This window comes from Hakea prostrata, chromosome 2 (assembly GCF_041222555.1).
Source record: "Hakea prostrata isolate BN-2017 chromosome 2, UWA_Hpros_2, whole genome shotgun sequence".
NCBI classification, from domain to species: domain Eukaryota; kingdom Viridiplantae; phylum Streptophyta; class Magnoliopsida; order Proteales; family Proteaceae; genus Hakea; species Hakea prostrata.
In genome coordinates this window covers 5,617,327-5,689,192 of record NC_142601.1, presented here as the reverse complement: position 1 = coordinate 5,689,192, position 71,866 = coordinate 5,617,327, and the positions used below count along the sequence as shown (strand labels likewise).

At 37.9% G+C, this 71,866-nt stretch overlaps 4 protein-coding genes and 1 pseudogene across 7 annotated transcripts; 3 read left to right on the top strand and 2 right to left on the bottom strand.

Moving 5' to 3' along the window:
* Positions 1–931: 931 nt before the first annotated feature.
* LOC149023463 (THO complex subunit 4A-like) lies at positions 932–6,410 on the bottom strand. The gene is made up of 5 exons (XM_089143999.1): positions 6,048–6,410; positions 5,749–5,904; positions 2,570–2,638; positions 2,276–2,478; positions 932–1,331 (listed from the first exon to the last, which is right to left on the bottom strand). The coding sequence occupies exons 1-5, from the start codon at positions 6,213–6,215 to the stop codon at positions 1,175–1,177; spliced, it is 753 nt and encodes a 250-aa protein (XP_089000125.1). The 5' UTR covers positions 6,216–6,410; the 3' UTR covers positions 932–1,174.
* Positions 6,411–14,353: 7,943 nt separating this feature from the next.
* LOC149023462 (zinc finger C3H1 domain protein) lies at positions 14,354–33,452 on the top strand. Of its 4 annotated transcripts, none has more exons than XM_089143998.1 (12): positions 14,354–14,774; positions 15,116–15,227; positions 18,409–18,489; positions 18,598–19,392; positions 19,479–19,630; positions 21,574–21,783; positions 21,877–22,822; positions 26,628–27,146; positions 27,223–27,554; positions 28,635–28,721; positions 28,883–29,008; positions 30,898–33,452. In XM_089143998.1, the coding sequence occupies exons 1-12, from the start codon at positions 14,631–14,633 to the stop codon at positions 32,674–32,676; spliced, it is 5,283 nt and encodes a 1,760-aa protein (XP_089000124.1). In that variant the 5' UTR covers positions 14,354–14,630; the 3' UTR covers positions 32,677–33,452. The 4 variants fall into 4 exon arrangements, with proteins under 4 accessions (XP_089000124.1, XP_089000123.1, XP_089000122.1 ...); XM_089143997.1 differs by having other exon boundaries at positions 18,409–18,528; XM_089143996.1 differs by having other exon boundaries at positions 18,412–19,392.
* A 1,864-nt stretch (positions 33,453–35,316) lies between these two features.
* On the top strand, positions 35,317–35,892 carry LOC149023461 (dirigent protein 22 pseudogene; annotated as a pseudogene).
* A 12,064-nt stretch (positions 35,893–47,956) lies between these two features.
* Positions 47,957–52,766, top strand: CHX20 (cation/H+ exchanger 20). Its single transcript, XM_089143994.1, has 4 exons — positions 47,957–48,196; positions 48,289–49,314; positions 51,266–51,629; positions 51,721–52,766. Exons 1-4 carry the CDS (start codon positions 48,017–48,019, stop codon positions 52,608–52,610), a joined length of 2,460 nt encoding a protein of 819 aa, XP_089000120.1. The 5' UTR covers positions 47,957–48,016; the 3' UTR covers positions 52,611–52,766.
* A 2,160-nt stretch (positions 52,767–54,926) lies between these two features.
* LOC149023459 (putative ADP-ribosylation factor GTPase-activating protein AGD6) lies at positions 54,927–67,091 on the bottom strand. Its single transcript, XM_089143993.1, has 3 exons — positions 66,025–67,091; positions 57,010–57,087; positions 54,927–55,765 (listed from the first exon to the last, which is right to left on the bottom strand). The coding sequence occupies exons 1-3, from the start codon at positions 66,811–66,813 to the stop codon at positions 55,271–55,273; spliced, it is 1,362 nt and encodes a 453-aa protein (XP_089000119.1). The 5' UTR covers positions 66,814–67,091; the 3' UTR covers positions 54,927–55,270.
* Between the last annotated feature and the right edge of the window lie 4,775 nt (positions 67,092–71,866).

Below are 71,866 nucleotides of genomic sequence, written 5' to 3'. Positions count from 1 at the left end.
AATTGATGCACATGATTTTACGATTGGATTGCAAAAGAAGTTTAAATCTGGCAGAAGCTCCTTGTCAGGGAGAAATCAAACAACTTTGAGAGGCAATAGCAAACTGGTTTACATGTTGAGGAACTGGCATCTTAGTGTATTGAACCTCAGCTTGTAGCAGAACTAAGAAATCATCAGATTCTGTACCGTCTCTGAGATCATAAAAGCTTCCTTTGATGGATTCCTGTTAGTGCTCCTGGCTGTGGCCCATCATGTGCTTTCTGTCAGCAGCAAGATAACAGTACACGAAGATAACAAATTTCAAAGAGATCTGCAAATGGTGACGGGTCGTCAAACTATTTTAAATATGAGTTCCCTCAAGATGCAGTTTGCCAAACTGCAGCCACGAGGAAGAATAAATCAACCTACCAGACCACCTCCCACAGCACCACCTAAACAGAAGATATCAAATAAGCATCACCCCAACACAGGCTTATTTACATGTAATACCAAGTTCTATAGCCATGCATACGTACGAGAGACTATGCTGTTGTAGCAGGAAAATACTCTAACCTCATTGCCAGCAACTCCCTAGTGATTCGATAATAAATTGGTTAGCAGTAACATTCGACACAACTACTGTTATACAGCACATACCAATAGCTCATTTACAACAACCAAAACGAAATAAAAACAAAACTAACCTACAGAGAACTGATTATTCCAGATGAATAAGAATACCTCCAACGTGATATCCCAACTGCTTAGCCATGCACAGAAATACAACCAATCCTTGAAATGCCTGGCAAAGCTCCAGTCATGGCCAAGTCAACCACTGTTGCAGCAAGCGTATCCTTGGATCACCAAACAGGATGCCATACCCTAACCAACAATCCCCTCCCCAAACCCAAACCATGGCTCTAATGATGTGAAACAACTGAAGGTATGCCAATGAAACAAACTGTAACACATGCTGTTGGCAGTTATCCATTAACCGAGGTACCATGTCAAATCAAACGAGCAACAAAAGAAAAAAGCCCTATAGCTTTAACATTTAGACCCTTCTGTATTTGTCACTCCTCTAACAAGATGAGCACATTGCTTAAGAATACACATACTTCAGGATGATGCAGATTCATCTAACTTAGAAATGCTACATAGAAAAAAACTTATGGCACTCGATGTTTTGGGGATCTCAGTTTATCTGCATTGCTTCAGTGTGATACTTCTCCAAATCAGCATCAAGATCTTCTGCAGATACCTGTTCACCACGACCTCTTCCCCGTCCACGTCCCCTCCCAAATCCACGGCCACCACCACGTGAGAAACCTGTTCCACCACCCCTTCCTTGTCTATTGAAGCCAAGTCATCACAAATACAGATTGTCAGGAAAAAGGATAGTCCACTCACTCAAAAAAAATTAAGCTTATCCAGTAAAGGCTGGGAACCACCACTGGCATTACAATTGAAAACGTGTAAACTACTCCCAAATCCAAATATGTTCAAGACATGCAATTAAACTTTATGGACCAAGCACAGAGCATCATGACATGATGAAAGACCAAATTGAGCAAAAGATAACTCTAAAGCCTTTCACACCCAACTAAAGATTAAACGCAAAATGATAAAATTTACCAATTCCACAGAATCTATATACATTAAAGACTTATTGGCATAAAAATACCCAAAATAATCAATAAATAGTCTCTCATAAAACAATCCTTAACCCAATTACTTTCAGTTAACATGGCCCTACTTCCACTTCTTTTTACCAATTATTCAGTTGTCAGGCCCATATAATAATAACTGACTTGTTCCCATATCTAAAGACTAGGCAAGCCAAAGGAATAAGCAAGGGCATTCTTGGATGGGTAGATACCAAGAGTTCAATAGGGAACAAGATCAGCCATAGGTTTTAGGGTGTGCATTCATATTCATCTTTCTCAGCTGTATCTATGCAAAGAAGTTTCTCAAAAGCACAAAGTAATTGTTTTTTGGTGCATGAAAACAAAATGTAACCACCCTTCAAATAATTCTAAAATAAAATATTCTGAATATTTTCATGAATATATGAAGGATAAAGAAACACACTGGAAAAAATAATCACAGCACTGTTGAAATTTGAATTTCACAAAAGAGATGCTAACCACAGATGAATAGCATTACCAATATTGATTCTGAAAGAGTGGATCCCAACTAATACAATCAAGATGAGCAACAACCTACAACCCCCCCCCCCCCCCCCCAAAAAAAAAAAAAAAAAACTATGGTTCAACAAAATATAGAAATGACATACCTTCTTGGGGCTCCATTAGGATTCACGCCATTAGGATTCGCACCATTAGGATTCACAAACATGCCATTATTGGGAACAGGAGGCACAGCAGCAGGTGCCACAATCTCAATCTGCATTGCCTTGCCATCAAGCTGAACATTGTTATATCTCTTCACAGCAGCTAAAGCATCTGTCCTCCGCGAGAAAACTATTTCAGCTGTTCCCTGAGATTGAGAATCTTCCTTCAGCATTGCTCGATGGAAGGAATTCTTGAAAGAGACCTTAGAAGACAAAACTCAGAACTCGATAATATACCTTCGATCTCCCGCTCCTGTCATAATGGATTGAATATCGCTTCAGCTCACCAACCTCTGAAAAGAGTTCCTGCACAAATCTACCAATATATTAAAAGACAATCACCAGAATACAAGTCATAACTCATTCTACTTGATCTGGGGTTTCACCTAGCACATAAAATCAACTATCAACAAGCATTAAATGAACTAAATTTAGAGAAGAAAACTGAGTTAGTTTTTTACCAACTAAAATAAATAACCATGCTGCAAATCTCATAAACAAAAAGCTTGCAGCTAATTCTAACCAGAGAATTTAGAAGCATCTAGACACCCTAAAGCAAACTGGAACATCAATTAACTTCTACATGGGAATTGGAAAACCACATATAACTACTACGGGGGAACAATTACATGGTCAAAGAGAAATTTTGTTCAAGTGAGCTCAACATCATCCTGGCCATACAAATAATGCTATGACAGTTTGAAAAGCCATATTTTTTGTTAAATTGGAGTCGTGTGTCTTTTTGTTTACTTAACTCATTTCATTTTCAAAAATCTCATGTTGAACTAAAACAACCCTTTTTCCGGCGCATTCATCCGTCTCCCACCACATTGACAGAACATCTTGTTCTGCTCGAACAGAGTTGACAGCTCAAACTACCTGAATGAGTGGCATTTTGAAGACGGCTGAGGTGTGAAAATTCAACTACCACATCAGACAATAATCCTCTTGGATTATTGGATGGTTGTCTCCTCACTTCTCCCACCAGCAACCAAACCCACACAAAGCGCACTTCCTATGGAGCATTTCCAGCCCCACTTTTTTGCGAGAAACAGCCTATGGGATTTTTTTTTAAAATTTATCACAGAGACTTCCTTGTTCTGTTCTACAGTTTTTGTTGAGATCCGATCTCTGCTGGAAATCCAGTTAATGAGTTTTCATCAGATCTGGTGGCAGGATTCATCTCCATCATACTCCCTGGTATTTGAGTCTATTTTTGATGAAAATAAGAGAGTATCGAGTGAGCAACTAAATTCAACTTTTCATCCCATACCATTTTCACAGGGTAGAAGGGGGGTCTCAATTGAAGAAGGGCAGTTCTACTGCCCTTTTGAGTTCTATCAAGAAAAGAAACAGAAGATATTTTTCTAATTTTCTATTAAGGAAATATCTTTGGTATATGAATGACCCTGTTTTGAAATTCTATTTCAGTTTAACTCCTATAAGTGGTTTTTTCCCCTTCAGATCAATTCTTGGTTTCAAAATCTGTCATTTACTTCGAAGGACTTGAACTTGCTTCAAATATTGCTGCCTTGCCACCTAACCACTAATTTGAGTTATCTAACATTCCTTTTGGCCCATGGCAATTTGGTTTAAGGGTCTTTTCGGAACCTAGGACTGAATCAGTAATTAAACAAAACTAGAATCCATAAGCCATACCAACTATCCCAACTTCCACACACAATGTCAAGCCCAGAACCCTTTTGGGAGAGAGATAAGGAGACTGGAACAAAGCAGTGTACAACAATCAGGGGAAATGAGAAACCTGGAATTTAAAATAGCCACGGGACAACACAGAACAAACTTTCGAGAAGAACTTTACTGTGAATAACATAAATTATGCTTCAGCAGAAAAATAAGACGATGACCTCCTTCCTCACGATAACAAGAGCCAACAATGATCTACTCCAACTGATGGAGCCCTACTCAAGGATCACCTTGAAATTGTTACAACTTTAAAGATGAAATTGCACAGCCATGGTAAGTAGAAAAGTACTACTTAGTGGAGCAAGAACACATGGTAGATCAGTTGCAGGGAAAACAGAAACAGAGGAAGGGTTGAGTTCCTTGATTTATGTGACATAAATCAGAAGATAATGCAACCAAACTCATATCTGAACCAAACCCAATCAACAGTGAATGAGCACTGACAAGAAATTAATGGGTCAAAGGAGAGTGTATACCCAGAACTAGAAGCAAGGAGAAAATAAGAAGGAATGGAAGAAATAGAGGTATTACATATTTGAGAATAAGGAAAGACCACACCCAAAAGAAGGGACTGAATTCTGCGTCTAGCAGGAAGTGATGAAAAAGAGATACTGCATACATAGCAACAACTTGTGGGGGGAAATATATTCAGCCCCCTTACTCTATGTAAACAGGAGATGGCCCAATTCATCAGAAATCATCACTTCCTTCAGTTTCATCTCCATAACTCACTATTGATCCAGGGGCCTATGGGAAGACCACAAACATTTCATCCCCCTTGGTCCTCACACAAATACTCAAGCACAGCCTTCACAAGAAACTACATCACCAGGGACCCCATCGTCTAGATGAAAACAACAGTAAGTTTATATTCAACCAACTACCAAACAAGCAATTCCTAGCCGAAGTATATCTCTCAAAGTTGTTCCAAAATCCCTGAATTCCCTCTCTAAATCTTCTGAATCAACCAAGTCATTTTGGTAAACATGCAAATCATTAGTGATATTTCTTCCAATAAGACACTCACTGCCCTTTTACAGACTTCACAGCCTCCAAAAATGAAAATGCGATGTATGCTTAGAGTGGGACCACCATATACAAACATGTCCAGATTTAACCGGTGACTGTTACATTCCTATGGAGAACTGAGTAAAGAACTAACTGGCAGATGGCTCAGCTGGGGAGTGGAGTGCACAGTACTCTGTATGCGGCATATGGCTCAAGTTACACTGTATCGTTTCACTACACAGAATCATTGAAGACCACCATCATCATGATACATTTGCACCCATGTTTTTTGTTCCTCTTGAGTCATGAGAGACGATAGAGGCATATTGAACCATACTTATTCAGATTACATCCAAATCATCCCACAATACAGTGTAAAACCCTAATAAGAAGGTAATCATACACATAAAATAAGATTTCAACACCCATACTTTTTGTTCCTCTGAGAGTCATGAGAGACGATAGAGGCATACTGAACCATATTTATTCAGATTACATCCAAATCATCCCACAAGACGGTGTAAAACCCTAATAAGAAGGTAATCATATATATATAATAAGATTTCAAATATGGTTTGGACATCAAAGATTTGGGGCCAGAAACAAAAAGTGGGGTTGAGGGAAAACAAGGTCTCTTAAGGTTTTTCTCTCTAAAATCCAAGGAAATAACTTTGAGTAGAGAAGAAAGAAGATGATCTTACTTTGATATCCTCGTTCGAAACGCCATAGTCTAAGTTAGAAATGTAGAGCTTAGTTCCGGTTTCTATTGCAGAAACTCGTCCTCCCTGTGACGACAAGGGTGCCATCTGATCGGTAAACATATCGTGCTGCCAAGCAGACTCAGGAGCTTGGACAGGCTGAATCAAGGAAACAACAACATTCAGAGAAAGCGAAAAGAATGAAAAAGAAAGAGACTAGAATACAACCAATAAAAAGCACGTAACCCAAATTCAGAAGCGAAAAAGGTAAACTACAGGTCCAAGTAAGAAACCCAAATCACCTTTCCCATTGAATATGGAGCCGTTCGATTAGCGCCGCGATTAGCAAACCTTCGAGCTGGGCCGGGACCAGAACCGGAACCTCTACCTCTACCTCTGGAACTTCCCCCACCTGTTTTCTTGTTGTTCTTAATCAGATCGTCGAGCGACATGTCCAACGCGCTAGACATTTTCTACCAAACTAAATTGATGACAGAGTTTATGATAGTGAAGAAAGGGGTGTAGCAGAGGTGGAGAGATCAGGTTCCGGATTAATTAGGGTTTTCGAAACGAAAAAACTTGCTAGGGTTTTGCAGATGGGGAAGCTTCTGAGGCGGTTATGGGGAATGGACCCAAACAAGGTGAGAGTCGGCTCCAAAGCTTATATCGTTCTGCTTCTGAAAATATCGGGAGCGGTCTGTTATAACGTCCGTCACTTGGCCAATTTCTTTTACTTTTGCTTTAGGACAAGTAAATAAAAAGGGAAATTTTCGGTCCCCCAAGTAACCTAATATTTTATTGGTATAAAATAAATTTATTGAGACAGCAAAGCCGAGAAAAAAACTACAAAAAAGAGACCTGCACCAAAGGAGAGGAGACGGGCCAACATGTCAGGACTGCCCCGCATACCCTTGGTTTGAAGCCATCGAAGTCACCGTTGCGTCTTTATTCCAAAAAAACAAAAATACACGCACACAACCCTAACCCTAAAAGTTTGCGGAGGATGTCACTTCGTGAGTTTATTTGAAGATTTGAAAAGACTAAGAGAGGTCTGATGAAATTATAAATTTTTTTTTTTATTTAAGCCCCTAGATCTTCAATTATGATCATTAGATTAGTTTTTGCATGCATGGCACAATATTGAGATGTGGGAAAGTTGAAAAGGCAACAAGGGCACTTTGGGCATAAAAATGGCTATTTATCCTTAATTGGTCTTTTTGGATACTACATAGGAGGCAAATGAAAGATTCTATTTTTTGTTTTTTTTTTTTTACTAAAAATGACATTAGTTTTTGGAGTGGGGGAAGCAAATGACATTGTTTTGAATACTTAACTCCACTAGAATGATGATGAGGAGAAAGATGTCTAGCAGCCAGCCTACTAGAGAAATGACCCCTCGAATGAGAGACATAACCACTTATTTCATCACCCAAGATATTGAGAGAAAAAATCTAAAAGACAAAATGAATAGGTAGAACAGATAAAGGAATGACACATTCCAATTATCCTGAGAGATGGCTAGGGATACCCATTTGATAGAATTTGAGGCACCGTATGTTTGCAAAAGTGGGATGGAAAAAAAATGTGGAAAAAATAAATATATGGGACCCATATATAATGGAGTGGGGAAATAAAAAAACGAAACGAAAGGATTTTGTCAACAAAGTTTCAAACGTGCGTCAACTTTTGTTGTTTCCCACTTTTTCATAAAATTCCACTAAATATGTGGGATTTTGAAAATGGATGGGGTGATAAAAGTACTATGCCACATCAGCAAGCTTTTGCCAATTTTTTTCACACTATAGAACCAAACAAACCATACGTTGGGATTCAATTTTTTCAAAATTTTCTCATCCCACTTCAAATTTAGCAAATTCCAAAGGTGAGTTGGGAAAAAAATGAGTGAAAAAGATAAATATGTGGGACCCATATAAATAGGGGTGGGAGAACAGAAAAAAAAAATAAAGGGATTTTGTAGAAAAAATTCAAATGTGGGTCACATTTTGTTTTTTTTTCCACGTTCCTTCACAAAATTCTACATATTTAGTGAGACTTTGAAAATTAGTGGAATGTAAACATTAGTATGCCAGATCAATAAACAAGTTTCCCGACATTAGGGAAGCTTGTCCGCCAACTTTCCTACCAAATTAACCAAACAAACCATACTTTGAGATTTTATGAAAAATCTTATTTTTTCAAAAATTTCCCATCCTTTTGTTTCCTGAATTCTAGATTCAGGAAACAAATGGTGCTAGAGTAATTTAAGTCATTGGGAACACAACAATTAGCAATAAATGGAACTGAGGGATCAATCTAAAATATGTCTGTTTATCATCACCTATTTGTCAAGTGAGAAATGGCTCGATTCTAGTAAGTTGCTAACCAAACTATCCCAAATACGAGAACCTCGTATTTTTTTCATACGACATGGTCAAATATGAAACTTGAAGAAATTATTTACCTTTTAAGATCTTGGTCCACATGGAACCGGATTCCGATGTCATGCATCGACTTTGCTTGAGCAAGGGGGTTTGATTGTGGATTTTTGAGGGTCAAAATCCTAATCCACCTTATAATGAGGGAGTGAAAAGTACAGGGAACTGCAAGTCTACATTATGTGATATTGAGACCGAATTAGACAAAAGATACCTTTTGGCAGGGAATTGCAAGTCTACATTGTAGCTGAACCTTAATCCTAAAAGACGCAAAGTATGTCAATCAGGGAGTTCATTTTGTAAATTTAAAATAATTAAGAGAAGTTTGATGAAGTAAAAAATTTATATTTCTATTTAACCCTCACATTTTATTTATAATCATGATAATAGTTTTTGCACGCATGGTGCGATCTTGATAGTGTGTTCAAGATTTGGGTAAGTTGAAAATAAATCAAATAGTCAATAGGGGCAATTTGGGCCTAAAAATGACTATTTGTCCTTAATTGGCTATTTTGGATATCACAGGGAGGCAAATGTTTGAACTAAAAATGACTTATTAAACCTTAGGGGGTCAAAATGAAAATTACCCATGTTTTTTTTTTTTGGAGAGTACTATCTAATGGTATCTCGATTATAGTTTTGTTTGGTAGATAGGGGTGTCAATTTGCAACCCAAACTGTCAAAATTGGACCGAACCTTAATACATGGGTTGTGTTTGGGCTGGGGGGCAAATCAAGGATTAATTATTGATCTTGTATTTAGAATTGAACACCACATACACTTGTCATGCCAAAATGTTAGATATGCACAATGGTTAATTCTACTAAGATCTAATTTTGGAGAGGTTTTTAGAGGACTAGTTTTCAATTCAATGGCATCCACATTTATGAAACATGCATAGGTTCAATTTCGAACTTCAGTTCTCTAATGTATGTCAAGTTTAATTTATGAATAACAATATTTTTTATTTTTTATTTTTCATATACATTGTCCATTTAAAAGTAAAAGAGATGTCATATTTTTCAAAATTTAAGCAAGTTGACAGGTCGTGGCATTTTTTACTTATATAAACAATTGTACCATTTAGATGGGGTTGAAGACGTTGGGTTTTTCTCCATTCTAGGATTTAGATGGAGTTTGTGGAAGGTGGGGCACGAACTCTATGCTTTCCTTAAAAGCAATCAATTGTAAATGGTGAAAATATATTTTCAAAATGCTTTCCTTAATAGGAGTAATCAATGGTAGATACTAAATACTAGAAATCAATGTATGTTTTTCTTAATATGAGCAATCAATGTATGCTTTCCTTAATATGAGCAATCAATGCATGCTTTCCTAAACAGGAGCAATCAATGTTAAATATTTAAATATATTTCCAAAAATCTCACATTCCCAGGTCAACAATCATATGTATTTTTACAAATCTCACATTCACATATCAATAGTCATGTTTTCCCTAAATATCTAAATATAATTCCATAAATCTTACATTTTACTTTTTCTCATTTTTATCTTTTTTGCAATCAAGTAACTTTTTCATAGGAGCAATCAATGGTAGATACTAAAAATAAAAAAGAGATAGTGTGTTTTAAATTATTAAATTAACCCTTAAAAAAGATAAAATTAGAGTAAGGGTCAGGGTAAATTTGGGTCAACCCAACCCTATAAAGGTTAATCAAGGCTAGCCAAGTTGGATTGGGCTCTGTTAGGGTGGGGTTAGGGTTGGGGATTTTTAAACCTTGATAAGGTGGGGTAGGGCTTGAGTTTTAATTTCAATCTCTAGGGTAGGGTTAGGGTTCAAGGGTAGCCCTCCCAGCCCAGCCCATTGACACCCCTAGAGTCTATTCCTACTATTTGCTCCATGTGTAAGTCTTGTGATAAATCACTTTGGCCTTCATTTTTGGGATGTGGATGTATCTAAATTCTAAACATATTTTAGCTGTGGCCCATTGGGGATTAAGACGGAATTTGTAACTAGTAACTCCTTCTTGGAGGTTTGTTTGCAGACTTTCTTGCTAATGGAGCTTCTAGGTTCTCCTTGGTTTGGTCTTGGTAGAATGTTCCACCTCTGTTTATCGTTGATACTTCTTTGTTATTATCCAGGTCCCCTGGTTTGTCTGCTTTCAATTAATACAAGTTTTAGTTGTTGACCAAAAAAAAACTCCTTCTTGGAGGTTTGTTTAGACTAGTGCACTACACTTTGATGGCATGTCCCTTCGATGAGCTGGACCTTCTCTATGCTGGCCGTATCTTTTGTCTACATTTGGAAAACCAAAAACCAACGGCTTTCTCACTAAGATGATCAGTTGGATGTATGGAAATTTTTTGGTCCATCAAGGACAGCTTGTACATAGTATGGTAAACTCTCGCCCTTCTGAACAAAAAGTTGGAGGTAATATTAGAGGGAAAGATTAAACAAGTGAAGTCTAGTGAAATATGTCTGTCTTAGCTGCGGACCCATTCAAGTAAAGTTGTTAGCTACTAAGCTGCCCAGTCCAACCCATAATTCGTAGCCATGCTATTTGGTGCCACTTCAACTCCATATATTGGTTGAATTATCATCTGTCAAGATCTATGAGTTCCCTTATAAACTTTGCTTTTGTATACCCAATTTTGTGTATGTATAGGCACTCAACCATATGGGTAATGTAAATTATACTTACATTGCATCTAAATAATGAAACCTTTTGGCATCATAAAAAAATAAGGGGTGGCGCAAAATTTTTATTGAAATAAAACACCTCTTAGTGAAGAAGTTACTAGTTAATTCTCTCTCTCTCTCTCTGTACTGCCTCGATTCCCAATATGGAAAATTAGGTCGATTCTTAACCCAATAATCGGTTTTTCCTTAGGTAGTGAACCAGTCATGATAAAATATACCAGAAATTAAACTCAAATAATTTAGAATATTTAAGCAGCGGAAGTCTATTGTAATAAACTGAAACATTTCCATTATTCTAAAATATCCAAAATAAAAGGGTTCGACTATTACATTTATTTATTTATTTATTTTTGGTTTGCCAACCACGGTTTTATAAACCGATGGTTCGACCCGTGTCGCACACCTAGCTATGGTGGGTGAGTCTCCCAGCGGGGATTTTTTGCATCCACAAGGATTCGATACCGAAACCTTGCTTAAGCGAACCAAGCTGCTTACCACTTGGACAAACCCCAGTTGGTTCTATTACATTTATTAAGTATAACATTTCACACCAATTACATAATTATTTAAATATAGATAAAAAACATATTTTATGTCTTTAACAAATAACATATGAATGAGGTTCATCAGCAATATGGACTTCTTATGTATCACGACCCAATTTTTCAAAGTCATGCCCTACACATTCACCATCTGGAGAAAAATATTGGGTAAGTTTTGAAAAACTTAGCAAAATTAAATACAGCAAGATATCGACATGTTTGAAATAATGTATCGAAATAATACAATCAAATGAAATAAATAGTGCAATAATGCTAATGCACAAGTTATTATTTATCATATTTGGAAACAATACGATGCCCCATGCCGTTACATGGTCTGCACGCGTTATACAGCTATGATATGTGTGTTGATCCCTCCAGTGTTATCGTGGGTTTTTCCAATAGAAAAGGATGAAAATTGATCCACACCGTTACGTGGTCTGCGCACGTTACATAGCCCTATCAACCCATCTAATTCTCTATCGGACCATGATAAATGGAAAAGTTTATGCCTTCTTCTTATAATGCAATATGCAATGCCAAATCTTGATATTCATATAAATTTATGAAAGACAATAAACCAAACATATAGATATAACGTAGGATTTGCAATATAGATCAAATGATAAATGGTTCAAATTAGTAGACATACATGAAAGATTCTCACTTACAATATATATCAAGATAAAACACAATATTTCAAACTATAGATAATATGAAGAATTATTACTTAAAATTTATATCAAATAAAATGCAACATATCAAATACACAATTATTCAAACAAGTGAATATAGTGGAAGATTATCACTTGCAATTTGGATTAAATAAAAGACAATATATCAAATATGTAGATATAGTGCAAGATTTTCACTTGCAATATAGATCAAATACGCAATTATTCAAACAAATGGATATATTGCAAGATTATCACTTGCTTTCACGATAGATGCAAGATTAGTGAGTTTTTTTTTTTCTCTCTCTCTCTCTCTTTCTTTGGAAAGATAATCTCCCTCTCGTGAGATCAAGTCTCAACTCTATTTATACTAAAAAAAAATATGATATAACAAATGTAATAATAAATGAAACAATATAAAATTTAAGTTTAGTAATACTAATATATATTAAAGTATATTAATGATATTAATTTCATTATAAGCATTTAACCTTCTTATGTTTTATTATTTTGATAAAAACGGATTAGAGTTTGCATTCTTTGCTTTTCTTCTCTTTCTCTTCTTAAAGTTTTGTTTCAATTAAGAAAATTAATAAAATTTATTAAATTCATTATACTAACATATTATACTTATTTAACAAATTTCATAATTATTAAAATTAAGTGTAAATATAACAATAAATCACTTTATTCATTTTTGTTTTTAAATTCTTATTCTTTTTAGTTTAATTCATAAATTTTCTTAGAAACTAGCAATAATAATGCTACAAATAATTTATATCACATTATATTATATGGAATATAAAATACTACTATATAATATAGTTAGGGCTATAATATAAGGTAAATGACAAAAATACCCTTAGTAAAATCTAGGGGTATTACACTCTTTCCGGTGTTAAATGTAATAGTTCCCCTCTCCCCTTTTAAGGGAAAAAAGAAGAAGAAGTTCCCCCTCGTAGTGAAAACACTGAGCTCCTTAGATCAATCTGCAAAAATAGGGTTAGAATGTAGGCGACCTTTTGAGGTTGGGAAGCCAGCTTTGACAATCAAGTCAATAAGTAGGCAACACAAGGAACTATGAAGAATGACAAAATATTAGGGAGGGTTTTTTAGAAGGGCTTTGATACCTATATAAGGTGAGGTACCTAGTATTTATAGGTGTTGCTTATAGAAGGAGGATTGTTGGATTGAATGGACGTGCTTTGTTTTTTTACCATTTGATATAGGTTTGGGCTTTGTTTCCCTGTTCAACCTTCATTATGAATCTTGCTTGTTTTGGTAGGTGTTCCTTCCCTACTTGACTCCGATCTTCTTTGAGATCAGGATTTTTTTAATTATTAGGCTCTTGTGCGCATCACGTGATCCTCAGAGTTCCCTTATTCAAACTCATTTACTTCATCGTTTGGCCTAACTTTGGCCCAGCTTTCAGTCTGTGCATTGCACAACCCGAACGATTTATGTCATGCTTTTGTACTTATCAAGATTAGAACTTGACATTTAAAGGGATCTTCGAATTTATAATTTCACAAGGACACTTCCCAACAATCAATTGAAGTCCTTGGCTTTTTGGCCTTCTTTAATGAAAGGCCATTTTAATTAGAAAAAAAAATGGAGAAGCTTGGAGTAAATCATCCATCCATATTAGTAGGACCAAATACTCCTTGATGGATTGAAATTATTTCTTTTTGATTTGATGTTCATCTAGGTCAGCTTATGCACACTTCGACTACGTCCTCAAAAGAGCTTTATATAATTATATAGGTAGGGCTTTGTCCTTGACCGCAAGGGGATTCAAACTCTGATCTTCTACATGAAATGATATTTATAAAATTGAATGACAGATGGAGCCATATGCAAGCATTCTGTATGACACACAAATCAATACGCCTGATTGGTATCTCTTAGTAAAGTGATCGTGAGTTTCACAACTAATGGGTATTTCTTAGGGAAGTGGTCGTGAGTTCCATTCAATCTGGTGGTACAAGAAAGAAAAAACAATTCGCCAATGGAAGGATAGTGGAGCGGTTGAGAACTCATCTCTCAGTGGAGAGATTGTGGGTTCAATCCTTACCGGCGATATATGTAATATCCCAATTGAGAACTCATCTCTCAGTGGAGAGATTGTTGGTTCAATCCTTACCGGCGGCATATGTAATATCCTTGCCCCAATTTCCATATATATATATATATATATATATAAATATAAAGCATGTTTGTTACCGGAAAAAAAGAAAATAAAAAAAGAAAAAACAATTCGCTCGCGTGCGTGAAGGGTTTACTGGAATGGTGATCCGAGTAAAGGAGTCATTACGTTGCAGCCATGCGTACGAGTGGATTCTTTGGGCATCGGGTAGGGTAAGGAATCTGCAATTCGAAGTCAAAGCCGTGACTCGAAATGGGAATTAATCGGACACAGGGACGAGTAGAAAAGGGTCGTCAGTCTGTACATATAAGAATAAAAATCCGCTAGCAAAAGAAAAGGGGAAGAGAAGCAAATTTTCCATTCGTTTTCTAACCGCCACTTCACAGGCGTAAACGAGGGCTTAGCTTGAATGTCTGTGTGGGTGTGATGGGGGAGGAGAATCAGGAGATCGATCAACTCAGAGCTAAGGTTATCGCATCAATGTCGGCTGCCTCAAATGCTAATTCCAAACCCAAGGGGAAACCCATTGAGAACAGAGAAGAAGGCGAACTTACTTCATCGGAAGACGATGTAATTTCAATTCCGAACCCTAAATCACTTATTCTGATAGTTCTTTCTATTGTAGATTGGGAATCATCTATCATTTGTTTCCATTTTCACATTTTTTTGGGTTTCTCCGGTACATGGTTATTGGTGTTGTTTTTATAGTTTCTGCTTCGTAGCTATTAGTTTTTCGGCTTTAAGGTTCGCTTAATGTGTTTAAGCTGCATAACTTCTCATGGATTTGGTCGGAAATTTATTGTTGTTAGTGTAATTTATTGACATCGTCGGCATTTCTTCATCTAAACTAATATAATTACCTGGGAAGCTTTGTGAGATGTTTATTCTGTTGGTCTAAATTTTTCGTGTAGGGCGTTCCTACCTGTTCTGTTGCACAGCCAACCAGTGTTACTGTGCCTCCTGTTGAGCCCAAGCACATCAAGTCGGGAAACAAAACTGCAAAGTCTTATAGCTCTAACACCGGTACTTCTTTTTTACTACAAGTTTTGGTACGAGATTTGCTATATCCTGGTTGTAGAGCTGTTCTCTTTACATATTTAACTACTGCTTTGGTTCACTCGTATGATGGCATTTTTCTTCAGTTTCCTTGATGTTTGGATTTCAAAAGTGAATTTGTGGTGTTACGGTGGCGAGCAGTGAGTATATCGTATTAGTTAGGTTACCCATATCTTGTTTCACCGTTCAACTTGTTTAGAACTACTACCTTTGTCTTCAAACGAAATGCTATCTCTTACTTCATTCCTAGCCTGGGTCTGCCTGTATGACATTTTAATGCATGCATTTCAACTTATGTCTTATCAGGGCTACTCCTAAATCCTAAAAGATTTAATAAATTTCAGCTCTGATTTTATGTTTTAATTCTCTGTTGATTATCTTATATCTCATTTGAGCTGCACATTTTGTTTGTGTCATTGCTGTTGCACATTTAAGGGTCGGGACTTGGCACAATGGTTGGTGGACCACAGTTGTAGCATGAGATAAAGGTCATGAAGTAGCTTCTTTACAAAATTTGTTGGGGGGGGGGGGTAAGGCTGCATAAGAAAAATGCTGCCACGGACTCTGCTTGTGCTGAAGCCTTTGTCACCAGCTTCGCCATTTATTACTGTGGCTCATTCACATCCAGTGTTGTACAACATTGGTCATTGACTCATTGTTTGTTTTGTAGAATTTTTATTTGAATTTTAGTTGGATGCATCAGTCACACAGCACTTCAGAACTGCCTCGTCATTCACCCACCCTATTCTAATTTTATGACAACGTCATCACCAATAATTCAACACTCCAAAATTGCCTTTTCACTGCAGATGCACTATTCTAATTTGATGAAAATGTTCTTCCCAGTTTTCACTTCAGTACTATGCACTTGGAAAAGTGAGTACCCAAAAAAGCACTTGGATAAGTTCAATTTCATATAATCCCCCCCTCCTCCATGCACATATTGGTGGCTTTTCCATTCTAGTCTAAAGACTAGAGAAATGTCCAAATACAATAAATTTAATCTTAGAGCTTCCTTATTAAATGCATTGATGAAATGACAGCTGGACTGACTGTTGGACAATTGTCAATGATTGGTGTGCAACTTTGAAGAGGTGTAGTTTATCTACACTTGTGTTTAAGCCAGGGTTCCCTTGCAAAAAGACACTGTTCTTAATGAATCTTAGCATGAGTTATTTGATTATTTCGTTATATTTAATTTTTGAATCCAACCAAGTGAAATTTCAGGAACTTCAAAAAAATTGCATTACACAAATATATCTTCGTTATCTTCTTAGGAATGAATATTCCATATTTGCCTTACAAGGTTATACGAAGAGTCCTATATGTTCCCATTTTGTTCCTTTTAAAATGTTTTGAAATATAGTATACATGAAAATTGCAGGATGCAATTTGAGATTAGGGAAAAAATTAGGATACCATGTGGCGCGCCCTGGTTGTTCTTGGACCAATCCAGACCTTACAGCTTCGTTTACTGGTCAGGCTAACCAGTCAAGTCAATGTAATTTATGAGTCGACTGTTGTTCCATGAACTCCTGAATTTCAGCAGCTCGCATGAGGAATCTTTTTGTGAAGCCCATCTGTTGAAGTTTTGATAAGTTGTGGGTCATATGTTTCTGTTTCTTTGGATCTTATATCAATTAGATATGTAGGTCTTTTGTTAAGTTATTATTTTTTCCTTGTATTGTCATCAGGTTCCTATTAAAACATGTGGAGGAACCTCTAAAATTCATTATCTGATTTAGGAGATCCCACTTAGATTTGTTTCTTTATTCATCATTGGATTTCCTGAAACGGATCCTTTTAGCTCTATTTCTATGCAATGCCCCATGGTTGATTAAGTTGAGTAAACATTGGCTTGATGCACTAGTTTGTGAGATCAAGATGTCTGTAACTGGGTACATGGTGGGATGGATTTTAATTTAGTTAGGAAGATGGTATATGTTTCAACGCTTTCTTACTCAAAATCTTGGACTGAGATAAAAGTTAATTTAGAAAGGTCAGATTATGCAATAATAGCCAATCAAAGCAGGTTCTTGGCGAGCAGTCAAAACCATATTCCTTTGACATATACAAACAACTTGAATCTCACTCATTTGTTGAGTAACTTAGGGGTTGTATGGTAATGTTTCTATTCTGTTTCCCTGTTTTTAGGTAAGAAACAGTTTTTTCCCATTTCTATGCATTTTCACTGTTTTTCACTGTTTCCAGGTGCTGAAATCATATATGGTTACACAGGATAAAAAGTTTTTGTAACAAAAGAAACGAATGGAACAGGGAATTATTTTTTTGAGTTTTTATGGTTTCAAAACAGCAGGTAATGTTTTTATCTAAAAAAAAGACAAGAATACCCCTCTGTCTTTTCAAAAGAAGCGCTTTTTTTTCTTTTTCGGGTGAGATTCTCGAAGTGGGCTCAAAATTGTGCCAGAGCGCTGGTTTTTTTAAAAAATGGAAAAAAAGAGAAACAGATGGATTACACTACACATGCATGATTTAGGCTGTTTCTGTTCCAAAAACGTAAAAAGACACAAGAAATAGGAATGTTACCATATGATCCCTTATTAGACTTTATTAATTAAACAACGGGTTGCAACTTTCAACTTCCAACTTGCATAATGCATGTTCCGTTTTAAGAGAACACAAACCACACCGTGAATAAGTGTCATTTTCATTACATAATTGATTTCACTTTTCTTCTAATGGAAATATCTCCAGCCCTTTCCTCTTTTTTTTCTCAAGGAGGGTTTCTCCTTTCCTTTTTTTCCTTGGCATTCTCAGAATCTCCATGATTGCTTTCTCGCTAATGTGTCCACAGAATTATTCTGCATAAATCATTTGAAGAGATCAATTGATGAATAATTGGGCCATATGACAAATTTCATTTCTATGCAATAAGACAACAATGGCAAGTTTTTGGCTTTTGGATGCTATTTATATCGCTACTTAGCCAATACTGGGGCACTAGGACTTTCATTTCCAGGAAGATGTGCAGCTTATGCTTAACGAAAGTTCAATACTAGATGCGTATGGTTTTGTTCATACTTAACAGTTTTTCAAGTGATAAAGAGTAAAAAGGCCACTTTGTTGCATGTTGGTTCTTATTTTCCATGTGACTGTAACTTGCTCTGAAATCCTTTCTAATGTGCAGCAGGCAAATCCGTGTCTGGAAATGGCCCTGCAAGTTCCAGCCATGCTCAGCCTTGGACTACGGCCTCCCAAAAAAAATATAGTAAGCACTTTGGGACGAATCCAATGCCATCTAAGTTAGGTAATCACAATACTCCTAGATGGCGTGTGCCTTCTGGAGCAAAAAATAACCTTGTGATAAGCTTTTCAGATGATGACAGTGGAAGTGGTTCCGAAGGAGATAAAACAGAAAGCTATGTCAAAAAGAAGAGCAACTTAGTTGGAGTTGATGGATCCAAGAAACCACCTATTTCTTTTCAATTAACATTGGAAAACTCACAAAGAACCACAGGTAAACAAGTGAATCCAAAGATGAGTCGTACTTTCACGTCATCGATGACTAAAGTCCATGGAGCCAGTTTCAGGAGTTCAGGACCATCTTTTGTTGAGCATGGATCTTCTGTTCGAAGTGTTGATCCTGCCAATAAAATGGTGGCAAGCCGAGATCATGGAAATAACCAAGGTATGCATGGGAGAAATGACAACCTAGAGAGCTTAAGACAGCAGATTGCCATTCGGGAAAATGAGCTGAAGCTTCAGCTTAAATCTGGCCAACAGAAGGAAACAATTTCAGGATCATCCATGGATTACGATGGTGCAAAGCTAATCAGCGATGCAGCCAAGAAGGGTAGATTAGCTTCTAGTGTTGTACAGTTGAATACTAATGAACAGGACAAGAAACGTTTAAAACTCAGTGAACCTACTCTCAGTAAGTTACGTTCAGACGGCCTGCCGCAAATGCATATACCTGCAAGAAAATCCTTCTCAGAATTAAAGATGCCATCAGTGGAAAAAAATCATCTTAGAGACAGCAATTTAGTAAATTACAACCAATGCAGCAAAGAAACTTGTGTGGTCACTACTGATCCAGGTATTGATGAAGTGCAAGCAAACGGTGATAAGCAGATCCATATTTCTTCTGGAAGTCAACTTGGAATGAGAGATGGTGAGTCTTATGTTACTTTCTCACCCTATACACTTTGTGTTTTTGAGATGCCTAAAAAGCTAGAGACTTCTAACTTGTCTGGGCAGGCACCTCTACCAGTTGCTGTCAGTCTGACAGGGAGAATGAGCTGTTGGGTTCACTTACTGTATTCAATCAAAGCTTAGGCTTGCCAAAAATAACACCCAGAGAAGAGGTTCAGCCTGTAAGCCAACTGAATATGCCTTCCTCAAAGAATGTTGTAAGTTAATTTTACTTATCTTTCATTAGCAATAGTTGAGGATCCTTGACCTTGGTTCACCATATGATATAGTGTTTTGCGTACCCTGATCTTTTTATTGTAGTATGATCTCCAACTAGCTGGGTTGGGTGGCTACATTTCTGTTGTCTTTGTGAGTGTTATTGTATGATTACTGTTTCCTCTCTGTCGTGTGGTTTCAGTCCTTCACATTTTGTTTCTTACAAGTATTGCTAAAATTTATTTTTGGTTATAAGGTGACATTGGTTGTAAAGCTGAATAACCATTAAGGAATATGAATTATTCATTGTTCATTGAACCCCCTCTTCTCCCAGTGTAAAAAGTCAGAGGAAGAAAAAAGCTTGCCTAGGCATGACCATTCTGGTAGTTGGTGGACATGTTGAATTTTTAATATTTTATTTGTGTTTGTCACCAGCTATCTAACCAGCCTCCTGGAGAGAAAAAAGAAAAGGGGAGGAGGAAATCTTAGCAGTGACTGAAAATTTCCTGATTCAGCCTGTTTATTTTGTTTCTAATAAATGAGCCTGCCATGCATGTGCCTTTGGCACAAAATTTGAAAATGCACTGAAACAATACTTGTTTCTTATCCTTTCCAGACATAATTTTTGTTGTTCATGTTTCCTTTGTAAGTTTTATTAGTGATGGTTGTGGTTGGCATGTTGGTGAAGTGCTCACCTGCAAAACACTTGGTCATGGGTTTAAGTCCTGGAAACAGGGGTAAGGCTGTGTATATCTGATCCTCCTTGACCTTACTGAATGTGGGAGCCATTGTTTGTCAAGGAGACAAGGTGAGGCTGGGCAACGCGATAGAGGGTAATAAAAACCAAGGTGACACCAGGTCGCCTTGACCCAAAAAAGGACCAGGACGTGACAACCTTGGTAGGAGCCTTGGGCATTGGGTATGGCCTTTTTGTATTGTTCTGTTATGAAAATCCTGAGTCTAGGCTATTTTTTGGTGGGAACCTCATCACCTATTAATCACAAGCCTATAGGGAGTGGGGAAACCTGAATAAAACTCAAGTGCTGCAGGGGAGAGGAAGCCAGGAAGGAAAATAATGCATTTTTTGGGGGGGGGGGGAGAAGAGGGCACGTGCACACACCCACTGCATGCCAGGGCACGTGCACACACCCACCGCATGCCACGCATATGCTTCACAAACATAAACTCAATCCATTCTTTTCAATCTATATAATGTGGGATTTAGTCATGTGTAAAGAAAGTTAAGAGGACTCCCAAAAAAAGAGAGTAACTCTCTAACTAGGACAAATGAGGAAACTAAAATGAAATAGAGATCACATATCGGAATTGCTTATTTTTAAAATAAATATAACAAAATAAATGAGAAGGCATTATTTCCCCTAATGGCATAAATTCCAAAGTAAAATATTTGATCCACTCGAGACTAAACCTCGTTCATCTTGGTTGGAAACCCAGCTGGGTTTGGGTCAGTCCAAGGCAGTGTATCTGCATCATCAATTCCATCCTCATTCTGATGAGGCCTCTCATCCTAGGTGTCCCGTCATGCTGTTTGTGCTCTTAATCAGAAGGCTTGGATTGCCATTTGTGTTCATATCCTTATACTAGCTTTTTATGTCAGATGTCACCGAGATTACCTTACTGCTGCATATCGTTGTTTACAAGTATATTAAATACAGTTTCAAAAAGAATTAAAAGTAACAGTTGTACTTGTCAAATAAAAAGAAGGCAGGGAGGGGGGGGGTGGACACTTCAAACTGTTTCTTGATTATCCTTATTAATTCCCTCTGACTACTTCGTTGCAATGCTACAAGTATATAGCTTTATATGACAATATGGTGGTTCCCCCTACATAGTTTTGAAATCGAGGCCTCCCAGAGATATCATGATTAACCTGAAAAACACTGATTGAACATTGTCCACGGCTTATCTGTTCTATATTTTGCAGCACGCTGAAGGGTTGAAAAATTCTGGTTTATTTGGGGAGGCCCAGTCATTCACATCCTTCCAGAACAAAGCAACATGTAAGAGTGACTTGGTGAGAAGCAGTGAGTACAATGAACTTATAGCTGGTGGTGAAACCCTTAATCCGACATCTGAAAATCCAAGTGATAAGCATTTCACAAGTTTTTCTGAAAGCAAGTTGGTGCCTTCTGATGTAAGTTGAATGTTCTGTACACCTCCTCCTAGTTGTAGTTTTCCTATATTTTATTATCAGCTGACTAAATCAGTTCTTCCACCTAATTGGCAGAGTTGCCTAGTGGATTGTACCAATCAGTTGAACTTCACAGGATCCAATGGCATGGATATGGAATCCTTAGTTAAAATTGAGGAGCTGCTAGATACAGAATTGGAAGAAGCTCAAGATCTTAGGCATAGATGTGAGGTTGAAGAAAGAAATGCACTGAAAGCTTATCGTAAAGCCCAAAGGGCACTGGCAGAGGCTAATGCTAGATGTACTTATCTATATCAGAGAAGAGAATTGTTTTCAGCTAAATCACGTGCTCTCATAATGGAAGGTTCTAATTCTTTGTGGACATTAGGGTGGGATAAACAAATGGAAATTGGATTGGATTCTTCACATGTTGTTCCTGAAACTAATGGGGATTTATTACCCACATTACGCCACCAGATGCAGGCTGAACTGGAGGGTTTGAATCAGCTTAGCCATGATTCAGCTGTTCGATGTACAAATGGTGCTGTTAATATATCTTGCCAGCATACAAGTGGACAAAATCTAGGATCTGAACCCTGCAGTGAGCCTGATGTCAGTACATCAGAATTGTTGCATCATAAAGACAACAGTGCTGCAAATGATCTATGTACTCCATCAAATCATCCCAATATGTCAGCAGATGATGATGAAGAGACTTTTCCTTCCCACCATAAAGATGGTCATGTCACTCTAGAATGTAATAACAAGGAGAAAGGCTTCAAAAGGAAGGAATCAGACGCCAGCTGCAGATCCAATCAAAAATATTCCGTGGATGGCTCTGATGATCCTGCCCTTCTTGAAGCTTCCTTAAGGTCTGAGTTGTTTGCACGACTTGGAAATAGAACTGTGTCAAAGAATAGCCATCAGATTCCCAGTAAAAGAGGTACGGGTGACGAACTGAATACTGACATTGGAAATGTGGCTTCTACCATTACGAATTCATTCGAGGAGGCAGAGCAACACCAAGTTTCTGGCACTGGAGGTACGCCAGATTTCCTATATATTCTTGTGCCAAATCTTCTATTTTCTTCCATTTTTCAACTTAGAGCTCCTGCCTGTGATTCATGCTGAAATTAGTATGTGAAGGATCAATCCTGATTGTTGTCAAAAAGAAGTGACCAATTAGAGCCATTAGTTTCTTTTCAATGTTATGGTTGTTCTGGTTCTCAAGTTTCTTTTGTGATTTCTTAATTCCAATTTACTTGGATATGTTTCCAGTTTCTTTGTTTGTTGGATTTGGTCCAAAGATTTTTATGATGTTACAAAATTTAGCTTCTAGTTTAAAATTCTCTAGAGTTATCTTGAAATTTGTTCAGCATCTCGTGTGTTGTCTAGAGGAGAACAATTTTAGCCTTATTGTTAGTTAGTTTTAAGTTCCTTGATCTGCTAGTTTACAAATTGTACATAAGTAGTATGTGTATGTGAACTATCAGGAGTTATCTCAGGAAAGATAGTATAGCCATGATATCTGTTGTTATGGTTTTTGATAACTTAGTGTCATGCCATTGCCTGTTGGAGGTTGATACCTTGGCTCTCCAAATTATTAATAGTTAAAATTTGATCGGAAAGTTTTTTTCATTAGAATATGGTAAATTCCTTAGCTTATGTACATTTATACCTTGTATTGTGATGAACTTGTCTTTGGTATACAGCATGGCATTGATTGTAACTATTACTTCTGCTCAAGTTACCTTCTCCTCCCCACCCTGACCCACCCCTCCACCCTTCTCCAACAACAACAAGCCTTGTCCCAACTAAATGGGTTGGCTGCATGGACTCTTGCATACCAATCAGCTTTGTTTGAGGCCATATTAGATACAAGGTTGAAGCTATGCATCTCCTTTTTTAACGCTTCTCTTAAGGTTATCTTAGGTCTGCCCTTAGCTCTTTTAATTCCTTCAATTTGGAAATCACTTCTTTGTACGGGAGCATTTATAGGTCTCCGTTGAACGCGGCCATGCCACCTTAAACAACTTTCTCGTAGCTTGTCAATTATTAGAGCTACTCCTAGACCAGGTTTAATATGATAATTCCTTATCTTATCCTTCCTAGTTTTGTTGTTCATCCATCTTAGGGTTTTCACTTTTGCTATAGTAAGTTTATCTTTATGATGCTTTTTAACAATCCAACACTTTGCACCATACATTATAGCTGGTCGAATGACAGTCCTATAGAATTTTTCGTTAAGCTTTAAATGAACATGTTGATCACACAAGACCCGGAACGCACCTCTCTGCTTTATCCACCCTAATTCTTGGGAAACACCATCCTTTATATCACCTTCTTTTTTTTATATGATTGAACCAAGCTACCTAAAATAGTCGCTTTGAGGAATTCCTTCTTATCAAGTCTCACCACCTCCTTGCTTGCATGATCATGACTGAAGTTGCAAACTAGATGTTCTATCTTTGTCCTATTTAGTTTAAAGCTTTTTGATTACAAGTTCCGATGTTGCTCTCCATGATTTTAACTTGGAATTAGTCTTTATTGGTGTCTCATCTATCACCATAATATCATCAGCAAAAAACATACACCAAGGTACATTGTCTTGAATGTCTTTGGTAACTTCATCCATTATAAATGTAATTAAATATGGGTTTAAAGCTGATCCTTGACATGGCTGAACTGTAATTTGGAATTCACCACCTTGCCCCCCCACCGTTTTTACACTTGTCACTGAACTATCTTACATAACCTTAACTATGCATATTTACTTGCAATATTTCTTTTCTCTAGTACTTCCCAAATTAATGCTCTAGGGATTCTCTCATAAGCTTTTTCTAGGTTGACAAATGTTAGAGATACGAGTATTGTATAAGAGTATTGTATTGTGTATTTTCTCTAGGGGTGTCAATGGTGCGGTTTTGGGCTGAAAAACACCTAGCCCAAACACGGCCCATTAGCAAAATAACGGTTTCGGGCCGGGTTCGGTTTGGTGCGGTTTGGGTTAACGGTTTATACTCGAGTTGACTAACGGTTTATGGTGTGTAAGAAAAAGAACAAGAAGAAACAATTGAGCATCCTACAACAAAAGCGAAAATTATATGAAAAGCAAAGTTGCTATTGGTCAATTTCCATTAAAAAAAAGCCACCCATTCTATAGAAATCAATAACCTAAATATTAAGTAGTAAAATAACTATTTGATCTTTGAATTTATGCTTAATTTTTTTAATTGGCTATGCCTGCTACCTAATGGTAATATAACAATTCAAATATTATTTAATGTAAAATTACAAAATGGGTTATAATGGGTTGCGGTTCGGTTTCGAGTTGGTGCGGGCTCCACCACCTCAGCCCAATTATGGCCCATTAAGATTCAGTTTGGGCCGGTTCGGGCTATAACGGGCCGGTGTGGTTCGGTTTTAACGGTTCGGGCTACAAATTGACACCCTTAATTTTCTCTTATATACCGTATCTTGTATTATTCTGTTATACTATATATACATGTGTTATTCTCATATTGAGATAACAGAGATTTCACTCAATATTGTTTAATATGGTATCAGTCGCTCATTCGATCCTGTCCGCTCGTCTCTGCTTCAAAGATTCTTTCTGATCTTTCTTGTTCTTTTCTGGGTTTCAGATCTGTTCACGAGGTTTCTGTTTTTCAGATCCGAACTGTATCTCTGTTGTAGATCTGAACTTTGTGTTTCAGATCTGTAGTTCTATGTTTCCGATCTACACCAAAATCTTGCGATTCTGTGTTTGTGCTCTTTGCTGAAGCTCTGCGATTCTGCGTTTCTGTGTTGCTGTTGTGCGATCTTGGTTTGGTTTGCTGGTGTGTTGGTTTTGATTGTCTGCTCTGCTGTGTTGGTGTTGATATCTGCTGTGTTTGCTGTTGTGCGATCTTGCTGCTGTTGTGCGATCTTGCTGCTGTTGTGCGATCTTGCTGCTGTTATGCGATCTTGCTGTTGTTATGTGATCTTGCTGCTGTTGTGCGATCTTGCTGCTGTTGTTCAATCGTTTTAAGTGGTTCTTTGCAGTATTTTTCTTCAATTGTTTGGGACTTTCTCGAAGTGTTTTCTCCATCGTGTTTGCAGATTTTTTCGCTGATCTTCTTGGCTTCTTTCTTGTGATTTCTTGATATTTTTGGTGAAATGGCCTCTGATTCCTCCACCTCTGCTCCACCCTCTGCTATGTTTCCATCCATTGAATCTTCTTTTTTCTCTGTGTGGAATGCTCATCATTTTTTGTCGGTCAAACTCAATTCCAACAATTATTTAGTCTGGCGCTCTCAATTCATGCCGCTGCTTCGCTCCACTGGTTTGATAAGCTTTGTTGATGCCACGAGCCCTTGCCCTTCTCCTTATCTTGATTCCTCTGTAGTACATCCTGTTCCTAATCCGGCTTACTTCACTTGGCAGAGGCATGATATAAAGACCACATGAAGATCTTTCCTACACTCTATACCTTTCCATAAGTCTCCTAATAAGCGAAATAGTTTCCATTGTAGATCTTCTTGGTAATCTGGTATAAAGCTAAATTATTTCTCTGTAATTGTGGTTATCTGTCTCAAACGGGTTTCAAGTACTCTCTTCCATAATTTCATAGTATTACTCATCAGTTTGATGTCTCCATAGTTATTACAGTTTTGAATATCTCCCATATTTTTGTAAATTGGAACCACAATGCTTCTCCTCCATTTGTCTGCAATTTCTTTGTGCTCATAATCTTATTAAACAATTTGGTTACCCCTCTCCCCCTCTCCCCCTCTTCCCCCCTAAGAAAAGGAAAAATAAAAATAAAATACTTTATTTTTCCCCTCATTAATTTCTTCATGTTTTAGGTACTGATAGGTCAAAACCAAGTACCCATGAGCTCTCATCGCAGCAGATTGAAGATGAATGTCATGAAGAGGACTTTTCTTTTGAGCTTGGGCCTTGCATAGCTCCTGATCTGGACCAGCAAACCTCTTTGACAGAACCACGTACTTCGACTCTGTTTCCATCTTTGTTACCTTCTTCAGATATGAGGAGTGCATTTGGTCACATGAAGATTACATCCACTATCAGATTTAGGGAACTCCAGTCTGGAGGTCTAGAAATGTGTGGTAATGATATTGCACATGAAGGGGACTCCGGTGGTAGTGGTAATGATATACTACAAGAAATTGTAAGAGCATGTTCAACTGAGGGAAGTTTGGGAGGAATGGGATTTTACACTTGTAATCTTTCAGTTGATCCATTTTGGTCATTTTGCATGTTTGAGCTTCGGGGCAAGTGTAATGATGAGGATTGTTGTTGGCAACATTTCAAAGACTATTCTCAAAGAAATATCAAACAGCTTGATAATCCTGGTAGCACTGGTATGTATCTCAATTTACAAATGTCTGAGTTATTAATTTCATATTGTGCATCATTCTAAATAATATTTGCTTGCAGAATGTCATGTTAAACCATCATCACAAGTTGAAAAGTATACTGGTGCGCGCAAGTTTTCTCAACAGCATGATATGGAGTTAACTCCATTGACATATTTTGTTGCCTCTGATCTTCTTAAGGCTGATTTCCTTTCATATCAATCTGTGTTATCTTTGAGTATTGGGCAATGCTGGCAAAAGGGTTTCAGCATTTCCATGGCTGTTCCCTTCTCTCTTCAGAAAAACCTATCTGCAGAAGTGCAATTTTTTCATCATGGTGATTGTTACCTAGATGTTCGTCAGGGTTGGAACTGGCAATATATGTATTTTCAAAGCCAAGATGAAGAAGCAATGGTTTGTTTTTACTTTCCTTTCAATTATCATTATCTTATGGGGATGACATGCTCATAAGTAGTGCATGGGCATTACATTGATACATCTTGTCTAAATGATTAAATTAGAGCACAGTTTTGAGTGGCTAACCTAGATTTTTCCATGCATTTCTACAATTGTAATCCCCCCCCCCCCCACATAACCTATTCGGTTTGGCACAACTAGGTATGGGCCGTGTTTTGTCCATGTTAGAATATGTGGGCAGGCTGTCCATTTATCTTTGTCTGTTATTATTAGGTCTGTGCTCTGTCTTCCTATGCATCTGGTATGTTCCATACCAGTTTCAGTTACCTGGATATCTAATTGCTTACAATTCTGTGATTTGGTTGACTGCCTTTTTATGCATATGGATTATGGTTGTCTAATTAACTATTCAGGTTATTCACATTCTATTCAGTTTCCAAAGATAATTTAGAGGGTAGTGGCGAGAACAGAAGCTGCAGTTCTCTTGTTAAATAATGGATAACTCAATTAGTCTGCATATTTCTGTTTAGTTAATGATAGTAGGTTTTATTTATTTATTTATTTTTAAAATTATTTAAAATTTTGGGTTTCAGCTTGTATCACTATATACATAAAGGGTGTTTAGTGGGGGGAGAGTCGAACCCTTGACCTCTTAGTAAGTGGTGTTGGTCATTGCCAACCCTTGGTGTTTAATTGCAAAAAGATGCTAAGCTTGTAGCTTAATATTGTTCCCTGTTGGTGTTTAAATCTGTATGGACTCCTACTTCAATTTTGCCTTTGTTTCCCTCACTCATTGATTTATTCATTCATGAGCATGATGCTAATGTTCATTCACAATTTAACAAACTGATGGTCAAGTGTTCTGTTTTTTTTTTTTCCCCCTTTCTTGCCTTTTGTTTTCTTCCCCCTTTTCAAGTTTTGTTTTCTGTGCTTTTTGTGCAATACATTTATGTTTCTTGCTAGATGATTTCAAACAATTGTCTAAGCATTCTGTTATGTCTGGGATTGTGTCTTACTTCTAAGCATTCTGTTATGTCTGAGATTGTGTCTTACTTTTATTTGGTTCCCTATGGTCAGATCAATCAAGGAGATCTTGAGCAGTCGTTGGAGATGGCACTTAATCTTTCTAATCAAGATGTCAGGAAGTTAGATGCGAAGAAGAAGGTGTTGTTTCCAGTCAGCTGATACTGATACAATATTATGTCCATCTTTTGCTAATCTTTCCTCATATTAGACAAATTTATATGTTACTTCAAAGATCCATTTGTGAGTGATTCTGTAACTGTTTATTACTATGTTCTACATTTTTTAGTATTCTTTTGCAGGCTCCCTTTATTCTGTCACGAGCTATTGAGACTGATCCAACATCTGTGGCCCTTTGGATTGTTTATCTGCATATTTACTATAGGAAAGAGAATGCAGTTGGAACAGATGACATGTTCTCCCATGCGGTATGTTGCTTCTTTCTCCTTAAATCCATGGGGAACAAGGGTATGCAGTTTCTAACAATATTGATAGCTAAGACTTGACATATTATTTTCTGTCTAATTTGGCATGTTTATTGGTATTGGCTTATAATGTTCATGGTGCTTTATGTCGAGTTTTGGTTCTCCTTGTCATAAATGACTGGGATGCCCCTTACAGTTGTACTGTACTGCTGAAAAGAACTCTTCGCATCTTGTTTAACTGCTCTCTTGACTTGGTAGTCCAATTCCATATGGTCCATTGTGTGATGGAAATATTTGTTTGATTTGCCTGTCATTATGATTTTGTTGTCAATACATCATTTTATATGTGCTTTTGCATATGCTTGCTTCTGCCAACATACAATGGACTGTGAAGTTGATGCTTATAAAGTTTAAGGTCTCTAATGCTTTGAATTTTTTAAGTATTTGAAACCATCTATTGGTTTCCTCGCTTGGGTACGTGTGTGTAAAATAGATTTGTCTGCATTTTTCCTTGCTTGGGGAGTAACCAAGCAATAAATTGTACTTATATTTACTTTGCCAATGATTATTTTCTTAGTTCTTTGGAGAACTTGGCTTACAGTAGATCTAAATTCTTTAAACTACTGTTGTTTACATGCATTGTCAAGTCAGCAGTGGCAGAACATCAAACATTTTGTTGTCCCCTTCATTTGAAAGCACCAAATTCTTTGGAGGACTGAAGGGTATGGAGAAACCTAAGTATGTGAAATTACCCTGCATGTTATTCAATCAGGCAAGATATTTTAATTTTGCTGATGTATCTCATGATTGAGCCTTGGTGTTGAAGCCTTTACCTAACAACAAAAATGAATATTTACAAGATTTAAATTAGGATAAATGTCCTTAGTTGGGGAGTTTAGAGGAATATTGTGATCTTGAGGAATAAATCTCAGGTTTACATGGTAACCATAGGGGAACGAAACAGCTTTTAGTGCCTACACTCATCACATCTATGAAGAGTTGGTTGTAGATCACTTGCAGTCAATTGCTGCCTCCAAAAAATAGAAAGGAAGACCCCGCAGGAAAGAGGGGGTGGGTTGGACCCTAATATTTTTTTTCAGTGCATTCATTGCTTTCCGAATTGCCCAATAGTTGCGTGCAGGATAAGATTTTCCTTCTGGGGCCCATTCATAGGCTTTGGCTCCACTGATTGCTCCCATTGCAGCCAAATAGACCATGATAATACTGTATTGACTTGATTGGTGACTGCCAATAGACTGATCCAAAACTGAATTTGAACATGCTCTTACTACCCACCAGTTGACATCCTTCAACATGTGAAAACACAAACAGCAGCAGTGGGTATTAGGTGTGGGAACAACTTATAAACTCAACTGGGTGCTGTTGACCGTAAGCAAGCCCTTCATGGCCCTCAAATCAGTCATGGAGCTGAGTGTTTCTCATTGTGAAAGGGGCTTTGTGGATCATTGTCATGTAATGACAGGTTTGGGGAAAGAAGAACAATAGCATGAAATGGTTGAAGTGGTCGATCAGTGTCTTACAGTTTTTTAATTCTAGGCTGCTTTATGTTATAGCTATGAGGTTAATAGTTTTGGTTCTGTTGAGCACAATGAATTAAAGGAAAATACAAAAAATAGAAAACTGAAGGAAGAATAAGTTGACAAAATATATTCATGTGAATTTTACATCGTTAGTGTTTCCGTTTCACTCATTCCCTTTTTTCTGTATGTGCTCTAGAAAACCAAACTTACTTTCCATATCACTGCTCTTTCCTTGATGGTTTTAAATTGAAATTTAGAGGATTAACCTGTTCTATTTTCTTCTTGGTTTTGTTTTTCTCTTGGAGAACTGAAATGCAAATGTGTCTGGCAACGCCTTATCTTGTTCACCAGATACGCTTTAATGATGGTTCTTATGAGCTCCGGCTAATGTACATCAACAGTCGAGTACAGCTAAATGATCGGTTTCTTGCATATGAAAATGCACTGTCAGCACTTTGCCGCCATGCATCTGCTCCTGATGGAGATAAGGTGCTTGCAAGTGCAGGAATCTTGGATCTGTTTTTACAGATGATGGATTTCCTGCGCATGTCTGGAAATTTAGGAAAGGCCATCTTAAAAATCTATGCACTCTTACCACTGGTGCCGGATGATAAAGATGAAAGCTCTATGTTACTCTCTGATATTCTCACATGCTTAACATCATCTGACAGATGCATCTTCTGGATATGTTGTGTTTACCTAGTCATATACAAAAAACTACCTGACGCAGTAGTTCAACAGTTTGAGCGTGAAAAAGAACTCCCATTTGCTATAGACTGGCCCTACATTCAGTTAACAGCTGATGAGAAGAATCGGGCTGCAGAACTGATGGAAATGGGAGTAAACTCGTTTGCTTCTTGTGTTAATAGAGATTTGGATGGAAAGGAAATGGCTCTAAGATCAGTACATGTGATCTCTCTTTGTCATGTTAGATGTGTGGCAGTTCTAGACGGCTTAGCTAGCTCTAAAATTTTGTTGCACAAATACATAAAACAGTACCCGGGTTGCTTAGAACTTGTTCTAACCTTCGCTCGATTTTGTGAGGATTGTTTTCTGGATTCGGATTTGAAAGGGTTTGAAGAGATCGTGCATGGCTGGACTGAGGAAACCCCTGGATTACAATGCATCTGGAACCAGTATGCTGAGTCTGCGCTTGAAAATGGAAAACTTGAGTTTGCAAAACAACTGATGGTTCAGTGGTCTCAATCTGTTGGGGAAGTTCAAAATCCTCAGAGTGGAATAGATTTCTCAGAGGATAATTGTTTAAGCATTTCGTTGGAATCTCCTTCATGTTCGATTTCCGATGACTGTGTTGCTTTTTCTGACACCAAGGATAAATACTTTGGGTTGCTTAATCTTTCCCTTCATAGATTTTTGCAGAAAGACAAGGTGGGAGCTCGTTTAGCAATGGATAAGGCACTGAAGATGGCGGCTCCTGAGGATTTTAAGCATTGTGTTAGAGAGCATGCTATTTTTTCTCTTTTGGACGAGTTAGAATCAGTAGGTTCTACCTCTGTGAGTGGTATAATGAGTCTTCTGAACAGATACTTGGTTGACACTCGATCTTTCCCCTTCTCTGAGCCATTATCTAGAAAATTCATACAGAACATCAAGAAGCCTAGAGTAAGGCAGCTCATTAATAGCATGTTGCCCCCAATTCCTTTTGATTGTTCTATCACAAACTTGGTTCTTGAAGTATGTTATGGCACGGGTCTGCTACCTGAAAAATACAATAGAATATCAGACTTGGTAGATCTTGTTGAGGCTATTATGGAGATTCTGCCAGCTAACTACTTTTTAGCTTTATCAGTTGGTAAGTTGATTACCGTGAATTCCACCTCTTCTGGTATTGCGTCTACTGCCGTTTGCTTCTGGGCTGGCTCTCTTTTGTTTAGTTCCATCTTTCAGGCTGTTCCAGTTGCTCCAGAGCATGTATGGGTAGAAGCAGCAAGTGTTTTTGTGAAGTTAGTAGAAGTTCAGGAAATGTGTGTGAGGTTCCATCGGAGGGCTTTATCAGTATATCCATTTTCGCTAGAGCTGTGGAGATCTTATCTTAACATTTCCAAGAAGACAGGAAACGAGAATGTTGTTATAAAAGCAGCAAAAGAAAAGGGCATCTCACTGGACTGACATTTTGCTCTCATCTTTGTTTTCTGAATGAAATCATTGCATCTTTCAGACAGTTGTTACTGCCAGAAATTATGCGACTCACAATGGGTGGAGACAGCGGTCCGAGGACGAGGGGGTATTGATGCACTCTAGTCAACTCTTGTACAAACATTCTCGAGTGAATCTTTTGTGTAAAGGAAACATCTTGGATGTTATGGTTGTGAGTTCACCAGCCAGAGATTCTTAGATGGCAGTAGCAATTTACAGGATCATCCAACAATATAGGAAGCTGACTCCAAGGGATTTTCATTATATGAACAGGTACCTCTCCTGGAACTACAGGATGAGCTTTAGGCTTTAAAGTGGTTGTAAAGTGGAATTGTTCTTTGTTCTGTATCATTTCTCTTTCCTGAACAGTGGGAAAGGAGAAAAAAGGTGAAGAAAACCTGCATATGTGAAAGCCATATAATGTAAACAGAATATAGTTGCCGGTAGTTTATACTTGTTAGTACAAAAACTAAACAGAAAATGAATCCCAAATTTTGTTTTTTTACAAGCTTGTTACTCTTATGGCGTGGATTATGGGTCTGTATGCAAATGCGCTTCTTAGCTTCTTTCAATTTGTTTCTCTGGAGGCCGTGAAAACTTGGGATATCCCAGAAGTGATTGCAACCACTCAAAAACTTTAAATTCTCGCAGGCAAAACACTAGTTTTGCAGATTTTCTCCAGCTATCGAGTCTCAATTATTTCTTTAGCACTGCAAGTTCTTTCCGTTCTTACCCAAAAGTTATAATTTCATTTTTTTGGATGATAGTCTGAATTTGCCAAATTAACTGATGAAATAATTTTGTCTTACATTTCATTGCTGTGTATCCCTCCCACCTTTGTTATTTTGTATTCATTCGTCTCATTTTTGTGAGGGTTTTTGATTTATGATGGGTGGATGCTAATACTTTCTTGAAGTGACGGAAAAAGTTTGCCAGTAAACTTTTATGTTGAAGCAAATGAAGTCGAACCTGGCTATTAATATGTGAAAGCTTTTGGAAGTGATAGCTTTATAAAATGAAGGGGATAACAAATATACATATACAGAACTTCGCCCTTGGTTCTAAAGAGATTTGAACCCTTGACTCGTCATATAAGACATTGTCTTTGCCGGCTGAGCTAACCCCTGTAAGGTTTACTTAATTGTTTAGAAATGACTCAATATTAAAGGAACTGAAGATTATATTGCAATGGCATTAAAATTACGTGTAATTACTCGTTGAGATAAGCAGTAAAATGACATGTGTTCCCAAAAATGATCTTTTCAGTCAGACTTGTATATGTATATTTGTTCAATACTGTATGTAAAAACGGCCCGAACCATTATAGCTTGTTCAACGTTGTTTTGGATGTTTCTAGGGCTTGTGGTTGTGGAGAAGAGACTGAACAACAACATGTAGGCGCCGGAATTATGTATTGCCTGAAGGTTGGGTAACCTCTGCATAATCCAGCCTAGGCTGAACTGGGCTGGGCTGAGGTGGGCTTTGCATGTCAAACATAAGGTGGGTTTGGCATGAAAGTGTTGGGCTGGGCTGCAGTGGGCTTTGCGGGGCAAACATAAGGTGGGTTGGGCTGAGGTGGGCTTTGCATGGCAAACATAAGCTAGGCTTGGCATGCTGGGCTGGGCTGAATTGGACTTTTCATATCAAACACAATGTGGGCCTTGCATGAAAGTGATGGGCTGAACTGGGCTTTGCATGACAAACACAATGTGGGCTTGGCATGAGTGCTGGGCTGGGCTGAACTGAGCTTTGCATGGCAAACATAAGGTGGGCTTGGCATGAAAGTGATGGGCTGGGCTGGGCTGTGCAGAACTGGGCCTTGCATGGCAAACAAAATTGGGCTTGACATGAAAGTGCTGGGCTGGGGTGGACTGGGCAGAACTGGGCTTTGCATGGCAAACAGAAGGTGGGCTTGGCATGAAAGTGCTGGGCTGGGCTTAGGTGGGCTTTGCATGGCAAACATAAGCTCCGTTTGGCATGAAAGTGATGGGCTTTCTGGGCTGGTTGAACTGGGCCTAGCTTGGCAAACATAAGCTATCATAAGTACGAAAACTTTTATCCAAAAAGAAAAAAAGGCTGCAAGCCTGCAAAGGCTAACCCAGGTTGCGCGAGCCCAAGCCCAGCAAAAAGAAAACCCACTAAACGAATTTTTTTTGATAAAAGAAGCTTGATATTATTTTAAAAATAAAAAATAAATAACACTACATATGATAATAAACGTGTCGTTGTCACTGCCACTAAACAATCTCGTTACTTGTGTGACCTTAAGATTACATTAGAACCGTCCATCTAACTGGTCTCATCTGATCCACTCGTTTCTCTGTCATTGGTGCATTAGGTCTTCTCCGTGTGGGTTGTTTACCAAGCACACCATCTTCTAGTCATTCAAGCCCAACGACACAGCCACCAACAATGAACCGGCCACTTGGTTGACAACCTTTCACCCCATTTGACTATCGAACCATGTTGTCATATTTTGTTTACTTTCCACGCATGTATCTCTTCTGAGAATCTCATATAAATCAGTCTTTAGCCTTTGCAGAAACACACTTCACACAAACCCCATATTTCTATTGCAGGAACTTTAGAATTTTCAGAACTCACTAGCCTCCCATGGCCAGAAATTTACCCAAACTCATCGTTCTCTTGACTATGTTCACCTTCTTTATTGTTCACAGCCAATGCATATCTCATGGCTTCTCTAGGACTTCATCACTGGAGTCCAATGTACAGAAGCGTGAGAAAATGAGCCACCTTCACTTCTACTTCCATGACATTGTTAGTGGCCTGAACGCAACTGCCATTAGGGTTGCTGAAGCACCATCTACAATAACATCACCATCAGCTTTTGGTGCTGTGTTTGTGATGGATGACCCATTAACTGAGAAGCCAGAAGCCACGTCGAAGCTGGTAGGAAAAGCTCAGGGGAACTATGCTTCTTCATGTCAGAATGAGACAGCCTTGTTAATGAACCTTAATTTTGCTTTCATGGAAGGGAAGTACAATGGGAGCACACTTAGCATACTAGGGAGAAACACTGTCTTCTCAGATGTCAGAGAGATGCCGGTGGTCGGAGGGACTGGAGTTTTCCGGTTAGCTCGGGGCTATGCTCAAGCCAAGACTCACTGGTTTGAACCTACAACAGGGAATGCAGTGGTTGAGTACAATGTCTATGTTATCCATTATTAGTTATTACTGAAACGTGGAGCTATATAGTTTCCTTCTTGGGTTGGGCACCTTAATTAGATCTCTATTTCTTTGTCCTTCCTATTTTTTATTGAACTTATTTTGATTCCTTAAAATATGGGTATTCCTTAGAGGAAACATCTTGGATGTTATGGTTGTGAGTTCACCAGCTAGAGATTCCTAGATGGCAGTAGCAATTTACAGGATCATCCAACAATATAGGAAGCTGACTCCAAGGGATTTTCATTACATGAACAGGTACCTCCCCTGGAACTACAGGATGGGCTTTAGGCTTTAAAGTGGTTGTAGAGTGGAATTGTTCTTTGTTCTGTATCATTTCCCTTTCCTGAACAGTGGGAAAGGAGAAAAAAGGTGAAGAGAAAACCTGCATATGTGAAAGCCATATAATGTAAACAGAATATAGTTGCCGGTAGTTTATACTTGTTAGTACAAAAACTAAACAGAAAATGAATCCCAAATTTTGTTTTCTTACAAGCTTGTTACTCTTATGGTGTGGATTATGGGTCCGTATGCAAATGCGCTTCTTAGCTTCTTTTAATTTGTTTCTCTGGAGGCCGTGAAAACTTGGGATATCCCAGAAGAGATTGCAACCACTCAAAACTTTAAATTCTCGAAGCCAAAACACTAGTTTTGCAAATTTTCTCCAGCTATTGAGTCTCAATTATTTCTTTAGAACTGCAATTTCTTTTCCGTTCGAACCCCAAAGTTATAATTTCGTTTTTTGGATGATAGTCTGAATTTGCCAAATTAACTGATGAAATAATTGTCTTACATTTCATGGCTGTGTATCCCTCCCACCTTTGTTATTTTGTATTCATTCGTCTCATTTTTGTGAGGGTTTTTGATTTATGATGGGTGGATGCTATTGCTTTCTTGAAGTGAAGAGTTTTCACGGAAAAAGTTTGCTGGTAAAATTTTATGTTGAAGCAAATGGAATAGAACCTTGCTATTAATATGTGAAAGCTTTTGGAAGTGATGATAGCTTTATAAAATGAAGGGGATAACAATTATACACATACAGAACTTCGCCCCTGCTGGTTCTAAGCAGTAAAATGACATGTGTTCCCAAAAATGATCTTTTCAGTCAGACTTGTAATTCTCAACCCATCAAATGATACCTATAATTATGAAATTGTCACAGGGATCGACTCATGATCTCTTTTTCATGAGCGAGGCATGGTTTTTCTTGACCCTTCTACTGAAAATCTAAGACAAAATAGGTGCAAAACAAGATGAAGAACCTTTGAGGTTTGTCATAAATATAGTATGATCTCTTGTATTTCTACTTAAATCCTTTTGACTTCAGGGTATTTGTTACACTCAACCCTTCTCCCAGTAGTTGCCAATATACTGTTCAGCGATGGTGTAAAAGGAATATTATTTTTCATCTTAAGGCATCAATTGTCAGTATGTTGGTAACTAAACAGAAATATCCTAACAAAGAGGAGTTGGATGTGAAAATTACTCCCTACCCCAAGCTTGGAGGATCTAGGAGTACAAAAATAGGGACTCCTACTGTATTATTTAGGCAAACATTAGGGATTTTTCGTGTAATTTACCAAGAAAGATCTTCATTACCCTGTGGGTAAAAATGATATCTGTTCAACATTGAGTATCCATCCGAAGAGTAATTCCCTGAACTTTCAAAGGAAAAAGAACATTTTTTTCGAACACCTTTAAAGTTTGTAATTGCATTGCCAATATAATAGTAGTGTAAATAATCATTAAAATATGGCTCAGTTGGCAATGAGTAATACTTCTTAATGAAGAGATTTGACTTCCTTGGTGGTATATATAGCAGTTCTTCACTTTCACTTTTAATGCGTATAAGTTTACTCACACCTTAATTATATCCTCAGAAGAGTAGTTTTATATATAATTTATTGATGGTATATATAGTAGTTCTTCACTTTCACCTTTGATGTGTATAAGTTTACTGGCACCTTAATTGTTTTTTCAGAAGAGTAGCTTTATATATAGTTTAAATATAGAACAAAACTAAGTTCTGATACTAAGGAGATTCAAACTCTTAACCTATATCATGAATTAGTATCTCTACCTAATCATGAGATTAATATATAAAAATACATTTAAAAAAAAGAAAAAAAGAGAGTAGTGTGGATCATAATGAAGTGGGATTCGGTGGAATTTTTGTGCATGATACCTTTTACTGTTTCTATGTTTAGGTGTTAGGATCTCGTGGACTATATCATCATATAGTATGGTGTTTTTTCTCTCATTTTAAAAACGTTTTAAAATTAGTGGCATACCATATAGAGACAGGTTTTGAAATTGGGAACACATTAACCATGGGATTAGAGAGATAAATTTAAGGATTTAAGTATGATTGTAGGTAGTAGTCCCCTAATATTTAATCCTAAAATGGAAAACCACTAAGAAGTAATAAATAACATACCTCTTGATGCGTCACAATTATAATCCTGGTTCCGACTAAGCCCCTTCTCGCTCCCGAGACGATGAGTCCTACAAGAAAGATTAGATGCGGGCCCGCTCGAATGCCTGGTAGCCGCCTCTGATGGCTAAGTCAGACAGTGAACTGATTAAGATCCCGTGCAAGAGCTATATAGGATTATGTTCAGAATGTATTGGATGCTTACCGGAGGGGTGAGTGCTTGCTTTTATACTGTATGTATTACATTTTCAGTGCTGGATGGGTTTCTCGTCGAGAGCTGCTATCTCTCCTTGGACTACGCTTCCTTATCATCTATCCCGCTCAATCATCCTTGTAATTGACATTCTATCTAGAGCGTTCTTGCCATGTAGGTCCAGCGTAAGTGACGCTTTGCTTTAGGTAGTCGGTAATTGTCCCGACCGAATGTTTGGTTCAGCCCCAGCTCGGGTATAAAACCGGTCGGATAGAAAACCACCCGTATCACCTCTGGTAATCAGCTTTAGTTCAATGAACTGCTTTATCAAAAAATAGAAAAATATTGACCAAAATTAGTGGACAAATGAGGGGGAAAAAAGTAGATTTGGTTCACATCACAAAGCAATGATATGAATTGGCAAGTGAGTGTCGGGAGTGTTGCAAGCAACAAACCCAAATTCGGTTGGCTTGGCGGATTAAATCCTTGCCATGCCAAGCAACTTACTTTAGGGTTGATGAGAGAAATCGACCATGACAAGTATAAAAATTTGGATTCTATGATTCTATCATATTCCTCACTCAAGCAACAACAAAATCAAATTGAGCTGGCTTGGTGGAGTAGGCATTGTTATGTCAAATAATATATGTTGGAGTTGGAAAGAGAGATCGACTATTATAGAGTATAAGATTTGGATTTTATCGTGATCCTCACTTTAGTAGCAACAATCTACTTCATTTTGTTGCTTTTCTTTTCATTAGTTAATTTCTAATTTCTAGAAGAATATGATCCATTGTTTTCAGCTTAATGGTTTACTTTTTGTTAGTTAACAACTAAGTTGTAAATGTCATTTTACTACCAAGATTGTAACTTAGTTGCAATTGAGATAAAAAAAATATCACTTCAAATATTTGAATAAAAAAAATAAAAAGATTTGCTGCTTGATCATGTAGTCTCAAAGTCAACATTGATCAATGTAAGAGAGAATGACTATGCATGACAAGTATATTTTTTTGGATTTTATGGAATTCCCAACTTTGGTAGCAACAAACTTACATTGAGTTGGCTTGGTGGAGTAAGCCTTGGCCATGTCAAGCAACTTATTTTAGAGTTGGTAAGAAAAATACTATGAAAGTATAAAATTTGAGTTTTATCGCATTCCTCACTTTAGTAGCAACAAACACAAATTGAATTGGCTTGGCGGAGTAGGCTAGTTATGTCAAGCAATCAACCTTGGAGTTGGCAAGAGAAATCCACTATGACGAGTATAAAATTTACCACATTCTAGCTTCACATTAGTAGCAACAAACTTCCTTATTATTTTTTTTTTTTTCATTAGTTAACATCTAATCTTTAGAAAATATGATCCATTGCTTTCAGCTTCAAAATTGTCCACTTTTGATGATTTGTATAGAAATATAGTTTTTTTTTTTTTAATGGTTAACAACTAGTTTTAGATGTCCCTATACTATCAAATATCAACACTGACACTTAGTTGAAGTTCAGATTTTGAAACAAAAAAATCACTTCAAATATTTGAATAAAAAAATAAAAGATTTGCTTCTTGATCATATAGTCTCTAGGTCAACATCAATCAATGTGGAGAGATTGACTATGACAAGCATACAATTTGGGTTTATCATATTTCTCACTTTGGTAGCAACAAACTCAAATTGCATTGGCTTGGGAGAGTAAGCTCAGGCCATGTCAAGCAAATTATCTTGGAATTGGTGAGAGATACCGACTATGACAAGTATAAAATTTGGATTTTATCGCATTCCTCACTTTAGCAGCAACAAACTCAAATTGAGTTGGCTTGGCGAAATATATAAGCGCTAGTCATATCAAACAATTTATCTTGGAGTTGGCAAGAGAGATCGACTATGATGTATATAATATTTGAGTTTTGTTGCATTCTAGCTTCAGTGTAGTGGCAACAAGCTTCCTTATTTTGTTGTTTTCCTTTTCATTCTTTAATTCCTAATCGTTAGAAGATTACCACTCATTGCTTTCTGCTTCAAAATGGTCCACTTTTGATGATTTTTATTTTAGAAATATATGGTTTTTTGTTGTTGTTGGTTAACGATTGTAAATGTCCTTACACTACTAACATTGTCATTTGGTTGAAGTTGAGTTAAAAAATATCACTTCAAGTACTTGAATAAAAAACAAAGATTTATTACTACTTAAATCATGTGGTCTCTAAGTCAATGTTTATCAATGTGAGACACATAGTGCATCCAATTCAAGGGATGTGACGGTTAATTTACCTCCTTTCTTTGTGGGTGTTGGGAAAAGTTGATGGACAAGGTTTATTTTTGTCTTGATCTTGTATTATTATTTTTAGAAGGCATAATAAGAAAGAAGACCGTATGCCCATAAGCCCAACAAAATGATGAGACACATCTTTTTTTTCTTTCAGTAAATGTCTTAATGCAGTGATCTTCATCTAACAAGTCCGTGTCTTAATGGAGTGATCTTCCATCTAACAAATCTCTAAAAGTTGGCCCAATCTAATATAGTGATCAAAAAAAAAAAAAAAAAAGATCACTTCAAATATTTGGATAAAAAAATAAAAGATATGCTGCTTGATTATATAGTCTCTAGGTCAACATCAATCAATGTGAGATAGATTGACCATGACAAGCATAAAATTTGGATTCACATTCTTCACTTTGGTAGCAACAAACTCAAATTGAGTGGGCTTGGTGTAGTAAGCCCTTGCCATGTCAAGCAACTTGCCTTGGAATTGGTGAGAGACATCGACTGTGACAAGTATAAAATTTGGTTTTTATCGCATTCCTCACTTCAGTAGAAACAAACTCAAAATGAGTTGCGCTCATCTTAGGACACCTGTGTTAAAACTCAAAATGAGTTGGCTTGGGAGAGTAAACCCTGGTCATATCAAGCAATTTACCTTGGAGTTGGCAAGAAATATTGACTTATGATGGGTATAAAATTTTAGTTCTATCGCATTCTAGCTTCACTTTAGTAGCAACAAACTTCCTTATTTTGTTGATTTTCTTTTCATTCTTTAGGTTCTAATCTTTAGAAGATTACCATTCATTGCTTTCACTTCAAAATGGTCCTCATCTGATGTTTTTATTTTAGAAACTTACGTTTTTTTGGCTGGTTAACAATTAAGTTGTATATGTCCTTATACTACCAACATGGTCACTTGGTTGAAGTTGAAATTAAAAAATAATAATAAAATTAGGCTTCAAATACTTGAATAAAAAATAAAAGATTTGTTACTCAATCATGTGGTCACTAAGTCAACATCTATCGATGTGAGACACAGTGTGCATAATAGAAGGATGTGATGGTTATTTTACCTCCCTTCTTTGTGGGTATTAGGGAATGTTAATAGATAAGGTTTATTTTTTGCTAATCTTGTATTATTTTTTTGTAGCTAAGTATAATGGGTAAACAAGAACATGTGCCTGGCCATAATTAAGCCCCGTCAAATGATGAGATGCATCTTTTTGCTTTCGATAAATGTCTTAATGCAGTGATTTTCATTTAACAAGTCTCTAACAGTAGTTGGCATAATCTAACATGTAGTGATACAAATTTGAACAAGACAATTGTCAAGAGCCAAATGAATATGTCTATATATAGTACAGAGAAAACAACCACCTTTCACGAGTCTAGAACCTCTACCTTGATGGGTTAAGGTTTGTGAAGCTTGTCTTCCACTTCTTCGTCATTCATTAGAAGGAGGACCTACTAAAAGACCCACCTTTGATTTTTTTTGTTAGAATTTAAAAGTAGATTTCTCTCCTAATGTGCAATAGAGAATTAAGTGAGAATGAAATATAGACATAAACGAGTTAAGTAGAAGATTTGAATCCACATTTCACTTGGTCCCACTTACCACTTCAACTAAAGGAGTGGAAGATATTTTAGTCATCTTTTACTAAATTATACACGATTGACTTTTGCTTCACTCCCACTTAAGGAAAATTATCTTATCAGTATGTTCGTTTTTGTTTTTATCATATTTCACATCATCTTCTACGTTTCTAGCAGAAGCACTGTAAGTGTACAGATGCACAAAAGTGAGAAAAAAAAAAAAACTTATCAACTGAAAATGGTTTATTTTTGACTTTAGGATCCATTACTAACTCTATTGAAATCGATACCAACCGATCCATATTCATATACACTACTGACATTGATATTCATATCATGATATCAACATCGACTGTGATGGCAATACCAATCAATTCAGAGACTCTCCTAGTCCTAGAGTCAACTAAACCTTCTCACTCATGATCACCCAGATCGCTATGCATGGGTATCATTCAGACCCACTGAGCATTGGCATCAACCATCTTCTTGTGCATTGCTTTGCTTGCGTACCCTTCTTTTCTTCTGAACTCTCACGTTAATCTTGGGCCAAAGCTAAACTCATCACGGGGAAAAAGATGATAATGAAATTACTTGCAATGAATGGCAGAGACAAAGCCAAAACTCACATCTCTACCTAAAATCCCATTTCCATTCTAAGGCTTTTGAATGCTCTATGGAAAAGCTAGCTTCACTTATCGCCTAAAATGATGTATGCTTCTCTCCTATATGAAGTCGTTTCATTGGTGTCTCATCTCACTTGTTTGTAGAACTAGAATCTTCGTTAATTTGTTTTCTGGATCCCACGCTTTGACCTGAAAACAGAAAATCTATCACCACTTGTTGATGCAATTATGGTGGATTTGAACTCTAGAACGCCGCTGCAATTTGGTTTATGATGGCGAGCTATGAGAGGTCTATCATTTTCTCTCCCCGTACTCTATAAATAAAACACTTCTATCACCAGTTGGATGGAACTGAAGAACGATCACATACAACTAAACTGTTTGGCCCTTCAAGCTCAAAGGTTATGGTATCAATTTCCCTATTAAAGGAATATTCCACACCTCTATGACTACAATGCGAATATTAAATTCCATGGACATCTACCAGCCTTATATAGACATATATAGCCCAAGAAGGCAACAAGTAGGTGCATGTCCAAAAAAGAAAATCTGGTTTATGTCAATTTTTTCTTTCTTGTCTTGTCTACAAATAGTAAGGATGCAAACGTAGCTGTAAGATTTGCCATGGTGACAGGTTAGTATTTGAAAAACTTTGCCACCAAGTTAGGGTAAAAGTTAGATCAAGCCTGTCTGACAGTGAGTAACTTTGACCTTGAATTTAACCCTAATCCCAACCTGGACTCTAATGATTATTAACAATTTTTTTGGTACACTTCAATTTGTGTTCTATTGATTTCAGGAGAAAGTTTTGATGCAGGTAAACTATAGAATCCACATTGTCTATAATTCCCTGTAATACATGGCTAGGATTGTGACACACGAAAGTAAATTACGGAGCCGCAAGGTCAAGCAGCCGGGGTAAATTAGTGACGTGAGTTGTCATGCTAAGATTCCCCCTCAAGTTGGAGTGTGGAGATTTTGAATGCTCAACTTAGATATAAGTCGATCAAAGTGTTCACGCCCAAGTGATTTAGTAAAAACATCAGAGATTTGTTGAGTCGTGGCAATTTTGATTGGTTGAATAAGACCCTGTTTTAGCTTCTCTCGTACAACATGGCAATTGATATTGATGTGCTTTGTACGCTAATGAAAGACAATGTTTGCAACAATGTGGAGAGCTGATTGATTGTCACAATGTAAAGGAATCGGATGGAGAATAGGTAATCCAATGTCGACACATAAGAGATAAGATAACCAAGTGAGTTCACATGTGGCAATGACCATTGCCCGATATTCAGCCTAAGCGGAAGAATGGGATACTGTATCAACGCATCATTGGACAAGTGGCCCAATTTGAATCACAATATGCTTAAGGGTGAAGTGTTGAATCAGTATAAAAGAACAAGCCTTGACATGGTATCATCCTAATCTTGTATTCTTGGGAATCATTTCACCATGATTACATTTATGTTGATGACACTGTCATCACCGTATCTAGCCATACTTTGATTCAATTTGTCCAAGCCATGCTTCACCAACGTTTTCACATTAAGGATCTTGGTATGCTCAAATATTTTTTGGGAATTGAGGTTACCCGTTCTACCAAGGGACTTTATTTTTGTCAACGGAAATATGTCATAGACATCTTATTTGATTGTGGGTTTATTGGCTCTCGTCCCACTGATACACCGATGGAGCAAAATATTCGATTGACATATTCAACGGGTGACATTCTCACTGACCCTAGCACTTACATACACTTGGTTGGTCGATTAATATATCTAACTGTTACTCGGCTTGACATTGTGTATGTCGTAAACATTCTCAATCAATTTATGCACCAGCCACATCAACCTCATTTAGATGAGTAGTGCTACTCATCGACTTCTATGTTATCTTAAGAAAAACAAGTAGTGATAACCCTGGCTTCACCCTTGGTTGTGTTAATCAAATGTCATTGTAATCTATTATGATTTAGTACAAGGCTTGAGATTGAGACTTGCCATGAAGGCAAATTAGTATTGAAATATTTTGCCCCCAAGTGAGTCCAAGAGCTAGATGCAAGTTTGTTTGATAATGAATTTTGAACATAAATTTAACCCTATTCCAACCTCAGCTCTAGTGACTCTTGAAGATCTGTTGATGCATCTTACCTTGGGTTTGATTGGTTTCAAGAGAATTTTGAAGTTTCAATGGCACTAGACTGTCATGTATCTTTCCATGCTCTTTATCTATGATTCCAACAGAATTTTAAAGCTTCAATGGCACTAGATTGTCATGTATCTTTTCATGCCCTTTATCTATGATTCCAACAGATATTCTCGTAGGCTTATTCTTTTGTGGATAAAACATACTCAAGCAATGGTGTCTCTTTCATTCAAATAATTCTAGTCCCATCGAGAATAAAGAGAAGTTCATTTAATCTTTTACCACACATGTTTATGCATCCAAGGATCAGATGACATGTTTAACCCTATATTTAGATAACATTCGAATATAAAAAATTGAAGAATTATATTATATAATGCAAAAAACCCAAATGCCTAAGATATAATGCTTTCGATCCAACCTCAAGAGCTCTGTTCTTTTTTTTTTTGGCTAAAGATCCAACATCAAAATCAACCAGACGGTTTGGATCCTCAGACTTTCTACCATCCACTTGGAAGGATAGTGTAAAAAGTAATTTTCTTTATTCTTCACCACCCATATTGATTTTTGTACTTTTGACTGATTTTTTTTTAGTTAATTCTTTTTAGTAATCAGGTATCTTCTTATCCTTCTAACGCGTGTCCCAACATATCCACACCTAAATGACCAAGGGTGCGGCGGGCAATAAAAGATGGAAAAGTGCGGCGGGCAGGAAGGAAGCAAAAGTAAGTTTGACTGAGCCATAATATAACAGTAGGAGTCAAGTATGGACATTACATCTCATGGAATTTTGGAAAGAGGGTTGAATTGAAAATTTAAAAAAAATTGAGGAAAAAAACAGAAGAAAATTTTCCAAAAAATTGGTAGACGAGGATAGTAAATTTTACATGTAGAGACTGTGCGAGATAAACAAAATTAAGAATAATAAATAAATAAATAAATATTAAAAAGTAAAAAAATTAAATTAAATACTTAGAAAAGGAAAGAGGAAATTTTAAAATATTTAGGGGCCATAGCCCCTTGGCCTAAGATAGATTTACCCATAAGTTAATACATTGATGATATAATGAGTTTATATCTTTTATCTCTGTACTTTCTTTATATTTTACTATCATATAATATATATATGAGATTTAGAGTTTTCATTTATGAATTTTGACTCATTTATTAATATTTAGAAGTGGATTCATCATTGTTGTGTGGTAAAAAAGTATAAAGAGAGCATTGGCCTCTATCCTAATAGATAAAAGATTCAGATGGCAGTGACACCCATCGTATGCAAGTCTAGATTACCTTCCCATTGGAAGAGCAAATATTATTCCCCTAATACTTCTTTACCACAAAATTAGGTAGAGTCCATGTCAAGAATTTGTTCCTAGAGAACAAAAAGACCAGGAGGGTGGTTTACAAGAGAATAATTGAAACTGATGAAATGATATTTCAATAAAAAAAAGATCAAGAGATTATAAGTATATATAGGAGAAATAAGATCACCGTTGATTAGCTAGATGACAGTTGTACGGTTGATCTCTCCTTTACATGCCCCTACAAGTGTAACGGATCCTAAACCGTCAACTTGTCTCGAAAAAGAAGAAAATGTGAATGAGGTAACCCTTTGGTAGAAATATCTGCAATGTGATCCAAAATGCGTTGATCCTGGTGATTCCACAGATCAACAGTAAATGGAGAATCGACCCAGCAGAAGCAGGAACTGAACTCTCAGAGAGAGGAATTTCAAGTGAAGATGCATATTCAAGCGAAGTTGCAGCGACAAGATAATAGATAGATTCATCGACAAATCCAAAAAGATTATGACATTTCAAGAGAGGAACAAATTGAGCACGCACTAAGATGTAATTTTCAGCATTCAATTTTAGAGGAAAAGCTGGATGGAAATTGAGAGTGATGAGTGGAGATGGAGACGAAGATCAGTTGTCGCCATGGAAAAGCTTTAAGAACCGAAAAGAGCATAGTAGAGAGAAGGAAAAGTCTTCAAGAAGAGTCAAGAAGACTCCGGATCTTGAAACTGAAGAAATGCAATTGGATCGAAAGGAATTAACCGAACAAAAAACGATACCATTATGAAATGATATTTCAATAATAAAATGAATAAGTGCCTGTTTGATTACATGAATCCAGAGATTTCAAATTTCTTTGGATTTGCTTTTGTAGTAGGGGTTTCACCCCATACTCATAAATCTATATGTTCATGTTTTTAATGTAAAAAGACGAATCTCTAGATTTTATAAATCCAAGGATTTTAACAACCAAACAGGTATAGGATTCACTGAAATCCCACTTTTAAAGTTTTTATTATTATTTAGATATGGATCCCACACCACCAATTTTGTAGTGAAGAAGCATCCAGAAAGCAGATACATCTCCTCCACAGGAGATGATTGGTACGTACTGTTGTTGTATACTTGTATTACCATTCCGTTTTATGTCAAAAATACCTCAAGGTTGAGGAAGTCCTCACGCTTTTATACCATATACATTTGGTGTGATATTCATGTGGAATGCACTGATGGTCTCAGTTCTAAATTTTTTATATTATACCCCAGACGTGGGCCCCACATACAAAATGTGCGGTAAACTCTTCCATCCACCCCGGGATCTGGGACCGGGTCTCCAACATGTTGTTTGACGGTAATACCCTTTATGACACCTGTATGAACACGTGCATCCTGCGTTTCTTTTTCATTTGTCACGGCATCTCTCTCCTTGTATACTGTATTCGACCGCCACCACCTTGAGCTTAGATATTATATATATGTGGGCAATCTCCCAACTTCCTCTGCAGAAGTCCTTAGCCATCACCATCCACAACAGCTTGGATTTCATTTCCATTCCATTTCTCCTGATCAGTGAATCATGACGTTCAATTTGACCTCTGTGAAAACCTCATCTAATGGAGCATGGCAAGGCGATAACCCTCTACACTTTGCCTTCCCACTTCTCATCATCCAAATCAGTCTGGTCCTCATCGTTGGTCGCACCTTAGCTTTCCTCTTCAAACCTCTCCGACAACCCAATGTCATTGCAGAGATTGTCGTAAGTTCTCGTCACCCATCTCCCTTCTTCTTGTCTTTTATCCACATTAATTAATTTCTACTGTATTTCCTTCGTTAATTTGTGTTCTGCAGGGAGGAATCATACTGGGTCCATCAGTTCTTGGTCGGAACAAAACTTACTTGAACAAAATCTTCCCTTCATGGAGTACTCCCATACTTGAATCCATAGCAAGCATCGGGCTTTTGTTCTTTCTATTCCTAGTTGGTCTCGAACTTGATTTAAAATCCATAAGACAAACCGGGAGAAGAGCTTTCGGAATCGCCCTGGCAGGAATCTCCTTACCATTCATCGGTGGTGTTGGAGTTGCTTATATCCTTCGTGCAACAGTCGAAGGGGCAAACCAATCTGGTTATCTTCAATTCCTTGTCTTCATGGGTGTGTCTCTGTCCATCACAGCCTTCCCCGTGTTGGCTCGCATTTTAGCTGAGCTCAAACTCCTAACCACCCAAGTGGGCGAGACTGCCATGGGCGCAGCTGCGTTTAATGACATGGCTGCCTGGGTTTTGTTAGCTCTCGCCGTGGCTCTAGCCGGAAACGGTAGCGGCGGAGCACATAAGAGTCCAGTGCTGTGTTTATGGGTGCTCTTGTCCGGTGTGGGCTTTGTGGTATTCATGTTGACGGTGATTCGGCCGTTGATGAGTTGGGTTGGTCGGCGGTGTTCTTCGGAGCAAGAAGCCGGCGACGAAGTGTATATTTTCTTTACCTTAGGAGGAGTTCTTGTATCTGGGTTCGTGACAGATTTTATAGGGATACACTCGATATTTGGGGCATTTGTGTTTGGGTTGACCATACCCAAAGAAGGTGAGTTTGCGAGTAAGTTAATAGTGAGAATAGAGGACTTTGTTTCTGGGCTTTTGCTTCCACTGTACTTTGCTTCAAGTGGGCTCAAGACAGATGTGACCAAGATGCATGGAGCAGTGGCTTGGGGTTTACTGGTTCTGGTCATTTCCACCGCCTGTGCTGGGAAGATTCTGGGCACCTTCTTTGTGGCCATGATGAATAGGTTACCAGCCAGGGAGTCTTTGACGCTTGGTTTGCTCATGAACACTAAAGGTTTGGTGGAGCTCATCGTTCTTAATATTGGCAAAGAGAAAAAGGTTAGTACTCCAACTGTTCTATCCCTTTCCAAAGTTGCAACCATGTGAGAATTCATGAGAAAGTTAAGAGGAACAGTTCACCTTTTCCTCTTCTCAGTTTAAAGTCATATTGATTTGAATTAGAGTTTCTTATTATTTATTGTCTCTCTCTCTCTCTCTCTGTCTGTGACTCACACACAAAAAAGCGTGTTCTTGGTGGGATGATACGGCAACAGTGCAACCCATTAATTGAACATGAAGATTGTGATTGACCATAACAATGTGTACATGAAGAGCTCAAAATTACTGGAAGTTCAACCCAATTTTTTTTTTAAAACCTGGAAGTTCCTCAAAAAGGCCTGGGTTGGGTTGTTCCTTTTTTTGTTTCAAGTCTTCACTGGAAGGAAAACTGTGACTCTCCTGTTTTGCTTCAAACAAGTCGTGTGAGCTTTCTAAAGTCTCTGACTTCATCATTGCCTTCTAAGAAAGAATTTGACCTTCTTGATCTTTGTTTATCGCTCATCCTTCCATTAGATTCCTTCCAGACTTCATCTTTTCATCAATAGTTTTGTTTGCTTGAGTTTGCCGACTTGTAGGTCCTTGAACTTTGGGAACTGGGGTCCAGCTTCACTAGCAACTTCAACTTCGTTTCTATCTTCTTTTTTCGTTTTTTTTGGGTTTAAACTTCTTTCATATCTTTAGCATTATTTTGCAGTCATCCCTATAGTCAAACACAGGCAAAAAATTCTAGGCATCCTCGGTCTCAAACTCGCCACAACTTCCATACTTCTCACAGTTATCGCATTGCTTGGAATTTATATATAGTGTATAAAATTGGCACAAGTAAAGTTCCTTGCTATTTCAATTTTTTTAAAAATGATTACGCATATAGACTTTTTCTTCAATGAAAGATAGTGGATGGCTGCACAATGAACGATCTAGAGAAGGGTCAATAGAATTTTCAAGGCAAAAGAATCCCTACGAAGCTATCATTATTATATTAATAAGGTCAAATTATTTTTTATCCATATAAGATTCTTGATTCACATGTGTCCCACATAAATGATAATTTTCGTAAGACTTCTGATTCACTCATTTATATGTGACTCCTAAATCTTAGGGTAGAGGTCAGTGCTCTCTTTATACCTTTCAATCACATGTTAGTAGGAGGCCTATTAGGAATCTCATACATACTTCTACTCTATGAATAAATAATCCTGACCATGGAACAATATATCGGCAAATTTCACTAAAATTTCAGTGAAATTTGCCAAGTTCGCCAGTGGGCGAAGTAAAAAAGACAACGAAACCGAGATTTCAAAATTTGGCCGGAAAATCGATGATTTTCTGGCGAAACTTCAAAACTTCGATTGACTGAAACTGAGATCTCTATCACTCTATGAAATCCAATTCTTGAATGAAAGAGGAAAGGAGGAGATACGCAAAAGAAGAAGAAGGAGGCTTACGGCTACTGAGAGATCCACGACTCTGATGAAATGTCGCCGGATCATTGAAACAGAACCAAAGGCTGCTTTTGGTTGGGGGCTTCTAGAATTTGCTGCTTCTCCCAGGCCGGAGAAGAAGAAAGAGAACCTTCGTAACCTCTTGAGACGATGCCCCTTAGCCTTTGCGATGGATAGAGTACCCTAATATAATTCTAGGGTTTCCAAGATCTGCAAACGGAATTACAAAACGGTCCTCTCCAAAACCGGATTGGCCGAACTGGGTGGCGAAGCCATTTCGCCCGATTTGTTGGGCAGCGAACCGGGCGAGATGAACAAACTATCGTTCATTGCTCCTGACCCAAAGATACTCTTTAATTTTCAATGAAATATTAACCTTGGCGTTTGCTAGGGTTGTATAGATATTTACTTAATTTAAGAGAAAGAGTCTCATCTGTTGACTATAATTGTTGATTATCTTGCTTCTTAATCCAATATAATTTACTTTTTCTTAATTTTGTGATCATCAGGTGCTCAATGATGAGATATTTGCAATCTTAGTACTAATGGCACTCTTCACCACATTCATAACCACTCCAACTGTAATAGCTATATACAAACCAGCTCGCGGAGCCATCCTCCAACCCCAACGCAAGTTACAGCGTGATTCCCCTTCTGGCTCAAAAGACCAGCTACGCATCCTTGCTTGCGTCCATGGCCCTGGCAACGTTCCATCACTCATCAACCTCATCGAGTCAACTCGTGGCAACAATAGATCCCCACTCAAGCTTTATATCATGCACCTGGTGGAACTCACTGAGCGAACCTCGTCAATTATCATGACTCGCCGAGCGCAAAGGAATGGCTTTCCTCTCATTGATCGTTTTCACAAAGGTATTATCTTTCACATATTCTATATTATCCTCCAAGCATTCTAATTATCTTTCAATATTTTTACATTCAATTTACTCTTTTGTAACAAAAGGAGACTCCCACGATGGTGGCATCACGGTGGCCTTTGAGGCTTACGGTCAACTCGGCCGAGTCACAGTCAGAACCATGACGGCCGTATCTGCGCTACATTCCATGCATGAGGATGTTTGCCACGTGGCAGAAAAGAAGAGGGTGAGTATGGTGATTCTTCCTTTCCACAAGCATGGGAGAGGTGATGGTGAGATGGACAATGTGGGCCATGGTTGGAGATTGGTCAACCAGAGGATCCTTAAGGAGTCTCCTTGCTCTGTGGCTGTGTTGGTGGACCGTGGGCTTGGTAGTGGTGGGCCAAAGCCCACCGTCACACAGGGGATTTGTGTTGTCTTCTTTGGTGGGCCCGACGATCGTGAGGCCTTAGAGCTGGGAGGAAGGATAGTGGAGCATCCAGGGGTGAGGGTCACGGTGATACGCTTCATGGGCGAGGACGAAAACATTACGTTGCAGCCTTCGCCGGAAAAGTGCTCGGAGAAGAACTATAGCTTCTCAACCGCCGCGATGGATAGAGAATCGGAGAAGGAGTTGGATGAAATGGCGGTGGCGAAGTTCCGGAACAGGTGGGAAGGGAATTACACAGAGAAGGTGGTGAGCAAGAATAATATAGTGGAAGCGGTGGTGGCGATCGGGAGGAGTGGACAATATGAGCTGATAGTAGTCGGAAAAGGTAGGTTTCCGTCGACAATGGTGGCGGAGCTGGCGGAGAGATCGGCGGAGCATCCAGAGTTGGGTCCAATCGGTGATGTGCTAGCATCGTCAAGCCATGGAGTGGCGTCATCTGTGCTGGTGATACAACAACACAACGTCGTCCACGCTAATGAAGCTCCTGTAAGCAAGATCGTCGATGGCGATAACGGCATCAACGCTGCTCCGGCGGATTCCGTCTGAAGTGGAAATTGCACCGGTGGAGCTGATTATTCCTTTTTAGTGTGAAATGAAGATGATGAGTCAACCTATGTAAAATTAAAATAGACTGCGTGAACTATGGGAAGCATATGTATATATATCGTTATAATACTTACGTGCATGGTTGGTTATGAATTAATGATTGCTCCCACGCTAATTAAAGATCACCGCAAAATCCGTTAAACAAACCCTCCGTAATCTTTAGTTTGTTCAATGAACTGATATTATCGTGTGATAATTAACATTGAATCATTAATGGACAAGTCCCTTCATTTTCACTTTAGCTCTAGCTTTTCCGTATTTCGAATCGAAATGTTAAATCTTACAGGGACGAGGATCAGGATTCCACCTACTGAGTATTAGCTCTACCCAGTTATTCTCTCTTGAGCTCGCAGGGAAGAATTGAAACCAATACCAATGGGGGCAGTGGCGGAGCCACATTGGGACGGGCTTTGCTTGGGTGCAGTAGCGGCTGGATGGGCAGCCGTACACCCATCCAACATATGAGCCGTTTAATTAAATGGCTCGGATTAAGGTGATAGTGCATGTCACACCCCCACCTAGCCGGATCCGGTCATTACCCGAATGCCCGTGGGGGTGATACACAACAAGATCTAGGTTCAGTGACAAATCCATACAAAACATGATATAGCATTAATTAAATGAACAAAAATAAATCAAGTTTCTCATATAAAGTTATCAAAACTGAAATAATGGTTACAATCATCCATTACTTCAAAATAAAAGGTATTACATTAGAGTTTTGAAAAGAAAAGATGATAGTTTTATCGCAATGGAAAAAAATAAACTAAACTAGATCTCTAATGGAATCCAACCCAAAAGAATAGTCTTGACACATGCATAAAGCTCCATGTGTGTCAACTTTTTCTTTAGTCACTTCTTCAAGAAGATATGTCGGCAACAAATTCTCCATTTAGAAGAAGTCCTCACAACCTGCAGTATATTCTAATAGAAAAAGACATATATCATACATATTCTAATTAAATGAGTTCAACAGAAATCAATGAGGTCAACTCAACATTTTTAACACTTTGTTTAAAAACTCATACGTATATCTTTATCATTGATTCTCTACCTCAAACACCTTTTTTTTATTTATATTAAATGTAAATAATTATCTCCATCCTTGATTCTCTCCCTCGTATAATTTTTTATGCAAACAAACTAGGAATATTTCATTATATATATATATATATATATATATATACTAACAGGAATGCCAACAGAAGTTATTATTGTATTGAATCCACCGACCCGCCATTTTGGGAACGTTCCAGTGCCAAAGTCATTGAATGGATAACTCGTCAATCCCTAAAACGGACTATGTAATGTACTTTATCTGCTAGGTTATGGGCGGACATTTTACCATAGGTTTCTATTGTATCAATCTACCCTTGTTTGATTCATGTTGAAGCATACTTGGGGGTGGGGATTGCCGGAATACTTCGTATCAACATATACTGGGTATATCAATATTGATTCAATCCGAGATCTATTATTAAATTGCTCATTCAATGAGCATTCTCGATATTATGCCTTGAAGATGACTCGAACCTCCACGCTCTTTAGCATGAGATTTTAAGTCTCACGTGTCTACCATTTCACCACCAAGGCGTGTTGAAAGTGAATCGTATTTCATGAATATGATATCTATCTAGTGTGATGTATGGAATATATGACAAAGGTGGAATGTTGGAGTATTTTTATCGATCGGTCATGTCATATAGGCCCGAGTCGGACATCCAATTGCTTCGATTTGAATTATCCGGAGGATACCTTCTATATAAAAAAAAATGTACAATAAAAATGTACATGGATTGACAATCTCATTTTCTAGGGTTTTGGTGGAGGTTGTCCCCACCTTTTATTTTAATTCCTATTTATGTGCAAAATTCAGTGATGTTCTTAATAGTAGTCCGCTTTTATTTTTATTGTATTTATTTTTTATTTATTTTTATCCTTTCTCAAAAATTTCAATTCTTTCTCTTTACCCTAAAAAGTTAAAATTTTCTTTTTTAAATTATTTTTTCTTTCTTACTATGAAAATTTCTATTCTTAGATTTTATTTCTCCCTTTTTTTTTATTTTAGAGAGAAATGCCAATTCCAAAGTTGGAGTTGAGCATCTCATTCAGACCAATTCATAACCGGTCTTTTACCCTAAAAAAAAAAAAAGAAAAAAGTACAATCTGTCCATCTGGATTGAAATCCGTTCAAGCCGATCCTGATTCTGCTCTTTCGAACGTAGGGAACAAGAGAACCCTAGAAAAAAACTATAAATGTCAGTGCTACAAAGGGTCATTGGCCCAAAAATTATATATATTTCTATATTTCTTTAGAATCACTGTTAGAAATAAGTCAAATAGAATAGACAGGAGTTACATGCGAATGCAACATTGCAACATCCAGAAGTTGAGTCTTAACAAAAGCCCCAAAAAACCATGTTTTCCAGGCAACAATTGTTGAGTTTTTTTTATATTGGGAATGAACCCCCAATGTAGAAAGCTTTTTAACCAAAGCAAACAAACGAATCTTTACTCCTCCCCCCACCCACCTCAAGGAAAAATTAAGAAAGGAAAAAGGAAAAAATATTTTTTAGAACAGAAGTGTAATAACAATTAGATTACAGAAAACCACCCTCTGTCCAAGCTGCATCAGATTTTCCGTTGGGACCCCCGCTGCTCTTGTTGGATGGACAATGGTAGAAATTTTCATAACCATCCTCTTTAGGATCATCATCCCACCCTGCCCAGCTATCTCCATTCTGTGATGTTGCTCCCTTCCCAGATTCTTCCCTTTTATTGTCTTTACTATCCCAGTCATCCCAAGAGGTGGAGCTAAACTGGCCACCGGGTGATGAGTGATCACCTACAGAAGAGTTCCACCCTTTGCTCTCATGCCCAGACTCCTGATAGTGGCTACTTCTCTCTCTGACATTCTGTTGCCAATTATCAGCCCCAACGCCCATGCCTTCTTTTGTAAATTCCTCAACCTTTTGGGAAGCCATTGCCATGACCCCTCTCATGATCCCCCAAGTCTTTTGCCCTAGCTCTGTGGTTTTTGTCGTCACTACACTAACTGTCTCATTTACCTTTGAATCGTAACCACCTTCTGTCATCTGTAAAATGGGCACAGTTCGAATATTAGATAATCCATGGAGTAGTTGATCATGGAAGAAATGTTCTGATCATACAACCGAATTTTCAAAGTACATCTAATTCTTGACATAAAGACATCCATGAATCACAACACTGTTAACGATGAACAACATTTGAGTTGACCATGACATGTTAGCAATCAATACTCAAAAGCAACTAGGTGTCAACAAAACCAAACAACAGACACAATTATCAAACATAGAGTGTTAAAGCCACAGAGAGCATCAAATAATTCAGCACAATTAAATCATGTCTTACGACGAAAACTTTGCATGCAAACATCCACCCCATCCCTGACATCAGGTAACTTTTAGCAAATAGTTACCGAGCCTCAGTCTTCACAATATCGAGGACGTGTCTGAAGTTGGAGATTCATAAATTACGAATACAAGACCAACATAGCAAGGACTAACAAACCCCACGTCATTAGCAAATAACAGTTATATCTTATACAACAGTACGACCAAAATTAGGATTTAAATGAATTCTGATGAGGAAGCTAAGACTAACAACTGAAAAAGTTCTAAAAGAATGCTGTTCGTAAGAAAGACCGTTACCAAACGGGTAATAATATTATTATTAATTCCAGCCTTTCCTAGAACACAAAACTCTTTTAGGTCCAGCCCCTGGTCTGGGTTTCCAAACTCGATCAAATCGGTCTAGCCAGGCCACGGCTACTGCATCAGGGGGATTTGGGGGTTTGTTATTTATAATCCAACCAATGTAGTCCTAGTGAAATTAGGAGTTACAATTAGATTATCACCAGGACTTAAGATCAGCAACCAAGTACATTTTACAGATTGACCTTTACAAGGATTAGTGGGACCCAAGTATGGGGCTCCTCTTATTGAATTAAAGACTGACTTTAAACGAAAGAGTTATAAAGCAGAATCACTAAACTGCCAACGAAATTATTATTACTGGAAAGGTGGAAAAGACCAAGTATAGAAAAACATAAATGACTTGCAACGCGGCTGAGCACCAATCAGCAAGCCCAGGGGCTTCCTTGGGATTCTAAGGGCAGGGCAGCAAGTCTGAGGGCTCTAATTCAAGGCTGCAGCTGCATCACCTAGGATATAGGTTCATACAATTTTAGAGGAATCAAAGGTTCTTTTTGGCGTAGCTGTTGACTAAATAGAGGCATTTAAGAGTAGAGTGATTCTGGAGATAATTACATGAACTAAATTAAAAAAAAGTCAAATACCTTTGAAGTGAGCTCCTTTGTGCCAGCTTGAACCACATTAGCAGCAGATGCTGCAACCATGGATAGCCTACCAAGACCCTATGAACAAAAAAATGACCAGAAATGAGCTACATAAGATAGAAACCAACTAGTAGACAGAAGTCAATGTACAAAAACTGACAAGAAATAAACTACATCAGATAGAAAACTAGTAGACTATAGTCATTGATAAACACTGTAGTTCGACAAGAAGTATCAAACCCATCACTGAAAACAAAACGCAATGCAGTATTTATTATCAGATGAGCAAACTCAACCATAAATAAATATGGGTCTCCCTAGATGTCACTATGCTAGGGCGTTCCTTGACAAAAGAATTGACGCGCTACACTATGGCCTTGGTGTACTGATAAGTGGGCAAGGGTTAGCTAGGGCATCCCCTATACGCGACGTGTCGCATCGGCGCCCGGGTGCGGTGATAAGTAGGCAAGGGTTATCTCGCCGTGAACGAGTGCGGGTAAAGAAGCTAGTCCAAAAACATAGGACTAGATTGGCATCTTGGAGTACTTATGTGAAAACTATCAGGACTGTAATACAAAAATTTCATCAACAAAGTGTACAACTACGATACATTTGGTGTGATCAAACTCTTGATAAGCATCTCACCAGAGGCAGGGCGATACCACAACTATCACCCACTTTTTTTCCTTTATTAGCGATGATGGTACCAATCACATTGAAACTAGAAGTTTATAATCTAAAACAGGACACTACAAGGGATTGGTTACTCAGTTTGACTACAGGAAACATAGGGTCTAATTATAAAGACATTATGTCTCATCTTAGATGTAGCTACTACTTAGGAGTTTAGAATTAATAGACGTTGGAAAAGAAGGATTAGTATAGCTTGCATTCAAGAGACTAAAGGGTAAAAAAACTAAAGAGTTGGATGACTTTAAACTTTGGTATACTGGGGATAAAACTAATAAAAATGGAGTAGGTATAATAGTGAATAAAGATTTTAAGAATGATGTGGTGGATGTTAAAAGAGTGGCTGATAAGATTATTGCTATCAAGCTTGTAATGTAGAAAAGAGATTGTAAATATAATTTATGCATATGCACCTCAAATAGGATTGGATGAAAGTCCAAAGTTAGAATTTTGGGAAAATATGGATGGATTAATGTAAGAAATGCCGAGGAGAAAAGATATCATAGAAGGTGACCAAATGGACAAAGAAAGACAAAGAGGCATGAGAGGACATGGAGGAATGGTTTGGAGAGAGGAATGATGAAGGGACAATTTAGATTGCTGTGCTTTGATCTATTTATTATAAATACTTGCTAAAAAGAGAGATAAACATTAATTACCCAAAAGTGGACACATAGAAGCGAAATAGATTCTCCTAACTATAAGGACGATAGATTGTTGTGCAAGGATTGCAAGGGATACCCGGGGAAAACTAATGACAACATAGACTTGTGGCTTGGGATGTGCCTAACCCCAAAAACCATAAAGGGCAAGGTAACATCCCGGATAAGATGGGGAGCGAAAGGAGAGACTGAAACCTTGCAAGAAGTAGTCAAACAAGGAAGGGGATTGAGGGGACACAAGCGATGTGGAATGTGATGGCACGGACAGAAGGCGGCAAAGATATCCTAGGGAACAAAAAGAAAACCCACTAGAGAGACGGGGGGGATAGGAGGCAAGCGCCATTAGGAAAAAAAGCAGTAAGACATGGCAAGAATAAGGATGGAGGACTCAAAGGCGGGCAAAAATGAAGCTAAGAAAAGAGGGAAAGCAAGGGAGAAGAGGATGAAGAGTTATACAAAAGTGGGCACGAAGGAAGGGGGAAAATTTATTTATAAGATACTTAAAATAAGAGATAGGAAGAGTAGAGATCTTGACCATGTTAGATGTATTAAAAATGGAGATGGTAAAGTACTAGTATGTGATGAGGACATTAAGAAAATATGGAAAATCTATTTCTCTAGTCTACTAAACAAGCATGCTTCAAGTACCTGTGATTCGGACGATTAAGCCATTCACCAAGACACCTATGTGGAGAATTTTGGTGTTTAAAGTAAAAGAAGCACTAAGGAGGATGAAACTAGGCAAGACACAAGGTCCTAATGAAATCCCAATAGAAGTATGGAAGAGCTTAGGAACCCATGGGCTAGTTTGATTGACTAAGTTGTTTAATAAGATTATGAGCACATGGAAAATGCCAGATGAATGGAGAAGCATTGTGATTCCAATTTGCAAAAATAAAAGAAATATTCAAAGTTGTAATAATTATAGGGGCATTAAACTAATGAGCCATACTATGAAATTATGGGAGAGAGTAATTGGAACCCGTTTGAGACACTTAACCATAATTACAAAGAACCAGTTTGGGTTTATGTTGAGAAGATCTACAAAAGAAGCTATTTACCTAATTAGGAAACTTATGGAAAGGTATAGAGAGTGTCAAAAATACTTTTATATGAGGAAAGACCTTTATATGGTATTTATTGACCTAGAAAAAACTTATGATAGAGTTCTTAGAGTGTTAATTTGGTATGTGTACTAGAGAAAAGAAGTGTTGCAAGTAAATATGTAGACATAGTTAAGGATATGTATGATGGTTTAGTGACAAATGTAAGAATAGTGAGGGGCAAAGTAATGAATTCTCAATTACAGTTGGACTACATCAATGATCAACTTTAAGCCCGTATTTATTTGCACTTGTAATGGATAAATTAAGACATTCAAGACGAGGTCCATTGGTGTTGCTTTTTGCTGATGATATTGTGTCAATAGATGAGACTCAAGTGGGGGTTAATACCAAGTTAAAATCATGGAGAGCAGAACTAAGTAGAACAAAGACAATATCTAGTTCGTAACTTTAGTTATGATTGAGCAGAAGATAAAGTAGTGAAACTTAACGATAAGGAGATTCCTCAAAGTGATTCTTTTAGGTAACTGGGTTCAATCATAAATAAAATAGATGATATAGAAGATGATGTTTCCCAAAGAATTAAAATAGGGTGGATGAAGTGCAGAGATGCGTCTGGGGTCTTGTGTGATCGACGTATTCCATTAAAGCTTAAAGGAAAATTCTATAGGACCGTCGTTCGAATAGCTATGATGTACGGTGCAGAGTACTGGGCTGTTAAAAAAAATCATATAGATAAACTCAGTGTAGCAAAAATGTGGATGCTAAGATGGATGAGTGGCAAAACTAAGAATGATCATATTAGAGTTGGTCACGGAGTTGCTCCCATAAGTGATAAGCTTAAGGAAAGTTGTTTGAGGTGGCACGACCATGTTCAACGGATTCCGATAAATGCCCATATACGAAGAAGTGATATAATCCAAATTGAAGGAACTAGAAGAGCTAGGGGTAGACCTAAGATAATCTTAAAAGAAATGATATGCATAGCTTAGGTGTTGAATCTAGCATGGCCTCAAATAGAACTAATTGGAAGGCAAAAATCCATGTAGCCGACCCCATTTAGTTGGGATTGTTGTTGTTGGTTCCAGTTGATCAATATGATGTCATGTTATTATAGGAATTTCACAAATTAAGAAGAACTCTCTCACAGAAACCTGGCAGCAAACCTCCTGCTTGCAATCTCATGCCATAAAACTATCTTCTTCACATCTGATGACAGTGAAATTACAGAACTACCTATATTTTGACAACTGTCAATTCCCATCACCCCATAAAATGAGAGAGTTTATGCAGATCCACCAATCTGGCTTGATCTTCTCTCTTTCAGTGAATACCTTGGAATCCACTAGCCCACCTTTCTCTTCTCAATTGGTGTATTTGAGGGAAACCAAAATGGAAGGGCATGTACACACACACAGAAAAGGGGGGGGGGGGAGAGAGAGAGAGAGAGACTCAAGATGCAGGTTTTAATGGGTGTGATTATGTTGCAGTTAATCTTGAAAGGTTCTTGAAATTGATTTGGTCCAACAGAAAAGATCACCAAAAATACAACCCTATTTCCCCACTCTCTACTGGTGTTCCTGTCCCAAACTCACAAACAATGCTTTTGCTGCCTGCTAGGATCTGCTCCTGGGTCTTCTACTCCAGTTCTCCTTCATCTTCTTCTTTGCCTCCTCTTTTTTATTGCTCCTGCAAAATAAAATCGTGACAGCATTGGTGGATACCAATAGCCGCAATGAAGCCTAAAGTAATTGAGTTTTTCGACATTGGATCAGATAAGGATTTCAAATCCAGATCAGCACTGTGAAATCTACTGCTTCTCCACTTCCAGTTTCTTCAGTGTAATTTCTTGTTCATTGTTGTCTCCCAGATGCCTATAGCTCTGGTTTTCCACAAGAATATATTGATTTCCTTCACTAGCTAGCACAAAGCCTCTTTCAAGACTGGACCAGGTTCCCACACTGATGAAGATCTGATTTGCTTCATGGGAGTTTCTCAGGGAATAGATCTCTTCCTCCACCTGAGCATTTTCTAGTTATCTTATCTATGAGATTACTACAAAAGGAAAAGAAATCGATAAGGCAATTTGCCAAGGTTCATTGTAAAATCTTAACTAGCAGCAACCGATCGACATATTCAAGTTTTCTATAATCTCATCTTATCCCCTGGCTTTATTTCATTGTAAAGGTAATATCCTAATCTTTGACATATAATGAAATCATGGGCACAAAATTAATACTTGAGCAATTGACTCCACTGTTCATGGTGCAGTTAAGGATTACCCGGTTAACATTTATTCAGACATCTCTTTCATCAGCAGTAGAAGCATATTACAATCTTTAACAAGCACATTAAGTGCCTAGTTTGTTTTAACCTAACAGAACCAAGAGAGATTGAATGACTTCAACATATATGACAAAAAGTATTGGATGTCGGGTTCTTACTTTTTCTAAATCTCTCTCCAAATTCATCATGTCAGAAAAAATTATTGCCCCAAAACTGGCAAATGGACATCAATCATTTAATTGGGAAATTCTTATCACTCCCCAGTACTTACGTTATACTCACTTAAACTCCCCTACTCAGACTTTCACATCTAATTCCCTCCAGAGACCAATCTTCTACCTCTTCATCTTCCCTAATATTTTAAAACACCCAATTATCCTCTAATACCCATTTTTCATCAATTTTTCTTTCTTTTCTTATTATTATTTCTCCACAATTTTTTCGAATATTTTTATTCAAACGGCCTCAGACAAGAATGGACAGGAAACCCACCACTCCTTTCCTCCTTCCCAACCCCTTCCTCTGGGATGAAAATCTCCCTTCAATAAGCTCAGTTTAAGCTGAAATGTTCAAGAAAAAGATTCTCAATCCTTTGAACTGTTGAACCAACTCAACATTTAATCAAGTCTGAAACAGAAGATGACTAAAAAATCTTGAATCAGGCATTACAGTTATAGCTAAGTAACCTTCAGTAGGAAGGTGTGGAAGAGATTAACAAGGGTTCAAGTTGCCCATAACCAGTAATTCAAACACCTAGAAATGGAGACTTCAAAATTAATTCCAAGAGAGATCACATCTCCAACGTAGAGTTGATTTAGTGCAGGAACAAAGGAACCATACGAATGAGAGAGTACACAAGAAACAAGGAGAAACAGGAAATAAAGTAACAGAGAAAAACCACTCAAGAGGGAGGAAACAACAGTTATGACAGTTTAGTGCATGAGAGATGCTTGACTGATTGATTCTTTTGTCGTTGGCTAATTTGTGATTCAGGAATTGGGATATGTTTAAGTAAAACTAAGATAACCATTACAAGCATGTTTGTATTTTCACAAAACTCATTTGACTTCGATGTATCAAACTTAGAATAAGTCATTATATTCGAGAAGGAGCCTCCACTGCCTAGTGTGAAAATAAAGTGCCAATATCCTGAAATTAGATTTGCAAAGAATGTAAACCCAAATTAGGCTTGAGCGGAATTTGCAGGACCAGACGCTGAGGCTGGGTGGGGTTACAAGGTAGGGCAAAGTCAAGGTGTGGGCTGAGAAAGGTTTGGGAGGGAGGACACAAGAAAAGGGATGATAGGGTTCAATTTTCTTGTTCAACAGAGAAGAGGAGAAGGCCTTAAAATTGAAAGAAAAAAAAATAGTGAAAATTTTGAATAAATAAATAGAAGGAATTCAAATGATGATGATTGGTTATTAGAGGGTAATTTTTGGTATTTTCAATTATCAAGGGAGAAGGAGAGGTAGAAGTTTGTTTTTATGGGAGAATCAGATGTTAAGAGTTAGATTAGAGGAGTTTGAGCAACTGCTGTATAAGTATAGGGGAGGGGGAGTGATATAAATTTTCCCTTATTTAATTCTCTCAGTTTTACCAACTGGTATCAGGGTTCATAGCCAAAAGAGTGTAACTTGCTAATACACAAGTACGCAGTGAGCTCATCAACTTATAAGAAAATACACAAGGCTCTGAGACAAAACCTTCTGATTTTGCCAGTGTTTAGTATCACTTGTGGAAAACATATCTTTTTAAAATAAGGAGAATAACAAAAATAATCATACTAGGGTGAAGATCCATTCATCTCTCTCTCAACCACCTATATTTTTAGTATTATATTATAACATACTATGTTATATATTAGTATTACATTATACCATGCCATGAAGGGGAAACCATAGTTGTCAAAGCACCTTCTAGGCATCCAAGCATTGTCTCCTAGACAACTCAGCCTTATCCCAGCTAGATGAGATCAGCTGAGATCAGCTAAATGGATTTAATGTGAGACTATGATGAACCAAGGGTAACAGCCCCAATGTTGCTCAAGCTCCAAATAACTCCAGTAGGGAAACCAGGTTCAGGTCTAGTAAATTCCAGAAATAGAAGGCAATGAATGTGAAGCAATCCAACCAACAGAATGTGCTTGGATTGGGAATTGGGATCAAGTGTAGGTGCAAACAGCAGTAGAAAAAGCTCCAAATCCCAATCAATTCTCACCAAGGTTTGTTGAGCAATGATCTTTACAAGCTGCAACAACAATACTAAATCGCAACAGCCTTCAATAATTGGTAAGAGCAGTGGCAGCCTCAGGAATCAACTGGAGATGGATTCTGCTTCAGCTTGAGACCTTAATGAGTTGTTGCAGACACAAATAGTAACAGCAGAAAGGAAAAGATAGGAGAAGGGAAAAAGAAGATACAAAAGAAGAGGAGGTTAAAGGAAATGGGTCATCTCAATGCTGGCTCACTCGCCCACAGCTATTTCAACAACTGAGCACGGATTCCTCCATAAGCAATGGCAACATGGCCTGCAAATTTTATTTCTATAAAGTCTACTTGTCCATTGTAGTAAAAGTGCCTATTTATAGCTTGGCTAAAGCTTACAAGAAATAGAAATTTTTTAAACTATGAAATCAAAACTATTATTTTAGTAACTATTGACAATAAAATACTATGGTAATTAGAAACTAATTAAAATTAGAAATTATTAGGCTTTATAATTCAGCCATATGCATAAACAATTGTAATATAACTTCTGAAATAGGAACCAAACAAACTAAATATCTCAAGAATAAAATCTTCATGTAATATGATATTGGGCCCCACAAACTCTCTCTGAGTATTCCGAGCATGCCAAATAATGGGTTGTGAAACTGTTCATGTGAATAATGACATGAATACTGTTTTGACCTCCGTTCTTCATGCTTTATCCTATAGCAGCAGTCCAAATTGACTGGTCAGAGTTGTGGAGCAAGGGGGTCAAAACAGTATTCATATCATTATTCACATGAACAGTTTCACAACCCATTATTTGGCATGCTCGGAATACTCAGAGAGAGTTTGTGGGGCCCAATATCATATTAAATGAAGATTTTAGTTGAACCAACCGGCTGGTTCAAGCTGGACTCCAGTAGGCAGGTTCCAATTTGTCCCAACTCTACATCAGGATCCTTGACCTTCATTCACTATTTGCAATCGTTCTTGGTACTAGGCCTAAGCTATGCTCGTCTCTGACTTCTTCTAAGCTCACTTTAGGTCTACCCCCAGTTCTTTTCGTTCCTCGAACTGAATCAAACACTCCCCTCTGTAACGGGGCATCGGAAAACCTCCTTTGGAAATGGTCATGCCACTTTAGACTTGCTGTAACATATGATGCTATCACATCACAACTACTTCTTGAAGAGAAAATGATCAAATCTAAAATAAATATAATTATGATGGTAATGAAACTGAATGATGGAAACAATGATAGTGTTAGACGAAAGTAGATCGGTGACAGCTAAAGTCACACAGTCACACTAGTTACCCAACCATGGGATACTTAGGCACACTTGATTAGCCATACATGTCCCACCTACAGACGTTTGATTCTCAAGAGTGAATTTTAAAAGAAAGAATTTTCCACAAAAGCAATCTCAATTTTCCAGAAAAGGGAGATGGGGAAGGGAAAGGACAGAGAAAGGATAAAGTGGAAAGAGGAGAGAGAAAACCAAGATGAAGGGTCGGGATCTGGGGCTTCAGTCTTGAACCTAAAATCACATAAGGCCCAGTGCCCATAAACCAAGGTGATTACGCATAATTGGACCATGTCAGAAACTGACAGGATGAAAATCCCGTATAACTTCGCTTTCCATTACAGCTATATTTTCTTCAGCTCTATGCAAGGCACAAGCTTTGTAGAGAACATAACTCCTATGGTTCTTGCTCTGCATCAAGTAGCAAGACTAGCTGCATTTGTGAACATTGAAATTCTGGCACAAGAAATGTGAAATCAATCATACTCCTTTCGAATTACCAGAACTATAATTGGCATCCATTTCCTCCACTCACAATTTCATTCCTACACGAGTATTTGACATTCGGAGAGAATGTGCAGACCGACTGAATTGAATTATAAAATAAGTACATGGAATAATTGACTGTTTTGGCTGTATCAATTTTATTCTCAACCTCCTTCTAAAGCTAAGCATCAACAGACAGGAAAAACTTTGCTCCAACAGGCAACGGTCGTTCAACAACACAAATACAAATGGAGTAATAGAATACAGATGAAACAAAGAATTAGACAAAGGACCTCTTTTGGATAAATCTTACCAGTGAAACAAAAGATAGAACGTCCCCCTCTGAATTACTCCGAGTACACGGTGGAGGCGTTGATCCAAAACCTACATACTTCCCTCCTTGAGAAGGTGGGATCCCTTCAGGGCGAGATTCGTTCTCCATCTTTTTCTTTTCAAAAAAGCTCTCTTTGCTGGCAGCCGATGCCTCCAACTGCGACCTAGTGTAAACATCCTGAGACGACCTAGATCTTGCGAGCATTTCACCACCACCCGTACCCCCAAAATCTCCATCGCTTTGATTACGTCTCAAATGCGAGGATCTTAACCCATCATCATCATTGTCCCAACTATCCCAACCTCCAATGGTCCCAGAATTAGCACCCCTGCCTGCTACACCTCCACTCTGCGGCAACGGTGGCTTCGTCTTCCCGATACCCATCGTTTCTTTAACCACTGGAGGGTTCCGCCACGAGCGACCTTCTGCCAGAGCTTGAATTCTGTCACGATAGACACTAGCAGCCTGGGTATTATACTTAGAGACGACATCGGTCTCCTTAGGAATCCCGTATTGGGCGAGAAACGAATTGAGCTGTTCATTGCCACCGGCCTCCATCTTCTTCAGCTGGATCTCAGACCAGGAATCCATGGTCACCGATCGAACGAAGCTGATGTGAACGCCGAGGCCACGATGCTTGCCGGAACATTCAAGACACATGAAGATGCCATAAGAAACCGAAGCCCACTGGGGATTCTTCTGAGAGCAATCGACGCAGACCTTGTTGGCTGCTAGGGCTTGCAAATCTCGGAGACGTCGAGAAGCCATTGACGTCCGATCCAATCGATCTGGATCGGATTTTCGAAGAATTACAAAGGCTATGGATCAATGGATGAATCAAAGATCTAATGCGAAAACAATGGGAAAGGACATTATGGATTTAAAATGAAGATATTCTCTCTCACCGTCCTCCTCTGTCTATCAGAAGTATTCAATTTTTCAATAGAAGAAAGACTGAAAGAGGGAGGAAGGAGAAGGAGTTCCAAAAACGCGCTTCTTTCTCGGAAGGCCAGAGAAGATCGCCAGATCGCATCCATAACAATCGGAGATTCGGAATTAACTCTCTTTCGGTTCGAATAATTAATATATAAGTTTCTCTTTTCTTTCCTTTATTATTATTATTTTTTTATCCTGCACTCCGCATTGCATTATATGGACCTTTTCCACTTAAAAATAGAAAGTTTTTGTTGGAGTCCCTCTAGTTGAGGCTAAAATCAAGTTTGGTCCCTCTAATAAATAAAATTACGTATGAGTCCAGAGATAAGATTTTTAATGTAAAATTTTTTAAGGAGCCGGAGACTACGAGATTTCAAATCAAGACCAAACAGGAGATAATTTATAAAATTAAGTGTTTGGTTGGGAATGAAATCAGAATCATCCAAAATTTATTTGATCGACATGATTTTGTGAATGTACATTATATAGCTTTTGAAATCTCCGGATTTTACCCCCCATAATCTGATTCACATTTTTACACAAAGCGCGAGATTTCATGAATCTAGAGATTTTACAACCAAACGGGTATAATTCTTAGATTCATGAATCCAGAGATTTGAAATCTCTAGATTCATGTAACCAAACAGGCCCTAAGAGATAAAATTGAGTTTTTTTCATGGCACTCACTTAAGTTGGGCCTAAATTCTTGACTATCCACATAAGTGATTTTTTTTTTCTTTTCAAACTGCCTATTTTTTTCACTTTTTCAAAATTTCAAATTACACAGTGTTAACTTTTATGTTAAAGTGACCATTTTGACCATTATGTGTTGATAAATATAATTTTTATATGGGTAAATATCACTTATCTCCCCTCTTAGCTGGACAAATAGCACTTACACCCCCTCTTACTTGGATAATATCACTTACCTCCCCTCTTACCTAGCAAATATATCAAACACCCTCATCTGTTAACTTTCTCGGTTAACTTTAACTTTTACCATTAAATTTTTTTTAAAATCCTAAACTGCCCTTGGCTAAAAAATATTTTTTTAGTTTAAACCCTAAATTATTGTAATCACCCTAGCAGTTAAAATACTAAATTACCCTCAATTAAAATAATTGTTAAAAACCAAAATACCATAGTTAAAATTCAAATTATCTTTAATTATTAAAAGTCCAACCTGCCCTTTTGATAATTCGTGTTTTTTTAGTTGTTTGATGTTAAAAATAAAATAAAAAAGGGTACATTGGGGTTTTTCCTTCGGTAGGGCTCCTTTCTCCCCGACGAATGTCTTCTTCTGGCCAACGCTATTCTTCTTGTTTCCCAGGCATGGCATCTTGCTTCTTTTTTATCATAAGGATTCAGATTGCTTGGAACCCCAATGTGTCTCCCCAAGCTCCTGAGTAATGCCTGTATGTCAAGGAACTAAACTTGCATTTGGTTCATCTGCTGCTGTGTTTGATTCATCTGTTCTTGCATTGGCGGGACGACCATTCCTTTGTTGTTCTGGGCTATCACACGCTACCCTCCATCGACTTCTTCTTCCTCAGTCTCGCAGAGTAAAGGATCCTCACCTCAGGGAGGTGGATCTTAATTCTAATTTCTCAGGATTGCTGATCTTGTTTCAACCACCATGACTTTCTGAATTGTTTCCCAAAAATAGTGCCAAAATGATGCGTCAAGAATTTATCCAACCAACAGAAACCTACAAAACAAGTGTTAGATGTCGGCCGACTCGTCGATTAGGAAACCGCCTTTGATGGCTAAGTCATTGAATGCACCACTGTAGAGCTTCGAATAGTTGCATAGCTTAATTGAAGACTAAAGTAGAGGGAAACGATTTAGTTACCTCCTCCTCATGTTGAACATTAACTTATATAAGATTCTTGACCGTAGTATCAATGGATAAGTCCTATCTAAGATCTTTCGACCATAAGGCTAAATTCCCCAAATCTAGGTTATCGCACATTCTTTTCTAGGCATGATTGCCTATCCTGAATTTGGCAGGATCACGATTCCTACCATAACTCTTAAATTCTTTAGTGCTCAAGGGACCTTCGAGCTAACTTCTCATTCCGATTTTGACCAGGATAGAATGACTGACCATGGTTCTACCCGATTAGCTTCTCAACATTATTTTTACTTATCCCGCACATACTAGGAACAAGCTTGATTAAAAGGAAAAAGTAAAAATATTATACTCTGATCTTAATAATAAAGTCACAAAAATGATTAAGGACCAACTCAAATTTGGAGAACTAACCTCATTTAATAACACTTCGTTCTATCATTTGATAGGTTCCCTCTCATAGAAGATTCTAGTATTTAGCACAATAATCAATAGGAGCTTTGAATACCAGGTGCTCGGGAAACTAATGTCTTGGATAAGAGCTTTGAATCCACAAAGGGAGGAAGAGAATACTAATATTTACAGTCATAACAACTTTGGGAATAATTATAATTTGGAAGAAAACCTATGCAATAATAAACTAATAAAAACCTATGCAATAATAAACTAATAACTAACAAATGTATTTTGTTATGTGCAAGGGTTCCTAATCAACAACTAGGGATCGTATGATGGAGCATGGGAATATATAAAGACAAACATATACAATATGTCAATTATGGAAAGCAAAAGACGGAAGGTGTGGTGAAGGCGATGCTTGATGGACTTCGATTGGAATGTCAAACAGCTTCACAACGTGGGTTAAGTATAGATGAGATATGGACAAACAATCCAAAAATCGCTCATCTATTACCTAAGCCTATAAAACTAAAGTGACCTCTAGCAGAATTAACAAGTCTTTTGGATTTAGCTAAAACCACAAAAATGGTTAAATTTGATATTTTCCCAAACAGTTCACTCCAGATGCGTTTTGAATATTATGCTAATCTAGCGTTTAATCAAGACGATTACTGTAATAACATTATATGTAGTCCTTGTAAGTGTTTCCAGACTTAATTTTAATATAGCTTTCTTTTCCTCGATCAAAAAAAAAAAAAAAACACAATAATCAATAGGCCCTTTTCGCCTTGCTGCTACTCCTCGCCTTCCTCTCCATCATCCCTTCTCTTCACTCCACCTCTGCTTCCCCTTCCCCCTTGTTGGCCCCTCTAGACTTGCGACCTCCTCTTGCGACCCTTCTGCTACACTATCTACAGTCCCATTTAAAGCAAGCTAGCATCTTCATTCCCCCTTCAGTCTGCAATGATAGTTTCCTTCCTTATCAAGGACATTTGAGCCCCAGCCTTGAAGCTCCCACCTCTTGTCTCTACTACTGCAACTCTAGATGAAGCGAAAATCCCTTATAAAATGGCCACTAGTGCTGCCACTGAGCACACCACAACCATCTTCTCTATTGTACTAGTGGTCACCTCCATTGCACCCCCTAGAACTTCCTGTGTCCAAGCCTCTACTGCGGCCGAAGCATTGCCTCTTCAATCTTCTCACAAAGTCAGTCTCCGGTGATGGAAAAGCCCATTGAAACCCCTACCCTTGAAGCTACCGTCGTTGCTGCTGCTCCCTCAGTATCCCAGCGTCAATATTTGTGACCTGCCATCTCTCCAGTAGCTCAAAATTTTTCGAAATTGGTTGGACCACTTTTCTTTTCCTCCCTGTCTCTACTTCTCAGGCCGGGACTCTAGCTGCCTTGCTGCCAGCCATGCCCTAACACCCCTAACGTTTCCCCCTGGTCCCCCCCCCCTTCATTTTCTGCTCTACTAGAATGAATTGCAGCCTCCTGTCTCCTCCCCTTCTCATTACCTTATTCCCTCCCCTTGGGGCCCATCTTGGACCCCCACTTTCACTTGTCCCTCTTAAGGAACCCACTATTTCAGCCCATCCCACATTCCCACCTCTCAATCCCAAATCCTTCTCTCCAATTCCCTGCATCTCCCTCTGATGGGCCTGGCCATTCGCCCAGCCTAGGCCTTGTGCTCCCCCTTTGGTTCCATTGGCCCAGGCCTTGTGCTTGCCTAGCCTTGACCACTCTGCCTGCCCAACCATCTGGACCCTCTTTACCTCTAGCCCCTACCCCACTTCTCACACCTGCCTTCTCTCCAGTCCACTCCACTATCACTTCTTCGTCCAAAACGTGGCCGTTGCCACTTCTAACCCTTTGTCAGTCCTCGATCATGTGGGTTGTTGAGAGGTGCTACCATGCCAATTGCCCTAGATTCTGTCTCAATTACTTTGACCTTAACACTTCATATACCTCCCCAACAAGAAATGGGTTACCGACTTACCCCTCCTCACAAGTTGATATTATTTCAGGAAATTTACTGTTTAGCAGCCAGAAACATCAGTAATTTACACTGGCACCTGTAAAAATATACTAATAAACAAAATCTGGGGATAAAGGAAATCAAACAATGTAAAAGCATCACAAAGCATTTACACTTCAAATACACATCAAAGACGTTCCTAAGGTCATGCCTTAATTAAATCCTCAATGGGAGGGATTTGAACAGGCTTCTGTACTTCACATTCTGGAAAATGAAGGACAAATAAAACATCCCCAAGACATACCCTAAGATCAACTCCCCCAACCTTACTCCTGAGTTTTTGTCCCTCACTATGCAAATTGTGTCCCTCTGTTTCTTCCCCTGTACAATTTGTATATCATGGAGTTTCATGGAGGTAACTCCAATTTCATATATCAGAACCACGAAAATGGGAAATAACCTTGATTTGTTGTATTCCCTTGAAAAGATTGGAGCATGTCAATTGTTTTCACGAAAACCAGAGAGTTATGATCATTTGCCGCTTCACCAACAACAAGACAGTTTGGAGACATTGCATTCCAAATATTGTGGTACAGGAGTTCCTTTTATTACTTTTCCTGTTTGATTAAATAGATCAGTTGTTTTCACAAAGAAA

Excerpts from the sequence above, each read along its gene's own strand:
- LOC149023463 (XM_089143999.1), bottom strand. The coding sequence starts at position 6,215 with ATGTCTAGCGCGTTGGACATGTCGCTCGACGATCTGATTAAGAACAAC. Across the intron at positions 2,639-5,748 it reads TTTCGAACGAGGATATCAAA|GAACTCTTTTCAGAGGTTGG; the intron begins GTAAGATCATCT and ends AGATTTGTGCAG. Across the intron at positions 2,479-2,569 it reads ACAGGAGCGGGAGATCGAAG|GGAACAGCTGAAATAGTTTT; the intron begins GTATATTATCGA and ends TCTCAATCTCAG.
- LOC149023462 (XM_089143995.1), top strand. The coding sequence starts at position 14,631 with ATGGGGGAGGAGAATCAGGAGATCGATCAACTCAGAGCTAAGGTTATC. Across the intron at positions 15,228-18,408 it reads GTCTTATAGCTCTAACACCG|CAGGCAAATCCGTGTCTGGA; the intron begins GTACTTCTTTTT and ends TCTAATGTGCAG. Across the intron at positions 21,784-21,876 it reads GCAAGTTGGTGCCTTCTGAT|AGTTGCCTAGTGGATTGTAC; the intron begins GTAAGTTGAATG and ends CCTAATTGGCAG.
- CHX20 (XM_089143994.1), top strand. The coding sequence starts at position 48,017 with ATGACGTTCAATTTGACCTCTGTGAAAACCTCATCTAATGGAGCATGG. Across the intron at positions 49,315-51,265 it reads ATATTGGCAAAGAGAAAAAG|GTGCTCAATGATGAGATATT; the intron begins GTTAGTACTCCA and ends TGTGATCATCAG. Across the intron at positions 51,630-51,720 it reads CATTGATCGTTTTCACAAAG|GAGACTCCCACGATGGTGGC; the intron begins GTATTATCTTTC and ends TTGTAACAAAAG.
- LOC149023459 (XM_089143993.1), bottom strand. The coding sequence starts at position 66,813 with ATGGCTTCTCGACGTCTCCGAGATTTGCAAGCCCTAGCAGCCAACAAG. Across the intron at positions 57,088-66,024 it reads TTCTATCTTTTGTTTCACTG|GGTCTTGGTAGGCTATCCAT; the intron begins GTAAGATTTATC and ends TTTTGTTCATAG. Across the intron at positions 55,766-57,009 it reads CAAAGGAGCTCACTTCAAAG|ATGACAGAAGGTGGTTACGA; the intron begins GTATTTGACTTT and ends CCCATTTTACAG.